Source organism: Cervus canadensis, chromosome 20, assembly GCF_019320065.1.
Source record: "Cervus canadensis isolate Bull #8, Minnesota chromosome 20, ASM1932006v1, whole genome shotgun sequence".
NCBI classification, from domain to species: domain Eukaryota; kingdom Metazoa; phylum Chordata; class Mammalia; order Artiodactyla; family Cervidae; genus Cervus; species Cervus canadensis.
Genome location: NC_057405.1, coordinates 45,079,745 through 45,140,692, shown reverse-complemented (window position 1 = coordinate 45,140,692; position 60,948 = coordinate 45,079,745). Strand labels below are relative to the sequence as shown.

At 40.1% G+C, this 60,948-nt stretch overlaps 1 protein-coding gene and 2 non-coding genes across 3 annotated transcripts; 2 read left to right on the top strand and 1 right to left on the bottom strand.

Annotated features, from left to right (window-relative positions):
• The first annotated feature begins 6,392 nt into the window (after positions 1–6,392).
• Positions 6,393–30,238, top strand: NUS1 (NUS1 dehydrodolichyl diphosphate synthase subunit). The gene is made up of 5 exons (XM_043439393.1): positions 6,393–6,985; positions 20,730–20,855; positions 22,258–22,407; positions 23,923–24,022; positions 26,582–30,238. The coding sequence occupies exons 1-5, from the start codon at positions 6,571–6,573 to the stop codon at positions 26,670–26,672; spliced, it is 882 nt and encodes a 293-aa protein (XP_043295328.1). The 5' UTR covers positions 6,393–6,570; the 3' UTR covers positions 26,673–30,238.
• Positions 13,931–14,002, top strand: TRNAC-ACA. Its single transcript has one exon. It is a non-coding gene; the product is annotated as a tRNA-Cys (tRNA).
• Positions 30,239–54,718: 24,480 nt separating the features above from the next.
• TRNAC-ACA lies at positions 54,719–54,791 on the bottom strand. Its single transcript has one exon. It is a non-coding gene; the product is annotated as a tRNA-Cys (tRNA).
• Positions 54,792–60,948: the final 6,157 nt, after the last annotated feature.

The following is a 60,948-nucleotide window of genomic DNA, read 5'->3' as shown; positions in this document are numbered from 1 at the left end:
TATTGAAAGCAGGAGGAGAAGAGGATGACAGAGGATGAGAGGGTTGGATGGCATCACCGACTCTATGGACATGAGTTCGGGCAAGCTCTGAGAGTTGGCGATGGACCGGGAAACCCGGTGGTGCAGTCCATGGGGTTGCAAAGAGTTGGACATGACTGAGCGACTGAACTGATAAAGCTAGTAAAAAGATCAGTGATGGTGAGGAGCTAAGGGTGGGGGATGCGAAGGATACACAGGTAAAGCACAGAGGATTTCTAGGGCAGTGAAAGTCCTCTGTATGATACCATAGTGATAGGCACAGGTCATTATTCATTTGCCCAAACCCACAGAATGTACACCAAGAGCCACTTGTAATGTAAACTATGGACTTTGGGTGGTAACGTATGTTCACCACTGGTAACAAATGGACCAGTCTGGTGGGGCTGTTGTCATGGAGGAGGCTGTGCATGTGTGGGTGCAAGAAGCGGATGGGAAATCTCTGTACCTTCCTCTCAATTTTGCTGTGAACCTAAAACTGCTCTAAAAATAGTCTTAATAATAAGGCAAAATATAATAACGTCTTGTGGGATATAGAACATATGTGCAAGTAAATACATTGCACACTTGCAGGAAAGGCAGTAGTGGGTGAGCGGGTTTATGTTAGTCCAGGTCCTCTAAAAGCAGATCATAAGACTGGAGTAGCCACGCAGGAGAACCATGAGGTCATGGCCTGTGAGGGGACACAGGGAGGAAGCTGGGGAAAGATAGGAGAGCTGTCAGGTCAAACTGCACATCTTATGTGCTTCTCACATGCACATGGAATATTTATCAAGATTGACTACATGTTAGGTCAAAGCATGTCAGAGCATGGAAATCATACACAACATGTTTCTTAACGTGGTAATTAAGTTGCCTCCCACTCCAGTATTCTTGCCTAGAGAATCTCATAGACAGAGGAGCCTGGCGAGCTTCAGTCCATAGGATTTCAGAGAATCGGACGCGACTGAAGCGACTTAGTACGCATGCAAGCATTGCTTAATTTCCAAGCATTTGGGAGCTTTTCCTTTGTTCCCAATGCTTGGAAACTAAGCAATACATTTCTGGAAAAAGGCATGCTCAAAAACATCATGTTGGAAATAAAATATTTGTAACTAAAGGATAATGAAATATTATTCATCTGGAATGCCAGAAGGAATGGAGTTTGTTGGTTGCTGTTGTTTTACCTTTTATGTAGACTATTTCAAACACATTAAAGTGAGAAGGGAACCCCCAGTACTCTCTGCTCTATTTTGCTGTGAACCTAAAATTACTCTAAAGTCAATTAAAGAAAGAAATAAACATGGTATCGGGCAGAGTGGGTCCATGGTCATGGTTTATTGACCCTTGGTCTAAATTGTTAATATCCTACAGACAATGGAGGAACATGTAAAACTGCACCAAAATACAGACAGCGGGAAACTCCACAGGACAATCTTGTTTCTTCGAACATAAATTGGAAAGGAAAACAGGGAAGGAGATGAGATGAACAGACTGATAGAGACCTAAGAGACCCACCAATCAGATACAAAATGTGAATTTCACATGGATCCTGATTCAAACCGCAAAAATACAAAAATTTTAAAAATTTGAGGATTATATAAACAGTTCAAAATCTGAACACTGATTTGATATTTAATGACTTTTGGGAAATATTCTTAACTTTTTAAGTAGGATAATCTATTATGGTGACAGATTCGAAAAGAGCTCTTATTTGAGGTAGGATGAAAATTAATGATGTGTAGCATTTGTTTTAAAATATTATGAGTGACTCAACTCTTGATGAAAGTGAAAGAGGAGAGTGAAAAAGTTGGCTTAATACTCATCATTCAGAAAACTAAGATCATGGCATCTGGTCCCATCACTTCATGGCAAATAGATGGGGAAACAATAGGAACAGTGACAGACTTTATTTTCTTGGGCTCCAAAATCACTGCAGATGGTGACTGCAGTCATGAAATTAAAAGATGCTTGCTCCTTGGAAGAAAGGTTATGACCAACCTAGATAGCATAATAAAAAGAAGAGACATTACTTTGCCAACAAAGGTCTATCTAGTCAAAGTTATGATTTTTCCAGTTGAACTGTGGTGTTGGAGGAGACTCTTGAGAGTCCCTTGGACAGGAAGGAGATCCAACCAGTCCATCCTAAAGGAAATCAGTCCTGAATATTCATTGGAAGGACTGATGCTGAAGCTGAAACTCCAATACTTTGGCCACCTGATGCGAAGAACTGACTCACTGGAAAAGACTCTGATGCTGGGAAAGACTGAAGATGGGAGGAGAAGGGGATGACAGAGGATGAGATGGTTGGATGGCATCACTGACTCAATGGACATGAGCTTGAGTAAACTCCAGGAGTTGGTGATGGACAGACAGGGAGCCCTGGCGTGCTGCAGTCCATGGGGTTGCAAAGAGTTGGACACAACTGAGTGACTGAACTGAACTGAACTAACTTTATATTTGAGGAGAAGTGAATGAGGATATAAGTTTGCCCATGAATCAGTAACTGTTTAAGCTGTGTGATGATATATGGAAGTTCATCACGCTTTAGCATATTTGAAATTGTTCACGTAAAAGTTAAACAAACTCCACTATACTACATTTCCAGTCATATTTGCTTCTTTGTCACTTGTAACTTCATACTTTTTTTTCAGTTTAATATGTACTGACAGTGCACTTTTTCAAGCTAAACACATATATCTAATTTAGTTGGATGTGGGATTAAATATAGACAACACAATCATCTGACATAAAAATGCCTTGCCACATTCTTTTATCTGACATAAATTGAAATGTTATACAGCTTGCAAAATCCATCCTGTCATGTTGGTCTGCACTCTCCATAATAGGTTTTAACGGAATGTTAAGCACTGCTTCTAAATGCTCTTCAGATGAACAGGTTTAATTTTTAATTTATCAGTTGATTGATCATATAAATTCTATGTACTAGATCCATAACTGCTTGAAGAATAACTTTCCAATAGCTGTATAGATCATTTTCTCTTTTGCTCTATAATAGATATGCTACCAAATGTGGTGATATTGAAGTTTTCTCTTGAATGGCTAAGAAATTGTTCCCATAACTATTTGTCTTTTTCTTTCCTTTGTTTAATTTTAAGAACCTTATTGACAAATTCAGCATGCTTCCAATTATTTTTTGAAGGTTTTAGACTTTTGTTTGCAAAGTATCATTACAAATATTTTTAAAAGTTCAGGGTCTCATTCTTGGTACTCACGTATTTGACAGAAATATATTTTAAAATAATTTTCATTTAAAATTTTCGTAGCTCTATTCTTGGAAAGTGACTCGACGGAAATCAAAGTTTACCCTTTGAGTCAACATTTTTCTCTTAATATTGTCATTCTTTATGCTTCAAGATCCAGCAGCTGAACTTGGACTGCGCCTCGGTATTTTTACTTAAAGAGACTTTCACTTTTTATTAGAAAATAATCTAAAGGGCTATGTGTATGAGCTCTACCATATGGTGACAACTGTCAATTATGAAAACTGTAGTAAACGATAACATTCTAAAAAAAAAAAATCAAAACTTTGTCTTGATTTTTTTTTCCCCACAGTAGATTAAATGACTGAGCTCTCACTACTGACCAGACATTATGCTAAATCCTTCAAGCGCACTATTGCTCTGATCCTTACAACAATCAAATGAGGACTGGAATAGCATCACTTTAATGGCGCCATCGCCACACTACAGTTAAGGATACAGTGAAGGGAGTAAGAGGATGAGCAAGCTGAAAGGACCCTCCTTAGAGCCCAGCCTCTTACACATTATCCTGAATTGTTCATCTCTAACAGTTTCTTTTTCTGTAAAATTGAGACACTTCTATCTGACCTACACAGATCATATGTTTGGTTGTGAAGATTAAGCTAAACTTAAAATATTTTTTTTTAACTGCAAAGAAATCAAATACTGTTCCCATACTACTTTGGACTTAACATCTTTCTGGGACTGTGGAACTCTTTCTGCCTTTTTCTCTCCATGGTAGAATTTTAGTTTAGATATACGTAAGAAGCCCAGAATTTGTATTCTGAACCATTCACATTCTGAAAGTGCCATATTTACTTCCTTTTGGGAGGAGAATGTCAAAATAAGAAATCATTTAGGAAAGAAGCTCATAAATTTCTTTGGCTTATATATATATATATATATATATATATATATATATAAATAATAGGACATGCAGTGCCATTTTCCTGTTGTCCTAGACTTGTGTCTGAAAAGGCAATTGAATCTTCCTCCAGAAATGCAGCCAGAAATGGGAGTAACCACCGGCCACCTTCATTCTTAGCCCACTAAAAGGTGCCAAAGGAGAGAAATGGGTCCCTCTCTCTTCCCACTTCCTCTTAGGTGGTTGAACACCCCTTAAGCCAGGAGACCTGCTAACCTACCTCTGGCTTCTCTAGAGGGAAACAAACAACAGGAGAGATGGCTGGACCTGCATACTGGGGGTGGTGGCGGGGGGACTGTCAGACGGAGACAGTTTGCTAAAGGTTTCAGTTCCAAGAAGTTGCAGCCTGCGTGTGCTTTCACATCTGAGTTGACCATGGGAAGATGAGACTGATGACTCTCATCTTGGCAGAAGGGGCAAACGGTAGGGCAAAAAGGTGAGTACAGCAGAGAAATGTGGCAGGTGTCCTGTGGACTATGTAGCCAGATTTCAAAGGGACACTGGTGCGCAGACAGCTTCCTTAGCAGGGCACCTTGGAGGCACGTACTCGACAGCATGGCCAGCGAGGAAGAAGACTGCAAGCTTTCCTCGATCCTTCTTCGCTTCCCATCACCTGAGGAGCGGGTGCAGAGGAGACCAAGAGATGGCAGAGCAGGAAGTGCCTGCTGCCCAGCCCTCACGTCCTTGGGCTGAGCTGCCAAAAGGGAGGAAAATTTTGAGATGAATAGGAGGTTCAAGTTTTAAAATAAGATGAAGAGAGTCTTAGAAATGAAAATGCGATGAATTGAAAAAGTGATAATGACTGACACATTAAGTCATGAAGCCAAGATGTTAACAGATGTTTCCCAGTAGGAAAAGGGGGCCTGAAAGAACAAAGATTAGGTAGCTATCACAAAAATGCAACTGTTTGATTTCATATATAGGCTATGTGTGTGTGTGTGTGCGCGCGCGCGCTTATTCATTCAGTCATCTCCAACTTTTTGCCACTCCATGCATTGTACCCCGCCAGGCCCCTCTGTCCATGGAATTTTTCAGGCAAAAATACTGGAGTGGGTTGCCACTGCCTAGTCCAGGGAGCTTCGCGACCCAGCTTACTTACATGTATACATACTATGCAATTATATAATACATAACATGTAATAATATTATATCTAGATCCACATATAGGAATGAGAAGTGCTATTAATAGTGCCGTAAAATTTATGAGGAGCCCTGAGATTTACAAGGAGGGAGAGAAAACTTAAAGCTAGGGGATCAGGGAAGTTTCACTGAGGAGGCAGGTTGGAGGATGAGACTTAAGAAACGGGTTGGGGTTTAGGCAAGACCTAACAGGGAAACAGGAATTCAGAAGGGAAGCGCTTGTGCAAAAGGGGTAAAAAATGGTACAGAGAGCTGCAAGGAAGAACAGAACTGGCCTGGAGGACCACTCTGTAGTCCAGATTGCCTGTGTGAGCGAGAGGGTCCTACTGCATGTGCAGTTCACAGCAAATAGAGGTGGTGATTGAGCTCAGTTATGCTGGTAGTTAATAATCGTTGAAAAAATGAATAAAAAATGACCAGAGTGCCAGGCGACAGAGCCTCTTTTATGTATTGTGCTAAGCAATGAATAGCCTGTAAGGATAGAGTCTAGAGAGGAATAACTGGGCAGAAAGCATTGAGTTTCAGGGGCATTACTAAATATCTTCATTGTCCCTCTAGGGAGAATTAGCCTCGGCTAGAAGACGACCGAAGAACAATAGCCAGACCTCTCTACGGGGCACCCTTCCGCCTCTTCAGGCACTTCCTTCTGGCGACCCTGGTTGACCTCCAGCATCAACACTTGCTGAGGGCTACTTTCTACCCCTAGGTTCTTTCTGGTAATTTCCAATGCACTTGGGCCATTTTTACTCTTTGGCAGCCGTTTCTGGCTGGGCTGTGAGAAGAGACAGACAGCACAAAACGTCCAAGATCCGAGGGTCGCGGGGTTCCAGGAATCGCCCATTCCGGTCAAGAAGACGCGCCAGCCGGGCGACTGCCCCCCGGCCTCCATACAAACAGGGGGCGCCCTCGGTCTTCGGCCCAGTTCGTTCGCAGGCCCATGCCCTCCCTCCCCGCGCCGGGTTGGGCCACATCCTCGGACTCAAAGGCCGCGTCAGAGTTCCACGTCGACCAATCAGGACTGTCCATGTACTAGCGGGGGCGGGGCTGCCGAGGCAGGAGGAAGATGGCGGCGGGGGCGAGGTGAGGTGTTGGCAGTAGAAAGGGGTTCGGGTGCAGGGGGCGGGGGAACGCGGAGCGATGGCCCGCGCCGGCCGCAGGGCCGGATAAGAACCGGTCGCGCCGCGGGTGTGGGAGGGAGAGAGGAGGGCGCCCGGGCGCCGCGAGAGTATGACGGGGCTGTATGAGCTGGTGTGGCGGGTGCTGCATGCTCTGCTCTGCCTGCACCGCACGCTCACCTCCTGGCTCCGCGTTCGGTTCGGCACCTGGAACTGGATCTGGCGGCGCTGCTGTCGCGCCGCCTCCGCCGCGGTCCTAGCGCCGCTCGGCTTCACGCTCCGCAAGCCCCCGACTGTCGGCAGGAACCGCCGTCACCACCGGCATCCGCGCGGGGGACCGGCCCCGGCCGCCGCCCACCGGCGGCTACGTTGGCGCGCGGACGGCCGTTCCTTGGAGAAGCTGCCTGTGCACATGGGCCTGGTGATCACGGAGGAGGAGCAGGAACCCAGCTTCTCGGACATCGCAAGCCTCGTGGTGTGGTGTATGGCCGTGGGCATCTCTTACATTAGCGTCTACGACCATCAAGGTGAGACCCGGAGTGGGTCGGGGGACCGGGGCTTCTCCGGTCGTGGGGCCCGCACATCCGGCAGGTGTATCGGAGCGCGCCTCTCGGCTTCTGTGCCCCGAGGCCCTTAAGTGCAAATTACGGTGCTAGCACTTTTCGAGGAGGGGAGATAGGCTTAATTGAACACCTCCTAAATCTCTGAATTCGATTCATCGCCTTCTACATACTTAAAAATATTTCTTACTCGTTATCACGTCCTAGTAAAGTGGATGGTGTTTGTATACCCTTGTTTCACAAATGCGGGAGCTGAGGTCGCTAACATTTACAAATTTGTCCAAAGTTTGAAAGGTAGTAAGAGGAGGATTGATATTTTAGCCAGTCTGAACTTTCCTTCTGGTTTACCTTTTTGTTACACCGCAGTGGTTCCTCAGAGAGGCAGGCCCAAAACACTGTTTTTAAGTCACAGCTCAGTGGTTGGGGACAAGTGGCATTTGAAGTAGGCTTATGAAAAGTACCTGAGAGCCTGGATAGGCGGCCAGGAAAGAGGTCACCTTCTGTTTCAGTTGCCTGGGATGTACGATCCTTGATCCTCAGGGGCCAGCACAGTACTTGTCCTCCCATAAGTTTTTGATTGAGGAAATTTTCACTTAAGGGAATTTTTGTAGGTACAGAATTTGAACATTTATTGGGTAGGAACAAAGTTAAAGCCCAGTGCCAGGCATATTCTTTGGATTCTTAACATTTAGTTCCATAGACTCAAGCTTGTTGGGGGTAGACACATTCATAGGAGTGGCAAGGTAAGCAACAGATGTTGAGAGTTAGTAAATGCTGTGAGAAGTTCAGTTCAGTCGCTCAGTCGTGTCCGACTCTTTGTGACTCCATGAACCGCAGCATGTCAGGCCTCCCTGTCCATCACCAACTCCTGGAGTCCACCCAAACCCATGTCCATTGAGTCAGTGATGCCATCCAACCATCTCATCCTGTGTCATCCCCTTCTCCTCCTGCCCTCAATCTTTCCCAGCATCAGGGTCTTTTCCAGTGAGTTAGCTCTTCGCATCAGGTGGCCAAAGTATGGAGTTTCAGCTTCAACATCAGTCCTTCCAGTGAACACCCAGGACTGATCTCCTTTAGGAGGAGAAATTCTGATTGGAGGAACTCCCAAAGTTCCTGCAGAGGAGAGAGTATTTAAGCCAGGCTTTGAGGAATGAGTAGTAGATAAACATTTTGTTTGGGTCTCAGTCAAATGCCGAAAGCAATAGCATTTCCTTTCAAGTAAGAATGATTGTGGAGAAGGAAATGGCAACCCACGCCAGTATTCTTGCCTGGAAAATCCCATGGACTGAGGAGCCTGGGAGGCTGCAGTCCATGGGGTCGCAAAGAGTCGGACATGACTGAGCGACTTCACTTCACTTCACTAAGAATGATTGAGAAATGTTGGTATGAAGGAAAGAAAACTAATATTTTAGTCTCCATTCAATACCTTAAATTAATGGTATGCTCACAGGAACTAGAACTTGACTTTTAGCCTTTAAATCTTTACCACATAGGCAGGTTTACGTGTCACGTTTTGTCAGAAAGCGTAGATTGAGGTCAGACAGCAACTCTTGCAGGGTGTTAGAGTTATCTTTGATTGACCAATCACCTTCCTTGCAGCCAGCAAGGAACATGGTGACTCATAGCCCATCATCATCAAATGATAGTTTACCCTGTAAGGTTAAAGTTAATATACTCAGGTACTGAGATTTTATGGAACTTGCCAAAAGACCAATAGAAATCACAAGACTGTTATAAGGCGACACAGTCTTTGCTTGAGCAATGCAACAGAAATATTGTCTGAGGGAAAAAAGTGAAGCAGAAGGGAAATTAATTAAAGCCGTTGAGCAATGTGGTGAATTGACTTTAAGTGAATCACTTATATTCAAGTAATTCTTATAAAGCAAGTACCATTATGTTCTAGTAGAGAAAGAAAATGAGTGATTAAATAGAACACAGTTTATAGTATTGCCACACTTCCTTGTTCTGGAAATTCCTGTTCTTGAATTGCTGGTGTGATTCAGAAATATCCTATCATATTTGCTAAAGAAACCATTGGTAATGAAAAGGAAGAAGTCAAGCTAACCAAGTCTTGACTGATAATCAAAAAGAGTTTTATGGAGCATTTTCAGTGCATGGACTCAGAGCACTTTTTGTCCTACTGTAAAAGCAATTTTGATGAGTTTTTAATGGGATAGGGATTAATTTCATTGTTTGAAATAAGAGACTTTGAATTTACTCATCCTTGGTATTGACTGATTGATTCATTCATTTAACAGCCGATAAATTGGGAGATACTGTTCTAGGCCTGAGGTTGTCCCAGTGAAAAAGATAAAAATTCTTATGCTCATGAAACTTACATTTTGGTGAAAGTGTGGCAAATAGTATAAATGAGAAAAATTTATTAGATCATAAATGCAGTGAGGAAAAGTAAAGCAGAGGAGGGGGAGAGGAATGTTGAAAGGCAGTGGTGGAGTAGGGGGTACAGTTTTAAAAAGAGTGGCCAAAGAAAGCCTCATGGACTTTTTAAAAAATTTTATTTATTTTTAATTGAAGGATAATTGCTTTTCAGTATTGTGTTGGTTTCTGCCATGTATCAACATGCATTGGGCATAAGTATACGTATGTCCCCTTCCTCTTTAGCCTCATTGACTTTTGAGTAGACATGAAGGAGGTCAGTGAGCAAGCCATGTGATTATGTAAGAAAACGTATCCTCTTTCTGGGGAACTATATAGATACTTAAGCTCTATTCAGTTTTCTCAAACTTTCACTTGAGCCTCTTTCTATGTAAATATTTAACTTATTTTAAAAAGCCTATTGACATACTCTTTAATGTCACATTTATTGAGTACCTGCTATGATATAAAGCATTAGGATACAAAGAAGTTCAAGAGATTGTGTCTCTTAAAGAGTTTATTCTAAAGTCAGGGATAGTTACTAAAGATTATTTTAAGCTTATGTATAAATGCTAGTGGATGACAGAGACTTTAAAGAGAGAAAAAGAGAAAAATCCATGAGGAACAGGGTTACTTCTCAACATACATGCTTGAGAAGTATTCCCAAGAACACGGTACTTCTTACCCCTGTCCATAGTAAGGAAGGGGGTGACATCTGAGACGGACCTTGCAAAAGTAGGTAGAATTTGGATTACCATAATCAGTACAGTGTTCAGTATGTGACGCACACAGAGAGAATGGGGAATTCCTTACCTTGGTTTGACTCTGCAAACACACTGATCTTTTCATTTCCATGTACCTGCACTGCTTCTTGATTATAATCAAGAATTTCTACAATAATTCTTTCACCTGTAAGAAATTTGAGTTGTTTTCTCAGGAATTTCTTGAGCTCAGAATTCTAGAAGGGTAATTTGGCAATTTTGTCTACACTGTTATCATTTAAGCAAGACCATAATTGGGTTGGAACAAAAATTGGAGTTAGGAGCTTTTGGTGCTTTAGCTTTAGGGATGCTATACTTGCCTGGGTCTCCCTAAAAGTATGCCTCGATCCAAGTTACCTGGAGATGTATCATTTATCTTCAGGGATGGAACCTGTTCATGTTGCTCAGCTGTATTGGTGCCATGTTGAGAACCTTGCTGTAGGGCTGTATTTTCAAAACATGGTCTGTGGGCCATCTGTGAATGAGTCATTGGGAGTGTTTATAAAAAGTACAGATTCAGCAGAGTTATTGGTCAGACCAAATTAGGGGAATGGGACCTGAGCAACTCTATTTTTATTAAGCTACTTACATGATACATTTACACATTGAAGTTTGACCCTAACCACAGATGTAAGGACATGCCACTGCTTATTATTACATCAGATTATTCATTCATCTTTTATGTTCCTTTTCATAAATGAGGATGATCTTGGGTGGGTCTTAATATTTAGTTAATATTTTTTCTTTCTGTTTTATTTTTTGGAAGTATAGGTAATTTACAGTATTTTGTTAGTTTCAGGTGCACTGCCAAGTGAATCAGTTATACATGTGCATAGATCCACTCTGCTTTAGATTCTTTCCCATGTAGGTCTTCACAGAGGACTGAGCAGCATTCCCGGTGCCGTACAGTGGGTCCTTATTGGTTATCTGTATTATGTATAGCAGAGTGTACATGTCAATCCCAGTTTCCCAGTTTATCCGTTCCCACCACCCTTCCCCCTGTGAGTTGGTTTTCTACAGCTGTGGCTCTCTTTCAGTTGTGTAAATAAGTTCATTTATAGCATTTTTTTTAGATTCCACATGTAAGTGATATCATGTTTGTCTTTCTCTGACTGACTGACTGACTCAGTATGACACTCTCTAGGTGCATCCATAGTGCAAATAGTGCTCTAAGTAGCACTATTTCATTCCTTTTTATGGCTGAGTAGTATTCCATTGTATATAATACATACCATATCTTCTTTTTAACCATTCCTCTGTTGACGGACATCTAGATTGCTTCCTTGTCTTGGCAATTGTAAATAGTGCTGCAGTTAACTGTTACTTACTATTGCTATAAATTGGAGTGATCCGGAATAAGGCATTTGCTTCTCTGTGAGAATTTAGCAACAAAACAAATCTTTTGTATTACTCTCTTTAGTGTTATTTCCATGATTGTAACTCCATACTAGATATCTTATGAAGTGGTTTTGGGGTTCAGATTTTTCACACTATCCTTAAAAACAATCTGCCTTCCCAGCCTATCTCTCACTCTCTTATATGCCTTTTACTTTGTCCATGATCAGGTACTTGATGTCCCCCCTTCTGGAGTGTCCTCTTTTCCTTTTCTTGCCAATGGCTCTCTACCTGTCAAAAAGCTATCATTGCTCTTTTAAGTCCGTCCCATCACTGCTTAGGTACTCTCTCTCAACTATCCCATTCCTGATCTTGCTGTATCCTTGAATCTCCTTAAATGCTATACATCTCCAAGTTCTCCATTTTGGGAAGTAGCAGTTGTATGTATATGTGCTCAAACTTTTGTACTAGTTTATAAGCTCCGCAGACAGTATCTATCCTCATTGTTGGTTTTCCTACAGATTGTAGGTTGGTGTTCGCATGTAATGAGTAGGTCAGTATGTATTCCTTGAATTGAAAGAAGAGGCTGCATTTTTTAATAGTAAGGATGATGATTGTAATTTGTTTTCCAGGACCAATACCCAGAAGCCTTAAAATAGTGGGAGGGAAATGAACATAGTTTGCCCTAGTTTACTTATTTGGCACACTGACACAGATGCTGTTGGGAAATATAAATTTATCAAGTATTGTGCTCCTTACGCTGAAATACGGAGTTGCCAGAAGTGTTGAAAGTCTAAATATAAATGTGATTAAATTTTGATACACAGACAGTACATACTAGGGTACTTGTCTTCTCTCAAAGGGATTCTATTTCTAATCTTCACCTTCATATAATACGTTGCAAATATAATACAGAATTTCAGATTTTATTAACATCCTGTGATGTCCTCTCCCCTTTTTCTACAAAGGGCTAGCAACCTGTCAAAAGCTATCAATAGATCCTTGTAAATCATTCTCACTATTAGCTGCTAGGTAGCTTCTCTTGACTATCCCAGTTTTGCTTTGTCTTTGAAAAGCTCTATCCTGTTTTTGAAATGACCTTGTTTTCTGAGTAGCTTTCTATTTAACCATAGTATTGGATTTATGTATGAAAACAAACATTTCCTTAATAGTAATAATTATTCTTTGTTGCGCTCTTACTATGTACCAGATGCTATGCAAAGAAGTGCATTAGATCCTTAGCACATTAACCAGTCAAGAAACTGAGATTCAGAAAACCAGGAACCCACATATAGTAAGGGACAGATCTAGAATTTGAACCAGGTTTTATTCCAAAGCTTTTGTACTTAACCCATTATGCTGTACCAACTTCCACTAATAAGAGAGTATAACCATAATCCAGGCACGTTAGTACTATTCCTGATTATGTTGGGTCATCTTAAAGCCTTGGTAAAGTGTTACTTATCTAGAGGTGATAAAGATAATTTGTAAAAGGTATTTAAAGCTAAATAGAGTTTTCTTCATCCACTAATATAAACGTTCATGCTGTGAGTTGTAGGACACACTTGACTTTTTTTTAATCAACTGAACTTAATTTTATGGAGCTCCTGCTCTGGGTTGAACTATATCCTTGTCAGATGAGCAGAGTCTGTGAAGATATTCTCATTTTTAAGATGTACAGCCAGAGGCTTAGAAGACCCACGCGGCTCGTTTATTTTACGTCTCTCTCTCGCTGAAGAGCTGGGACTGACACCCTGCCCTCATCCCATTGTGCTGCGTCACTCTCACACGTGTATCTCCCCTTGCTACAGCATGCTCATTCCAGGATAATTGTTGTTCTAGGAGGTATCCTGGGGCTTTCTCTAGAACCAAAATTATTTATTGGCTTATGAGATTTATTTTGTTATGAGTACTTCAGTCATGTAAAATTTTATTGGTACATTTAAAAAAGAAATTGTCCTATAAGTATATGTTTTCTTCTCTGAAGATTGCCTCTAATAGTGTTATCATTGGATTGTTAGAGAATTAAATGAGGATAACCACCAGATAACTTACTTAGGTATCTCATTTAAAAAGAAAGGTAGACTATTTCAAAGGATGGGTATTTATTTATTTAAAAAAAAAAAAGTATTACTTTAGTTCCTTAGCTGGTGAGATGAGAGGGAGATTATAACAAGAGAGATTGGTTGAGTGTTTATCTCACTTTTCTTTTCTTTCTTTATCATGTCCTTATAAACACTTGCTGTTAGATATTTCTTTAAAAGTCTGTTTCTACTGAAGACAAGCAATAGTCACAGCAGAAGTTTAGATTTCAGATTAAAAAAAGAAATACATGTGTATTTTGAAAATCTCACTTTCTAGAATTGATTATTCAGTTCATATAAATTTTAGAAGAAGCAATATTTAAGATCCGTCTCTTACTATATGTAGTCTAAGGACTTCCCTGGTGGCTCAGACGGTAAAGCTTCTGCCTACAATGCGGGAGACCCAGGTTCGATCCCTGGGTTGGGAAGATCCTCTGGAGAAGGAAATGGCAACCCACTCCAGTACTCTTGCCTGGAAAATCCCATGGACAGAGGACCTTGGTAGGCTACAGTCCATGGGGTCGCAAAGAGTCAGACACAACTGAGTGACTTCACCTTTTTTTCTTACTATATGTGGGTTCCTGGTTTTCTGAATCTCAGTTTCTTGACTGGTTAACGTGCTAAGGATTTACGATAAACTGGTTTGATCTGCTTGCAGGCCAAGGGACTCTCAAGAGTCGTCTCCAGCACCACAGTTTAAAAGCATCAGTTCTTTGGCACTCAGCTTTCCTTATGGTCCAGCTGTCATGTCCATACATGACTAATGGAAAAAATCATAGTTTTGACTAATCGGGCCTTTGTCTGCAAAGTAATGCTTTTTACTATGGCTGTCTAGGTTGGTTATAGCTTTTCATAATCTGTGTAGGGCATACTTAATTCCACTCTCTTTGAAATATTTTCTCTCTTGGCTTCCATGACATCATGTGTGTTTGGATGTCTTCCTGTCTCACTGCCTGTTCCTTCTGGCTCATTGGCTCCACTTCTAAAAGTTGGGATGCCCTAGAATTTTGTGCTGTTATATAGGCCCTTGTCTTTCTGATGTTCACCCATCTCCTAGATCAGGGGTCAGAAAACTTTCTTAAAGGGCCAGCTAGTAAATATTTTGGACTTAGCGAGCCATGTGGTCCCTGTCACAAGCCCTCAGCTCTGCCACTACAGTCAGAAAGTGGCCATAAATGAATGGTGTGACTGTGTTCTAGTAGCAGTAGTTTGCTGACTCTTGACCTAGATAGTTTTCCCAGTCCTTTCACTTTAAATATCATCTGTATGCTCACACTCAGGTTTGACTCTCCAGTCCTTATCTTTTCTATAATTCCAGGCTCCTGTATCTAACTCCTTACCTAACATTTCCGTGTTTATTTTATTAGGCATCTCAAAAGCTTAACATGTCCAAGACAGTACTCTTGAGTCTGCGCCCCCCCACCAGACCCTGCCTTACTTGGGTTTTTTCTCATCTCAGAAAATGGGAAGCCACTACCTTCCCACCAACTGCTCAAGCTAAAAATTTATATGTTCTGCCTCTCATCTGTTCTCAGGCCTCCTTGATCTTCTGGAATATATTTCGAGTTTGCCACCTGGTTGTGGTTCTTCATTGCAGCCACCCAAGTTTGGGTTTTCATTGTTTTTCACCTGGATTATTGCTGTAGTGGCCTCTTAATTTATCTTCAGTTCTGTTCTGGTCCCTGTATAATCCATTCTTTACCCATCAACAAAGTGAACTTTTTTGGTAATGTTATTCAAACTCTAAATAAAACTTGTCACTGGCTTCCCATTGTATTTGAAATGGTTACTGAATTCAGAGGCCTTTTTTGTTAAATAATGCAGTTGTTAAAATAATCCTGAGACTAGCACCAAAGAAGGATACATGTTATACAAGTGAGAGAAGCAGGATACAAAATTGCTTGGTCAGGTATGTCTAGGAAATATTAAAAACCAGAAATAGTCATTTTATGATGATGAGGTTAAGGGACATTCAGTTTGTTAGGATGGATGGTTATGGGACATTTCCTTGTTGCCTACACTTTGAACATCTTATACAGTTTTTAATACTAGAATTTAAAAAGGCTCTTTCTTAAGATATAAGAAGAGATCTACATTTGGCATAGTGTTTATCAAAAATACCAAAAACATTGTTGTCTTTCTGAGGTCTGCTTTCTTAGCATAATATTTTATTCTTTCATGGAAATTATAGACTCTCATGTGTGTGTCTTTAAAAATTTGGGGTCTTTCATATATCTTTTCTATATGTATATATTTCCAGATAGTTTACATGAGGGAAATTGTGCATGAGATACAGTTGTAGAGCAACAAGGATAATGTAAAGGTCTTTAAATCATTACGGCAAAACCCTAACTTTAGATCCCTAAGTCATCTTTAAAGAATTCAAGTATCTGTTACCCTGTAACTTCTTAAAAACCTTTTTTTTTTTCATTTATTTTTATTAGTTGAAGGCTAATTACTTTACAATATTGTAGTGGTTTTTGCCATACATTGACATGAATCAGCCATGGATTTACATGTGTTCCCCATCCTGATCCCCCCTCCCACCTCCCTCCCCATCCCATCCCTCTGTTAAAAACCTTAAAAAGAGCTCTAGTCTTAGTTTTATTTTGTTTTTAAAGATTCTGTTCATTTGTAAAACGGCCAACTTTCGTTTAACTTTTGAGGGAGGGAAATTCAGAATTTAATAGTAAGATGAATTTAGCGCTGTTTATCAGCATTACATAGTTACTGAACTGAATAATTGGAAGTCAGGAGACCTGGATTTTAATCCAAAGGCTTAGACTCTTGACTAAGGGCAGTTGCTTGGCCTTGTTGGGTCTGTTTCCCCATCTGTCAAAGGATGGGATAAAATAAATTCTTGCAGTTCATTTTTATATTAATTCTGTAAAACACAGGTTTTTCATGAATTTGAGTATTTGCTAATGTTTTTTTGCCTTAGATCAGTTACTTCTAAATGTGTGCCACTTCATTTTGCATAAGAGGACTTTTATTATGGTTTCTTATTTTTATTACATCATTTTGGCTTTAGTTTAGATTCTGTGAAGACAAACAAGATTATGATATAAAGAGGATATATTACGATATTGCCAGAGGAACTGCCTATCTCAGTCAGAGGCATTCTTATATATTGTTGCAGATCTTGTTATGTGAAGTGTTAACGTGTAGACTTTGAATCCTGAAGAAAACTGTAGCCCAAGAATATTGCTTATGGGAAGTATCAGCAAGATAAGAACCATAGAGTGTAATCAGATTTCTGGATGGCGGTTAAGCTGTGGGGTATCGGGAATTATTTTGCTGGTGATCTGTCTTTGCATTTAGTACTTTTTTTGCATTTAGTAGTTTTCAGAAACTACTTTTAAATTTCATCCTTCCATCCAAATCAGCCAAGATAAAGGTTCAGTTTAAAATAACTTTCTGGAGGTCTTTTTTATAAAAGGTATTTGCATCTCTGTGTAATAATTTTCCTTTTGAACAGCATTTCTGCCTATGTGCAATAAGGAAGTGTCTCCTTTTATTGTGAGAGGTTCCTGGAAACTTCTTAAAAATTCCATTCAGTGTCATGTCCATTTAGGTTTCATTGTTTTTAGGTGGCACTTTGTGCACTGATAATTCAGTTTATTAAATAAACATTGAACTCCTGCTACGTGGAAGGCACCTTAGGGGAAGAGAGATAATAAGACTCAAGTTCACAAGTAAGACTATAGTTCAGTGGGGGTGGGGGAGAGTTAAGCTATAACTAATAAAAGTAGATATTGGTTTGTTATGGAGTTTGAGCAGATGTTTGTATTTGCAAGGAGTGAGGTAAGTCAGAGGAGGAATTGGGCATATCTGGCTAGAGATTCAGAGCAGCTTCTTGAGGGTAAATGACATTTCAGCTGACCTGAAGAATTAGGAGAATTTTATAGATGTGGGGCTGGGGAGATAACAAAGGTTGAAAGTCAGAGTCACTTCAGGTGTTTTGGGGGCAATATAAAGCAATCAGATTTGCTGGGTAGAGAAGTATAGAGAAATTGGAAGATTCAATTATGTTATAAACATAAATTATTTTTACCTACCAAGTGTGGAAGCATAACATGGAATGTTAATGGGGATCTGCATAGTTTGTTCCTAATACTGTAGATTTTTGTAAGCATTTTGGGAGCCATTGAAGAGGTTAAAGTGGAATGTGCCAGGCTTACAGATGTACCCAAGGAAGATGCGTCTGTAGTGATACACGCTAGAAGGGGCAGAAGACCCATCAGAGGGTAGTTGTAATATTATAAAGAAGACTATTGCTTGAAACAATGGGGACAGTGGACAAAGGGAAATAGGTTCAGGGGGACATTGCTGTAGATGAGTCAAAGGTTTGCATTCTGATAGGGCTGGTGGTGGTAATACCAGAGAGCAGAGACCATGTCTGGGTGACTGCAGCTACTGACGATGTTATTAGGAAGAAAACAGCAACAAGAAGGACTGTGTTTTATTTTGGTTGGTGTTGGTGGTGATTTTTTTAAATTATATGAGCAGCTTTATAGCAGTTGTGATTTTAAATCACCCATTGTCCCATCAACCTTATATATTTACTGTTCTCCTTTAGGCTTTGTCCCTAAGTACGTATACGTTTTACACTTTAGTACTGTTTCTTTTTTTTAACTTGATGCAATGTAAGTGTTTGAGAGCTTTTTTGAAAGATAAGCTACCAAGTTTTAGATTTGTTTCTTTTCAGATGCTTACAGAACTTCCAAGTGGGATTAGATGTTTGAATAAACTCAAAATGTTGGGATCCAAATGCTGATTCTTTTTTTTTACTTAAAATTTTATATTTTGTTCATCATGGATGTTTCGCGTTATTGTTAAATTTTTTAAGGTATTACATTGTTACTAATTTTAGCTACTGGGGTTTCTGCAGCGCACAGCCTCCTGCCCCCAGTTTTGCCTCATTCATCTCCCCCTGGCCCTGTTGCTGGGGTTTTAAAGTCCCGCAAAGAGCCAGAGACGGAGGAGCACGTGGACAGAAAGAGGGCTGAGGCAGAAACGCTGAGGGGTCGTCTCCATTTAGAGATGGAAAGAGGAAAAAGATTCAGTGGAGAGTGAGAAGAGGCCATTCAAGGAGTAGATTGGGAGTGGATCCAGGAGAAGATAATTCAAGCAATCTGGGATGAGGATAGGATTTTGAGAAGAAAGCTGTCTGACCTATCATGGTCTTTCCGCAGACCTTTATTTGTTCAGTGTCTGTTCTGTGCTTGGGCTTCCCTTGTGGCTCAGCTGGTGGGAAAAAAAAAAAAAGTCTTCCTGCAATGCTGGAGAGCTGGGTTGGATCCCTGGGTTGGGAAGATCCCCTGGAGAAGGGAAAGGCTACCCACTCCAGTGTTCTGGCCTGGAGAATTCCATGGACAGTATAGTCCATGGAATCGCAAAGAGTCGGCCGTGACTGAGTGACTTTCACTTTTCTGTGCTTGACACTGTGCTAGCCTCTTGTAGGCGCAACAGTAAGAGCCCTGCCCACGGAGCGTGTATGACCTCCCCGTGTCATGAACACCCTCCCCTACATCTTTAAATGCTTTTACTGTGACCCCACCTAAATAGACTGTCATCAGCTGTCTAAAACTAGTCTTTTCCTTCAAACCAGTTCTTTGTAGAATTTCCCTACTTTTTAAGAATATTATCAATTTCTGTTTCCCAAGGATTAAAGCCGTGGAATTTTCTGTGTTTACCTCTGTTCAAGTCATGTTCTTTTTTCTCTCAGCTCTTCTTTTACAATGAATTCTTTTTCACCGCTTTATCAAATTATGTGTGGACTACTGCAGTAGTCTGCTGCCAGTCCTTATCTATACTGTTGCCAGGTTGGTTTTCCTAAAGATGAATATTTCTACACGTTTATACATTGCCCAGAAAAGGTTGGTTACCCATTGGGTAGGCAGAATTAAGTAAAAATTAGGCCCATTCCTTTGCTCCTTTTCTCAAATCATTTGACTTAATTTCTCAAATCAAAAGTAGTATTTGTCTGTCATTTGAGCATTCAGTGCTTTTTTTCTTCACGATCTATCTTCTCTGTTTTCTTTTCTCTTAACTTTATGAGGTCAGCTCAACTTAAGTCTTGCTTGTTTTGCAAAGCCTTTTCTTAACCAAAGAGACTGCTTTTATCTTTGAACTACTGATAAACACACACTCAACCAAGTTGGCATTATACAGCATATTCAGCAGATTCTGTGTTACTGTATATATATATTTATTTATTATGTTCTCTCTCCCAGTTAATCTTTGAGCTGTTTTGTTAAAGACAGAGCTGACTGAGAGTACAGAGAAGGAGCCCTTGATAAAGGTCTAAGAGGCAATGGCCACTAGAAAGCTGGCCTCTCTGAAAATAGCCAAATTGTTTTTTATTAGAGCTCACTATATTAGTTAAATTTATTAATAGTTCCTTCGTCTTTCTCTGTGATATGATAGTAACTGTAGTTTTTACTTTCATGTGCATGGTTGGAGGATCAGAAAGACTTTGATGCAGTATATTTTCATACTTTACTTGAATTTACTAAATTTTGATTTCTCTACTTTTGTCTGTTCTCTTTGTTATTGAGTCGCTAAGTTGTGTCTGATTCTTTTGTGACCCCATGGACTGTAGCCTGCCAGGCTCTCAGCGCCTTCTGTTTTTCTCCTTTTTACATAATTCATATTATTCTTACTGTTAAAAAAAACTAATCAAATTGAGGTAACAGTATTGCATGCACAGAGTGAATCTGTAAGGAAAGTAGTCTGGGAGAGAGGAAGATAGAAACTTTGGACTGCTGCTGCAGTTTCTAAATGCTCTGACAAGTCCCTTAAGGGTCTCTCTGAGACCTGGGTCTTAGTTTCTTAACCTGTAAATGAAGATGTCAAGTGAATGGTCTCTTAAAATTTCTTTATAGGTCCGAATTTCTCTCATGTTCATATTGACACAGAATTGTTACTCCTGTCCTTTTTTTGACTTTAGTCCGAGGCCAGACTCTTAAAATAACAGAGTTTTGTTGTCATGTTTTCCTTTTAGATTCTGGTTTAGGATTAGTCATCATTGCTTCATTTGGAATTTTTTCAGTTCTAGATCCAGTGTTGTTTTCATAACAAGCATCCATTAATTATTGATGAGGATAAATTAACCTAGTTGACATTTACTTTTTTTTTTTTTTTTTTTTTAAGGTATTTTCAAAAGAAATAATTCCAGATTGATGGATGAAATTTTAAAACAACAGCAAGAACTTCTGGGCTTAGATTGTTCCAAATACTCACCAGAGTTTGCAAATAGTAATGACAAAGATGATCAAGGTAAGCATGAGTGTAAAATTTAATATTTAACATATGTGGATAATGTTTTTTGTGTTTCAAGGCAGATTCTGTTACTCCTTTATCTATTCATTTTGCCCTAGTGTTTATTATCACTACCTTTAATCATCAGAGTTAGATTTTTCTTTCTTCATCTGGTTAAAAGATAATTTTCAGAAAAAGAAAATAATGACTCTCATACATATTAAAATATAAACACATGTTAAAGATTTTATTTAACTCAAACAACCCGGAATCAGTAGATTTTTATAGCCTGTTCAAAGAGAATCCAAAGAGTGAACACACTTATAGATCAAAAATATTAAAATAAATATGTGATTAGAGACAAAACTTATTTTTCTATAGGATTAGAATGAACATAATTGAACCTCTACCAGACAAAGAATTGTATGTCTGTAAACAAGAATTAGGCAGAGCTATAGTTATCTAGAATCCTATGAATTGTAAAACAGCTCCATAGAATAAGAATTTGGTAAGGTAGATCTGTGTGCTATAGACAGTTCATTTCCACTGAAGCAATTTTTTTTCTTCCTGCAGCCTTCATTTTTGTCTTATATCTGTGTTATTACTAACTATACTGTAATTGTAGATGGCATTTTGGGTGAGCAGAAATTGTAAGTTACCCTATAACTAAGAAGCAGACATTACTTTGTCAACAAAGGTCCATCTCGTCAAAGCTATGGTTTTTCCAGTAGTCATGTATGGATGTGAGAGTTGTACTATAAAGAAAGCTGAGTGCTGAAAAATTGATGCTTTTGAACTGTGGTGTTGGAGAAGACTCTTGAGAGTCCCTTGGACTGCAAGGAGATCCAACCAGTCCATCCTAAAGGCCATCAGTCCTGGGTGTTCATTGGAAGGACTGATGTTGAAGCTGAGGCTCCAATACTTTGGTCACCTCATGCGAAGAGCAGACTCATTTGAAAAAACCCTGATGCTGGGAAAGATTGAGGGCAGGACGTGGAGGGGACGACAGAGGATAAGATGGTTAGATGGCATCACCAACTCAGTGGACATAAGTTTGGTGAACTCCAGGAGTTGGTGATAGACAGGAAGGCCTGGCGTGCTGCGGTTCATGGGGTCGCGAAGAGTCGGACGCAGCTGAGCGACTGAACTGAACTATAACTAAAATTTCTGTTTTCTAGAGGATTTATTCATAGATACAAGGTCATTCTGAGCACTTTGATAAGAAGACTGTATGTAAATACATACACAAATGTTATGTACAGGTTCTTTCAGAACAGAGTAGCTAGGTATGCTTCGATGTTAAAATTGAAGGGCGTAAAAGATTCTTGTTTACTATAAGAACTGTACTTTTTCTTGAAACTAATTTTGAAATATATTTGGAAGAGGGTGTTTTTTTAAAATATCTTATTTTTTCTTCCAGTTTTAAATTGCCAGTCGGCAGTGAAGGTGCTGTCCCCAGAAGATGGAAAAGCAGATATTGTAAGAGCTGCTCAAGACTTCTGCCAGTTAGTAGCCCAGCAGCAAAAGAAATCCACAGATTTGGATGTAGATATGTTAGACAGTTTACTTAGTAAGTCGTATATGTCTGTTTTTAGTTTTGTCTCACAAGGATGCTGTATGAAGGAGAATATCTATGTCTCATTCTTGCCATAAAGCCTGATTTTGTTGTTTTTATTGTACCTATTTCTAAAGTTTAGAAACCCACATATGAAGATAGTTTTGAGATAATAAAATTTGTAGTCAACTCATTTGCTTTCAGAATTATTGGTAAAGGAGAGGATCTAAAAGGATTTGAGGGGTAGTCCTTAAAAATAGAACTTCTACTTCTGCCTCCTTTTCAAATTTATTTTGCCTTATTTTATTTTATCTTTCAGTTTTATTGAAATAAAATGACATACAACATTCCTCTTTCTTCTTAGTTTGAACTCTCTATTAAGTTTGAACTCAACAGCTATTTAGGAAACAGGCCCGGGAATATAATACTACTATCATCTGTGACTCCTTTTTTAGTATTCCTTCTATTCTGTTATACCAACTATACCACTGATTTTGTCATGTTATACCACACATAACATTATATTTTATCTATTTTTCTTCAATTGCTTATAAAAGCCTTTAGTTTGTTTATTCTTTCCTGAGTTCCCTAGGAACTTTTTGCCTTAACATTATGGTCCTTCTGCTTACCAGCCTTATTTATCCTTGATCCTTTTGAAGAAAGGCAATAATTTTAATAAATTCATGCCCATTGTTAGCTTTTATAGCCATATAATTTCAGATGTATTTTTCATTCATTCAGATAAATTCTCCATTTACCTTGTGACCAGAAAGTTAGTGGCTGAACTGAGGTTTTAGAAACTCTTAGAACCTGGGTCCCTTGGATTATAGCATCTTTTCTGCTACATCATTGATTCTTTATATTAAGATTTATTTTAAACTTTATTTTTTAGTAGTTGAAATATTTTTATCCCCTTTTTCTCAAGCCAGATCTCATATGGAAGCCACCTTGCAGAGCAAAGAATGGCCAGATCTTGGTTGAGGCAGGTGTACCGTCTCCTCTTCCCCTCCTGGGAAGCTTGGGCTCTAGGGAATGCTGAGACCGTTTGTACGGTATAGCTAGGAGTTGGCCTTGCTCTGTAAAATTGGCACATGGGAAGGGAAGGAGAACAGACAACTTATAAAGTCACTTTTCTTCCCTGAAGTTACTTGGTTCTGTGGCCAGAATAAGTATTTGAGTCCTTAAAGCAGTGTGGGTCTCAGGATGCCAAGAGAACACATAAGTTGAGTCTTGAAAGATAGATGGGATTTGGGGACTACCTGTAGAGTGGGTGGGAGTTGGGATACCCCTCCTTGTCAGGTGATCAGTCCAGTTAAACAGCCTTTAGAGCAAATTTCCACATTTGGAAATAACAGATATAAAAGTATATGTTTTGCCAAGAAATTGGGGTATGAAACATGTGAATAAAGATTCTGAAGAGAACAGATACATGAAAACATAAGAAACCAATTTGATGAACAGATTTTGCCATAGGTCATTTTTTGGTAAGCAATGTATGTTAATTTCATGTGTCTTTTTTTTCTTTCCAAGGTTCGAATGGTTTCCCTGACCCTGATTTAGTATTGAAGTTTGGTCCTGTGGACAGCACACTAGGCTTTCTTCCCTGGCACATCAGGTTGACTGAGATTATGTAAGTAGTTAAAAGTGTACTGACTTTGATTTGGTCCAGCAAGTGTTTCTTGAACCCAGCACCACTGAATGTCGTGTGAATTCCCAAAGAATTACTGTAATGCTGGATCCTTTCCCTCAGGTGTTTGACGGTATCAATGGTAAAATTAAAACCTATATAAATGACTCAGACACAAGAGTTTTTGTGGTTGTGCAGATATTTGGTATTAAAACTAATCATCAAAATAAATAAATAAATAAAATAAAACTAGTCATCATAGGAGATCAGGAGTGATCTCTGTGGGCCAGAGTTGTTGATTCTATAGAAAAGATGTAAGTTGATCCAAGGTGTGTAAAGGGGGTAGAATTTTTGTAATTAGAGAAAAGGTAGAAAGTGTAGGGAGTGAGCTGCAGGGAACAAAAAAAAAAAAAACCAAGGGGCAAGTTATGAGCATCACGTTAGAAGGAAGTAGGTAACTGGCCACACCAGTGCAGAGACTTAGTGTTAGATTCTAGTAGTATATGGTGAAATCAAATAGGTTGGGACTTTTGACATTGAGAATGCTTTAAGTATAAGCATAAGGAGTGTGTGTAGTTGTTAGAAAGGCAGTAGGAAATCAGTGGGAATGGTGATTTTGGAAGATTTGTTTCACAGCTATGTTTTAGAATAGATTGGGTCTGGGTAAGAATGAGCTAAAATGACAACTGAAGAGGCCATACCTGTAATTTATGAGAGAGTACATGGATGAGAATGAAACTGCTTATTCTATTTAGAACAGAGTTTGGCAAACTTTTTGAATAAAGGGCCAGAGGCTAAATATTTTAGATCTTGGAAGCTTTGTCTCTTTCAGAACTGCTGTTCTCTGTTGCAACTAAACACAGGCCAGTATAGCTAAACAAGCGTGGACGATTATGTCAACAAATGTGTGTGACTATGATCTCATAAAGCCTTGTTTGCAGAAATAGGTGGCAGTCTCCTGGACTGTAATTGCAGGCCCCTGATTTAAAATAAAGGAGAAGGGCAGCTCGGTGAGGAATACCAGAAAATTAAGGAATAAGCCAGTGGGACTTCCCTGGTGGTCCAGTGGCTAAGCCTCCAAGCTCAGTGCAGGGGGCCCAGGTTCATTTCGTGGTCAGGAAACTAGATTCCCAGGTGCCACAACTAAGGATTCTGCATGCCACAACGAAGATCTCACATGCAGATCTCACATGCCGCAACTAAGATGCCAGCACAGCCAAAATAAATAAAAATAAATATTAAAAAAGAACCAAATGTCCATCAGTAGAATAGTTAAACTATGGTGCACACATACAGTGAGATATATGTAACGCTTAAACTAAATAAACCGGATGTAGAAGCTGCATGTATCTACTGAATAAACCTTCAAAAATATGACTGAGTGAAAGAAACAAGTTTGCAAAATAATATGCACTGTTTGATACATTTAAAAGCTATACTTACTTCATGAAAGTGGATGCCATTGGGTAGAAAAGGAGGAGAGAAGATGAGATGCTTCACCTCCTTCTTACCTCCATCTGGGGCAGATCCTGCTCTGGCTGCTGTCCCATGCTGCTTTTGTGGAATATTTATAGAAGGGAAAACTGGATAAAAATGAAAATGAACAAATTTTAAAAATATGCATCAACAGGTGAATCTCACAAACATAATATTGATTGAAAAAAAGCCCAGATATAAATAAAAGAATACACACTGTGGAATACTGTTGATAGAATTTGCTGCATGAGATAAAGCACATGTGGAAATCAAAAAAGAAAAAGGAGAAACTTAGGAGGCTAAAAATATATTTTAATTCTGGGTCCTAGGAGGAATATACTATGAATTCTCTTATTCATGAGAACTGATTACCAAGTATACTTGCAGGCCTAGCACTTTACTAATTGCGGTAAAAACTAGGGTAGAAATGAAATGACTCCTGAGTTTTTAAGCCTAAGTGACTGGATAAATTACAGTGTTATTGAGACAAATGGGAAAGTCAAGGAACCATTCATTTTGAAGGGAACAGGTTGAATTCAAGAATAAGAAGATTTTGAGGCCATGGTCTGTTTAGACTTAAGAGGGCAGTTAAAGATGTAAGATTGATGTTTGGATGAAAAGTCACTGGTAAGGGTGGATCTTTGGGACTTATCAGTACCTAGGAAGTGTAGACTGTAAACCAACAAGGACCTACTGTATAGCCCAAGAAACTCTACCCAGTATTCTGTAATAATGTATATGAGAAAAGAATCTAAAAGAGAATGTGTATATGTATAACTGAATCACTTGGCTGTATATCTGAAACTTAACACTACATTGTAAGTCAGCTATACTCCATTAAGATTACAATTATTTTTAATAAGTCCCTTTAAAATGTCAAAAAAAAATGTATAGAGGGGTTATTTTTTATTTGAACTCCTTCACAGTGAGTTTAATAATCATTTAGTAGAAATAGTTTGATGTGTTCTATGCTTGTAATTTACTTTCTTCTGTTCTTAAACTTTTTGGTCATTACCCTGGTTCCCCTCCTCCAAATTATAGCATATCATCTAATTGCTTTTTTCTCCTTTGATTTTTTTTTTCCAGCTCTTTGCCTTCCCACCTAAACATCAGTTATGAGGACTTTTTCTCTGCCCTTCGTCAGTATGCAGCCTGTGAACAGCGTCTGGGGAAATAGTGATTTCGCTGGTCGTGTGATTTGATTTCAGGCTTCTGGAGAAAAGGACTCAAGTGACTCTGATGTTTACAAAGCACCTATGAAACCCTGTACACACCTAGTTCATAATCCTCATAATTTATCAACAAACACAAAAAAGTGTCTTACTTGAGAGTAAGAGTACGTGTGAGCGAGTGTGTGTGCGTGCACGTGTGTGTGTGTGTATGTGTGTGTGGGAATAAACTTATAAATGAGGAAGTAGCGGAGAAGGAAACATGGTGAACTTGCACCTTTGAGCAGATTGCAGCAATGTTTTAGGAGCTGAAATTTCAGATTTAAAGGCTTCAGCCCTAACTACTTCCCTGTTTTTGTGGGGAGAGAAAGGGGCGATTAAAGCTATTTTGTTGTTTAGGGGGGGTGGGGGAGTAATTTTTGTTCAGTCTTTCCAAGTGACCAAACTTTAAGTTTTAAGAATAATATATTGACACATGAAATGGAAGCATTCTGAGTTTGAGGGATGGAGTTCCGTGTTGTTCTCATGCTAAAAGTTTGCTCACCTTTGGAGAAGAGGGAATACCTGTTTTCAGACATCCGTCCATTTTCATCTCTTCATTATTATCAATGTGACTTGAAAATGTTGCTCTGTTGTCTGTGTTCTGGGTTGTGAAGACCATTTGAAAAAAAACTCTTACATTGGAATACAGAATTTAAAAAATTTTAAATATTTTATGAGACAGTAAAAAAAAAAAGGTAAAAAGTCATAATCTGAAAAGTAACGGTGGAAAGTTTCCCAAATAAGGCGAGAAAGTTTTGATTTCCTTTTCCATTTGGTGGGCAGTTTGCGAGATAGTACCCAGAGTTGGTTTAAAAAATATTTCCATTAACTATGTTTATTTAAAATAAGCATTTGAGGGAAGTTACCAAGGCAGCTCTTTTCCTCAGAAGTAACCTGTTCCTCTTTGGAATAGCACATGTAGGGCCATGTTAGTACCCAGGATTTTTACTGAGTAAATCCTGATGGTGACTTTGCATTGAAAGATCTTTAAGTGAGATTGAGGCCTGTGTAGGTAATAAAATATTACCACAGTCTACAAGAGTAATTTAATTTTGCATGTTCTCTTTCATGCAGAGAACAGCACTGGTTTTGTTATTTTTTAAATGAATAGGTGATTTTTTTGATAAGTGTTTAGTAGTTCTCCCCTCTGTGCTGATACCTGGGCAGAAACCATTCTTTATATATTTGATGGACTGTTTTCAGAAGAATCTTATCAACAGCAAGTGCACAACAGTTATCCAAAATGATATGTTTAGAACGGAGTAGGTTTAAATACTAGGTCTCAGTCTGAAAAATAGCAGAGAACACTGGATTTGGAAAGCAAGGTCTCGAATTGCTTGTCAAATTCTGAGTCTATGAAGAATAAATGTTTTGACTTTGGATTCCAAAACTCCATTTATGATTTTAAAAATACACTTGAAATAAAATGATTATAAACTAAATTTTGGTTCAGTGACATTACTTTGCACATTATAGTTCTTTGTACATTGTGAGACTTTTTTTTTTTCAAGTCTTAATTTATTGCTAAAAGCTTTGTGTGATGCGACATCATATCCCTAAACTTTACCAGAGAATTTTTTTATTTCTGTCCCCCTGTACTGTCATCCATGTTCTATTGAGGCTTTTTGGCCTTAGTTGAAGACTGAATATATGCCTTTTATATATGTGTCTTTGTAAACATTCTGGAATATATATGCTTTTAGTGAATTAAATTTAATGGGCCCAATTGAAGTGAAGGGATTTCATATTTGTTGAAATGAAGTTAGTCAAATAAATTACCCACTGGGATATAGCCAAAGCCCTACAGGTTTAACAGTTGAGTTGTTATATTTTTATTTTGTCCTTATATTTCATAGCAGTGTAGTGTTACCTATCAGAGGAAATCTATAATCTGACGTGAGTCTGTTATTGTCCTAGATAGGAAGAAACCCTTAAAACAAGCTGCTAAGGATTCTGATTTCAGATCAGGCATTCCAGTTTCTTTCCCTGAGGTTAACTGCCAGTACAGTCTCCACAATTTGAATGACATCAATCATTCTATAATCCCTGCCAAAATCACCTACTGGTTATGCATTATCAGGGCTCTCTTTGCACTCCCAAGAAGAACTGAAAACTTTAAAGTGTTGTTTGTCTTAATGTGTTTTGAAGAATATCATCTTTATATTGTTTCTTCTAGACACTCTCCACAATGGAAAAATTACCAAATTAAGCCTACTTTACGGATGGCAGCTTGGAGCCTAGAAAGAGGTTGAGGGTTTGAATTCCATTCCCAATTCTGATTGTATTTTGTTTCTTAACACTGATTATTGTTAGAAAGTTTGAAAGCTGGTTCTGATGTGAATAGCAAATTCTGATATATTGTGACTAAGGCTGAATAGTGCCTGTCTTAAGAGAGGAATGTGTTATAATGTTGAACAGTGCCAAATACACTGTGCACATCTACAAGTTAATCTTTGAATGTATGTTACTGGATTAGCCCCCTCCTCTTCCTGTGTGGTGGTACCATGCATAGAGTCAAATCCTTGTGATGTTTTGTATGGCATAGACTTTGGCAACATGTAAATAATGTGTAAAGTTTTTATGATTAAGGAATCAAATTTATTGAATTTTATTATTGAAGGTTGAAACGACGTGTATGAACAAAAACAATAAAAGAATATACTCTTTTCATGGACTATAGTATTATGTGAATGCTACATTTATTCTAAACGTGTAGGGACTGCAGAAATGTAATGAGAAACTCATATGACAGGATAGCAATACTATTTTTTTAGATGGTGTGTTCTTGATTGAAGTATGTTCTCATTTTTACCAGATTAAACATTTGGAATCTTAAAATGTTAATTTGCTTTTTGCTAGGTAAAAGTAAGGTGAAATTGAGCTTTGCTATTGCTAAAATTGTCAAAATTCCAGAATAAATAAAATCTGAATAGTTTTTTTTTTTTTTACTGAATATGGAATGCCAAATTGAAAATGTATATGTGTACTCTTTTAGAAAGGAATTTGACAGTTCTCGTCAAACCAGAAAATAGAAGGGTAAGAGCTATAGTTTTTCTTATGTTGCATAGAGTATTCACTTTCTAACTTGAGAATCTAATTGTAAGGTAGTTGGCTTTTTATGCATAATTTTCATCTGAAATCAAGTTCCTCAAAAGTCACCTTTTAACTTTAGTAAATAGGAAGTGGGGTTAACAAAAGCTAGTGTAGGGGAAGTTCAAAAAAGTTTGAAATAAAACCCAGGAAATAAGGATGCTGTCAACAGTTGTCCAGGAATCCTAGTTGATAGGCCATATACTTGATAAAATTGGTGGAAAAGGGAAGTGCAAAAAGAATTTGCTTGCAACTTTAAAAAAATGCATTCACTGTTAAAAAAAAAAAAATAGAGAATTCAGAGAAGCAAATGTAAAGGAAAAAACTTCTAATACCATCATTCATTGATTACATTTTTGGTGACAATCCTAGAATTTTTTGGTATTTATATTTAAATGGATCTTACTGTAACAGGTTTAATAAATTCCTTTTAAACTACAAACCCCAAATTGAGTGTTGCATTCTGTTTTGTGTTTGGCTCTTGTGTCTGGACATAAACAGTTACATCACATGAAAATAAAATGTTTGAAAAAATTATAGTCCACATTGAGTTGTCCTTAATGAGTACTTAGCCTTGGTCCAAAATCTTCAAGAAATTTTATACTCGTTTTTTTCCCCTCTATCTTCTAGAGATTCAAGAACTATAAATTAAGCATCTGGATTTAGCATCCAGATGATGCAAAAAAAGGTAAAAACTATATGTACTCCCAGGTCAAACTATTGGGCTTATCTGCTATTGACCATTTGTATACTTTTCTTCATTAGCACTAATAATTTAACTTGCCCTTATAAGGACAGGGAAAAAAATATGTCTCAGGGAAGGAAAACCTGACCAAAATGATGAAATTAGAATGATATCTAAGTGTCAACATAATATTTTTACTTGTATAAAATATATATTTCCTTTCTGATGATTGATTTCAACTACTAAATCTTTTATAAATTGGTCCGTGAACCATTCCTTTATTTTGGTAAGTATATTTTGCCATGTCCTTCCCCAGTAATAGCCGTATGTAACAACTGCTTAAAGATACTTGCACAGAATTCACTAGAGAAGTAATGGGTAATGGTAATAGTAACTAACTGTTTTCCCAGAGAGGAACCTGTATTTTAATTAGGTTTCAGATAATTAGAAAATGGGACATCAAAATGTGGAAGTTGACTCAACTAGAGAGATTTGACAGCATCTATCGAATGTAGTTGTTTACTCCAACTGGAGTGGTTATGCCCACTGCTGGACATTAGACAATGTCTGGAGGCAGTTCTATTTATCACAGCTGGGGGAGGAGAGGAGTACCCCTGGTATCTTAAGAGAAGAGGCCAAGGCTGCTGCCGGCAGTGCTACAATGCATCTGACAGCTTTCGAAACAAACGACTGTCCTGCCTCAAATATCAGTAGTGCTGAGGCTCAGAATCTTTGAGGAGGGTTGCCTGAAAGATGCTGTACGTAATTGTGGGGGAAAAATACAATTTGTTTAGATTTGAATCCATAGAGCATAGTTTAGAGATGAAATATTTATATGCATGTTTTAATTATAATTATATGATGATATATTAACTTTCCCACTCATGAGTTCTATTCATTATTTTTACATTTATCTTTGACATTTTGAGATACCAGTTTTCCAAAGCTTGTCAGCTTTTGTCTAAATTTATTTGAAAGAAAGTCATGTTTTTTGAAAGATGGTATTATACACAGGTATGATATTGTAAGAAATCTAAAGCTTCAAATTACTCATTGTATAAACAAGTTAGCAATTTCTTTCATGCATCCTGTAGGTAATTTATCTACATAACCATTTATATTGTTCTTAAAAATTACACGTATTTTTAAGCTTTTTATTTTGTAATGGGGTCTAGCCAGCTAACCAATGATAACTTCAGGTGAACAGCAAAGGGATTCAGCCACACAAAAAATTATCTTTAAAATGCTTGTGTATATGTTGTATGCTTATTTTTGAGATCCTATCTCCAAGGACAATAAATAGGTTTTATATTTCTTTACCTCTTGTTTTTAAATAATTTACCTTTTTTAGCCCTCTGAAAATATTGATAGAAGTGGTTTCAGTCTAATGTGATTTCCCCAAATACTACCTGCAATTCAAATAAATAATTGAAAGTGCTCCTTGTGAAGAGATTTTGCTTGGCCTGGACACAGGACTTTTCTGAGGGATAATTAGATACAAACCTTCTTATATTTCGGTGTTCATGGGATGTATGTATGTATACGTGAAAATAGTGAAGTTCATCTGTATATAAATACGCAGAATATTAAGTTTGCAAAATCAGTCCTTATCAGCTACACTCTGAAGTTCTCAGCTGACCAGATGGAATATAAGACCAGCCATGATGCTCAGCATGTCAATTTGATGGTGCTTTTAATTGTTTTAAAAGAAAATCATAACTTACCTACTATTTACTCCTACAGCCCAGGAAAAGAAGAAAAGTGAAGTTAACACAACCAGCATGTGTACATATTTTATTCATGCAGGTAGAAGTAAGATTGTGATTGATTTCTGTGTCAAAGGATAATTATTGCCAAATCCCTCTTCATAGGACCTATATACCATGTTCTACTTCCACTTGCAGTGTATGAGATTGCCATTTCCTAGAGTCTGCTGCTGCCAACTCTTAGATTTTTGCAATTTGATGGACAAGAAATTTTTTTTGTGCTTTTAATTTGCATTTTATGGTAGATTGTGTTTGCAAAGACGGCTGCAAGAATAATTTCTATTCCATGTGCTTTTTTTTTTTCTCAGGTACTTTTTAACTATGTTACTTTGCCAGTTTTTCGTAATGAGATAGATAGTCTTATTTCCCTATTCCTTGAATCTGGGCTGACCTCGTGACTGACTATGGTTAATGTATGTGTCAGAAGTGACAGCTTGCAAGGCTGCATCTTAAAGATCTTGCTTCTTCCTCCTTTTTCTCAGAGCGCTGATCTATCACATAATGAGGTCTGTCTGTCTTACTGGAGAGACCACGTGTGGGTGGAGGGGGAAGGTCTCAGCCAAAGGAGGAGAGGAGAGAGGTTTAAAAGGGGCTATAAATGGAGATTTAAAAGACATCAGTCAGTTCCCTTGCATAGACCTTATTTTAATCCAAACTTCTGTTTGTTATTTTTATTTGTTTCAGGTTAAATTACATATTAACTTGGAGAGAACTGATATTTTTATGGTATTGAATTGACCAGGTCCAGTGGACATCATTCATTTGTTTAACTCTTGAGGTTTTTAATCCTTCAGGATTATTTTAAAATTTTATTCATGTAAGTATTGCAGATTTCTAAGTTCACATGCAAGTATTTGTGGCTCAGCTAGTAAAGAATCTGCCTGCAATGCAGGAGACCTGGGTTTGATCCCTGGGTTGGGAAGATCCCCTGGAGAAGGGAAAGGCTACACTGCAGTATTCTGGCCTAGAGAATTCCTTGAACTGTATAGTCCATGGGTCACAAAGAGTCGGACACGACTGAGTGACTTTCACTTTCTTTTGTATAGATTTTTGTATGTTTTTTTATATTCTACCATTGAATTCTCGTATTGTTTATGGTAGTTTTGCTTTTGTTTTTCTTAGGTTTTCTAGATATTCTATCATATCATCACCAGATAGAGATAATTTTACCTCTACCTTTCCAATTCTTTTAACTTTTCTAATTATGTTTGCTAGTACCTCCAATGTAATAAGTACTAGAGGTAATGGGTTCAGTTCAGTTCAGTTCAGTCGCTCAGTTGCGTCTGACTCTTTGTGACCCCATGAACTGCAGCATGCCAGGCCTCCCTTTCCATCACCAACTCCCGGAGCCTACCCAAACCCATGTCCATTGAGTCAGTGATGCTATCCAGCCATCTCATCCTCTGTCGTCCCCTTCTCCTCCTGCCTTCAATCTCTCCCAGCATCAGGGTCTTTTTAAATGAGTCAGCTCTTCACATCAGGTGGCCAAAGTATTGGAGTTTCAGCTTCAGCATCAGTCCTTCCAATGAACACCCAGGACTGATCTCCTTTAGGATGGACTGGTTGGATCTTGCTTTGGGATTGCCTTTCTTAGGGATTGGAATGAAAACTGACCTTTTTCAGTCCTGTGGACACTGCTGAGTTTTCCAATTTTGCTGACATATTGAGTGCAGCAAGCACTTTCACAGCATCATCTTTTAGGATGTGAAATAGCTCAACTGGAATTCCATCACCTCCACTAGCTTTGTTCATAGTGATCCTTCCTAAGGCCCACTTGACTTCACATTCCGGGATGTCTGGCTCTAGGTGAGCGATCACACTATCGTGATTATCTGGGTTGTGAAGATCTTTTTTGCACAGTTCTGTGTATTCTTGCCACTTCTTCTTAATATCTTCTGCTTCTGTCATGTCTGTACCATTTCTGTCCTTTATTGAGCCCATCTTTGCATGAAATATTCCCTTGGTATCTCTAATTTTCTTAAAGAGATCTCTAGTCTTTCCCATTCTATTGTTTTCCTCTATTTCTTTGCACTGATCACTGAGGAAGGCTTTCTTATCTCTCCTTGCTATTCTTTGGAACTCTGCATTCAAATGGGTATATCTTTCCTTTTCTCCTTCGCTTTTCGCTTCTCTTCTTTTCACAGCTATTTGTAAGGCCTCCTCAGACAGCCATTTTGCTGTTTTTTGCTGTGCTTTAAGCCTGACTTCAATGAGAATGCCTCTACTGTTTCCCCTCTTATTAGATGCTGATTTGAAAGCTAAGCGCATATATATGTTTGTGTTTATACATATAAATTATGATAAATATTTAGCACTTCCTATTTAAACAGTTGATTAAATATTAAGTCAAGAATGGATGCTAAATTTTGTTCAAGACTTTTTAGGATATATAGGGGAGATCATATGATTCTACTTCTTAGATCTTTTAATATGGTGAGTTATACTAACGGTTTCCTAATATCATCATTGTTCCTGGAATAAACCACGCTGAGATACATTCTTCTGCTTTTAAAAATGAACTATGATTCTATTTGCTGATATTTTAATTCAAATTTTGCATTGATGTTCATAAATAGGTCTGAAGTTTTCTGTCCTTTGCAATATAATTCAGGTTTTTGAATCAAAGTTATATTTCACAAGGATACACTGTGGTGTTTTTCTTCTTTTAGAACAGTTTAATAGGGTTGGTATTATTTGATCTTTGAAGATTTGATAGAATTTCCCTCTGAAACCACCCAGACCTGGTGCTTGTTCTGGGGTTAGTTCTTTGATAAGTTTGTAATTTCAGTTTATATTTTCTATCTGAATAGATGCTAAATGTGGTAAAATATATTTTCCTAGTATATTCATTCAAGTTTTCAAATTTGTTTGGAAAGACATGAACTAAGCTGTCTTTCAGTGTTTTCTTTTTAAATACAGCTTTTGTTTCCAAGTTATTTTTTTCCTTTTCATTTCTCTGTTGTGTATTTATATTTTATTTTTCTTTTTTGATTAATTATCTAGTCCCCTAATTTATTTCGTTGATTAATTTTTAAAAACCATCTTTTAAATTTGTTAGTTCTATTGTTTCATTTTGTTTCTAAACTGTTTTTTGTACCTTATCTTTATTATTGCAAATTTCTTCTTTCAGCTTTCTCTGTTGTTATTTTTATAGCTTTTGAAGTGAATATTTAACGCAGCATATTTATTCTTTATTTTTCTTAATGTATACATATATACATGTATATGTACTTTATATTATAGGCTTTAAATTGTTCACCTATCACTGATTTAGTTGTATCCTACATATCCTGATAATGTGATGCTTTTATTATAATTTTTAAAGAAATCTGGCAATTTTGGCTTGTCTTTTTGCTGTTATGTAAGTTGCTTGTTTAATAAGTGGTTTTTAAAATTCTCCTGGTAAAGTGACATTTATGCTCTTAAAAACTTGTTTATTGTGTTATAATTTTGTTATAATGTGATCAAAGAATATCATTTGTGTTTTCCTACTTTATACAACTTTTTGGAATGTTCTTTTTGACATAATATAGCCAGTTTTCTCAAATGTTTCATGTTTCTTGAAAAAAAGATAGGTTGTTTAATATCATAGTACAAATTTTTATATACATTCATTCATATAAGTACCTACCTTATTAAGTATGTTATTAATATTTAGGACTTTTATATGCTTAGATGTGTTTATTTTTGCTTTATCTGTCTTGGACTAATAATGATGTATTATTAATTTACCTTGCCAATCTGTGCATCTTCTGAAGTTTCTGCTTTATGAAGGTGGCCGTGATGTTATCTGGTATAGAGATACTCAAAACTGCTATATTTTCATTATGAATTATGGACTTAATGTCACACAGAGTCCTTTGTCTTTAATCAATGCTTTGGGGCCTGAATTTGCCCTGTTGGACATTATGCTCACAGCTCTGCTTTCCTTTTGTTTGCAACTGCCTAGTCTCTTCTGCCTCTTTCTCTAGTTTTAGCCTTTTTGAGGGATGTCTCTTGGAAACAGCATCAGCTTGGTCTTTACTTTGTTCAGCTATATGGAAAAAATAAGTAGTTGGTTAAGCCTCTTTACATATATTGGTATATCTTACTCAGTAAATCTGTGCGTGGATGTGGAGACAGTTTGCTGAAGACTTCCAAATTCATGCTTCCTAAGTTTTCAATAATGTGTACTATTTTTATAGATGAACACCTATATCGAGTAAACTTTTATATTAGAAGAGCCGGGGTTTTATATTTTATGTGCGTGGGCTTCCCAGGTGGCGCTAGTGGTAAAGAACCCACCTGCAATGCAGGTAGACACGAGAGACGCGGATTCGATCCCCGGGTTGGGAAGATCTGGAGGAGGGCATGGCAACCCACCCCAGTATTCTTGCCTGGAGAATCCCAAGGACAGAGGAGCCTGGCAGTCAACCGTTCAAAGGGTAACAAAGAGTTGGACACTGCCGAAGTGACTTCATATGCGTGTACTCATTGTATATATTTAATTTTACTTATATAGAGTTTATATATGTATAATATTTTTTATTTTAAAGTATTTTGCATGACTTTTTTTTTCTTTGATTGACAGTGTTGACCTGAAATAAATAGACTGACAAGTTATTTCTCCAGCAAAGGTAGATTTATGTGGGATCAGCAGACAATTGCAGTTCTGGGTCTGCAATCACAGTGAGCCTTGTTCAAGTTCCCCCACAGCAAGGGAAGGAGAGGCCTTATGCAGAGAGGCCAAAGGAAGTCGGTAGGGCTGTGGTAACAGAAAGCCCATGGCTTTTTTTTTTTTTTTTTCATTTATTTTTATTAGTTGGAGGCTAATTACTTTACAATATTGTAGTGGTTTTTGTCATACATTGACATGAATCAGTCATGGATTTACATGTATTCCCCATCCCGATCCCCCCTCCCACCTCCCTCTCTACCTGATCCCTCTGGGTCTTCCCAGTGCACCAGGCCCGAGCACTTGTCTCATGCATCCCACCTGGGCTGGTGATCTGTTTCACCCTAGATAATACACATGTTTCGATGCTGTTCTCTCAAAACATCCCACCCTTGCCTTCTCCCACAGAGTCCAAAAGTCTGTTCTGTACATCTGTGTCTCTTTTTCTGTTTTGCATATAGGGTTATCATTACCATCTTTCTAAATTCCATATATATGTGTTAGTATGCTGTAATGTTCTTTATCTTTCTGGCTTACTTCACTCTGTATAATGGGCTCCAGTTTCATCCATCTCATTAGAACTGATTCAAATGAATTGTTTTTAACGGCTGATTAATATTCCATTGTGTATATGTACCACAGCTTCCTTACCCATTCGTCTGCTGATGGGCATCTAGGTTGCTTCCATGTCCTGGCAATTATAAACAGTGCTGCGATGAACATTGGGGTGCACGTGTCTCTTTCAGATCTGGTTTCCTCAGTGTGTATGCCCAGAAGTGGGATTGCTGGTCATATGGCAGTTCTATTTCCAGTTTTTTAGGCTTTTACTGGCTGAGTCCTTGTCAGGAAAGGAGTCTCTCTTCTTCCATTGATCTATTGTTGCAGGGCGTGAGTGCTCCCCCTTCTGGTCTCCCAACTCTATTCAACTGAGGTTCCCGTGTTAATTTTTTTTTTTTTTTTTAACAACAGTTTAAAAAAATCTGTGCTGTGCTTGCTGCTCAGTCCTCTCCCACTCTCTGTGACCCCTGGACTGCAGCCCGCCAGGCTCCTCTGTCCATGGGATTCTCCAGGCAGGAATACTGGAGTGGGTTGCCATGCCCTACTCCAGGGGATCTTCTTGACCCAGGGATTGAACCCAGGTCTCCACCATTGCAGGTGGATTCTTTACCGTCAGAGCCACCAGGAAAGCGCTTGATATTTTCATTGTCATTTTCTTTTGTCCTTTTTTGTTATACCTTCTCCCACCCCATAGTAGTCACCTGCTCATAGTGGGTATTTGGTGAACAGTAAATAACATGAATGACTGTCCCTAGGCAACTTTAATCTCTGTTTGAATGTGTCTGCTGGAACCAAATCGGTGATATAAATAGAGACCAACAACACTGTATGACTCGACATGATCTGTCCGTTCTGTTTTCAAGGAGAATTTAAAACACTACTGTTCATCATTTCCTTGAACTCAATTTCCCCTTAAGCTGAATGTGTCATTCTTCTTTAACTGGGCACTTTTGTCTTTGGTATTCATATAACATGCCGAGGAAATGGAAATTTAAAAAATACCATTTAGCAACAGATTGTGATGGTGTTCTAGGCTGAATAATGGCCACCCAAAGATAGCAAGTCCTCAACCCTGGAATATATAAATGTTATCCTAACATTTGGAAAAATGATTTTGCAGATGTAATCAAATTAAGAATATAATGATACGATTATTTTATTGCTATTTCTTCCTTCAGTCCTGTTAATATTTGCTTTATATATTTATGTTCTCCTATATTGCTGCTGCTAAGTCGCTTCAGTCATGTCCGACTCTGTGCGACCCCATAGACGGCAGCCCACCAGGCTCCTCTGTCCCTGGGATTCTCCAGGCAAGAATACTGGAGTGGGTTCCCATTTCCTTCTCCAACTCCTATATTGGGGTGCATATATATTTACAGTTGTCATATCCTCTTGATGAATTGACCCCTTTGTCATTACACAATGATGTTATCTGTCTTTTTTGACTTAAAGGCTATTTCATCTGACATAAGTATAGTCATTTCTCTCTCTTTTGGTTATCATTTACATGGAATATCTTTTTCCATCCCTTCACTTCCAGGCTTCGTGTGTCATTAAAGCTAAACCGAGTCTCTTGGAGGGGCCAAATTGTTGGTCCCCCAGAGCAGGTACTGGGGTCCACCACCACGCTCACTTCACTCTCCTTCCCCCAAGGGAGGATGACTCTGCCGTGCTGCCTGGGTTTGGGGTAGGGTGAAGGGTGAAGTGTGAAACTGTCTTACCTCCCTTCTTCAGTGCATCTTTTCTTATTTGTTCCATCCAGGTTCTTCAATCTCTCACCTGAATCCTTAGCTCTTGTGCAGGTATTTTTGTGAGTTGTTCAAACTGATGTTTCTGTGAAGTGACCAGTGCTGGAAACTCCTGTCGCACCATCTTGCTGACATCACTTCAACCTGCTTTAAAAATAGATGAAATAAGGGCCAATTTTTGATGCAGTAATGTTGCCGCTATCCATGGCTCGTTGTTATAAATCCCATTTCTCAAAAAGAGTTGCAGCATCAGCAGATTTCAACAACGTGGTTATTAAGCATATCTGGCTCTTCATGCGGCAGAGTCACTTCCTTGTGATCTTTATCAGACGGGAACTAACAAGTTTTGAATATGCTAGTCTTTGTGTAGTGAATATTAATGTTTTCTTTATTTTCCCCAGTGATATTGTGTCAAATGGCATTTGACAAATCAGTCAACTGAAATAAAATTCTGGGGTCACCTTCATGCCTCTTTATTTCATTAGGGGTGGAGTCATATCCATTGTGATTTCTTTTTCTTTTTTTATTTTCATAGCCAGATACATGATTTAATCTTCCCTCATAGCTCAGTTGGTAAAGAATCTGCCTGCAATGCAGGAGACCCGGTTTCGATTCCTGGGTCAGCAAGATCCCCTGGAGGAGGAAATGGCAACCCATTCCAGTATTCTTGCCTGGAGAATCCCATGGACGGAGGAGCCTGGCAAACTACATTCCATAGGGTCACAAGGGTTGGACACAACTTAGCGACTAAACCACCACCACATGATTTAAGGGCAGTTTACTTGGAGAAACTGCATTTCTCTTGTATATGTTACATGAAATAGGAAAAACCTAATTCTTCATCAAAAGCATCAATAAGTTGATGCTTTTGGACTGTAGTGTTGGAGAAGACTCTTGAGAGTCCCTTGGACAGCAAGGAGATCCAAACAGTCCATCCTAAAGGAAATTGGTCCTGAATATTCACTGAAAGGATGGATGCTGAAGTTCTAATACTTTGCCAACCTGGTGCAAAGAACTGACTCATTGGAAAAGACCCTAATGCTGGGAAAGATTGAAGGCAGGAAGAGAAGGGGATGACAGAGAATGAGATGGTCGGATGACATCACTGATTCGATGGAGATGAGTTTGAGCAAACTCCGGGAATCAGTGATGGACAGGGAAGCTTGGCGTACTGCAGTCCATGGGGTCACAAAGAGTCAAACGTGATTGAGTGGCTGAACTGAATTCTCTATCAAAATATAGGAATTTATTAGACATGTATGCCCCTACTTCATAGGACTGAAAAGCTTCCTTTAGTGTCTCCCGAGACTTTTCAGATACAGGGCTTCTGGAGTGAAGAATTTGTTGTCAGACTGAGTTACTGGCTGATGTTTCTCCTGTGGTCCATGTTCAGGCTGCAGATCCTGCTTCTCCCTCTGCACCGATCACTAGGATGCTTAGAAGTGTTCCTCACTTCTACTGAGTGTAAGAATCAATCCTGCCTTCATATTATAATTTTTAGCCTCATTTTTCACCAACTCCAATTTCCTCCTTTACTTATTTTCATCTTTAAAGAGCTTAGCTGGTCATTTTTATGTTGTCCTAAAAAGGTGGATCTCATCTTTGCATGTATTAAATCACAGAGTTTTGAAAATGGGGTGAGTGTGTTACGCAGGCTCCATCAGGAAGCATAACCCAGGTCTTGCTGGCTCTTGCCCTTGCACGTCTCTCCTCTGGGCTCTGGCTCCTGTCCTCCTGGTGACAGACGCATGCTCTCTCCCTCTCGAGGCCCCCTAGGACAAGCTCCTCTAGCAGATGTTCTCTACCCGCCCCTCCCCCAGTCAGATCATCTCATGCAAATAAATATCACAGACTTGGAAATGCACTACTTCATAAAAATGCTTTCTTTAAAATATTCTCTTTACTTAAAAAAATATATATATATATATATATATTTATTTATTTATAGGCTCTGTTGGGTCTTTGCTCCTGCCCAGGCTTTTCTCTAGTTGCGGTGAGTAGGGGCTACTCTCTAGTTACTGTGTGTGGGCTTTTCATTGCAGTGGCTTCTCATGTTGCAGCTCCTGGGCTCTAGAGTTTGGGCTCAATAGTTGTGGTGCATGAGCTTCGTTGCTCCTTGGCATGTGGGATCCTCCCAGACCAGGGATCAAATCCGTGTCTCCTGCATTGGCCGGTGGATTCTTCACCACTGAGCCACCAGGGAAGCCCCATAAACATTCTTGAAATCCTTTTAGCTCAGCCCAGATCCACATTATAGGTTTATTCAACCTAGGAAGTCAGGAAATGTACGGAGCACAGGAGAGTGATCCAACTTGCTCTATTGCTTCAGCCTACGTTTTGTTTCTCTGCAGCCCCAGGGCTGTGTTCCCATTCTGGGTACTCCAAACATTTTTACTGCTCTTTTCTACCATCACTGAGGTCACAGTCAGGGTGCACCCATGCCGGGGATGCCCTCTCATGAAGTCTTCCTATCCATGATTTTCTTGCCTCTAATGCACATGCTATTCATGGGATGTAGATGGACGTTGCTCCATTTCCTAATGCTTTGTTGAATATGTGGTTCTTGAGAAAAACAGTGTGCACTGTTAATTGAGAAAAGTATAGGGGTCCTATGCCCTTTACAGATTCAGAGAAAAAAGCATTAATTAAGGAAACTATTCTTTTTTTTGTTTTTCATTTAAATCTTTCCAAGTTGTATAATCAAAATATGGTTTTATAATTTTTCCCATTCATTAATTATCCCCTTTAGCTATTTGATTCAAGTTAGTTCAATTAAATATTGAACTGTACATATGGCATAACATACATGAGCTATAAAATAAACAAGGCATTGCTTCTACTCATAAGAAGTTTTAGAGTAATACTTTTTTTTCTCATTTCCCTTGGGGAGGATTTAAAAACACTGATGTCAGCACTCTAGTCTCAGGAACTCTGATATAAATGGTTTAAAGTGGGGTCTATGACATTTTTTAAAATTGAAATATAGTTGGTGTACAGTATATTAGGTGCCTGGCTGATAACCTGCTGCTTCCTCAAGGACATTTTACTGCCCTCTGCTGGAAACTTGTGGTAAGCCATGTACCTTATTAGGTCTCCAATGTGAATGGTGTCACTTAGATGTGGGCTGAAGTAAGTATTTTTGGGGGTCCAAAATCACTGCAGATGGTGACTGCAGCCATGAAATGAAAAGACGCTTACTCCTTGGAAGGAAAGTTATGACCAACCTAGAAAGTATATTAAAAAGCAGAGACATTATTTTGCCAACAAAAGTCTGTTTAGTCAAGGCTATAGTTTTTCCAGTGGTCATGTATGGATATGAGAGTTGGACTATAAAGAAAGCTGAGCGTCAAAGATTTGATGCTTTTGAACTGTGGTGTTGGAGAAGACTCCTGAGAGTCCCTTGGACTGCAAGGAGATCTAACCAGTCCATCCTAAAGGAGATCAGTCATGGGTGTCCATTGGAAGGACTGATGTTGAAGCTGAAACTCCAGTACTTTCACCACCTGAAGCAAAGAACTAACTCATTTGAAAAGACCCCGATGCTGGGAAAGATTGAAGGCAGAAGGAGAAGGGGACGACAGAGGATGAGATGGTTGGATGGCATCACCGACTCAGTGGACATGAGTTTGGCGAACTCCGGGAGTTGGTGATGGACAGGGAGGCCTGGCGTGCTGTGGTCCATGGGGTTGTGAAGAGTCGGACACGACTGAGCGACTGAACTGAACTTAACTGAAGTAAATAACTCAAAGCACAACAAAATCAGAGGTGAAACATTTATAACTGAATATAACTGACTGTCTCATGCTTCATAACAGAACACTGGTGCCTCCCCACTTAGTTATTCAGAGTGTCCCCTGTGGACGCCTCCTCATCCTCTACCTTTCTCTCCAGCCCTCTCACTCAGCAGCCCTCCTCCAGATTTCCTCACTGACTGGTCTACCCTCTCTTGGGAAACTCCACTCTTCCCCACCAAGTAGATAATGCTTATTTGCAGGAACATTTGTTGTTGTTCCGTCTCTCAGTTGTGTCTGTCTCTTTGTGACCCCATGGACTGCAGCATGCCAAGGCTCTCTGTTCTTCACTATCTCCCGGAGTTTACTCAAACTCATGTCCATCGAGCCAGTGATGCCATCCAACCATCTCTTCCTCTGTTGTCCCCTTCTCCTCTTGCCTTTGATCTTTCTCAGCATCAGGATCTTTCCCAGTGAGTCAGCCCTTCACATCAAGCAGTCAAAGTATTGGAGTTTCAGCTTCAGCATCCGTGCTTCCAATGAATATTCAGGGTTGATTTCCTTTAGGATGGACTGATTGGATCTCCCTGCTATCCAAGGGACCCTCAAGAGTCTTCTCCAGCACCGCAGTTCAAAAGCATCAATTCTTTGGTGCTCAGCCTTCTTTATGGTCCAGCTCTCATATCTGTGTATGACTACTGGAAAAACATACTTATGTTAAAAGCTGTTTGTGTTTATCTGAAGTTTAAAATTTAATGGGGCATTGTGTATTTTTGCTTTGTCTGACAACTACCCCCTGGGCCATTAGCTGTCATTGGCAGCATAGACTTTGTTCTAGGGTTAAACACATATGAGGAATGTGGTTGATTCCAGAGTCACATTTCCCCAAGGCAGGTGTGACTTGGCCTAAAACATAGATTCCCTTCCCATTGCTTCTCTGTCACTTAGAGAAACTTCTGTTTATCAGCCCTGGTGGGTTTCTTCCAATTGCAGCTTGGAAGATGTTAAAAGAACTAACAATACCATCTTATTATTATTTATTGATAATTGATAATAAATGATCATTTAATTACTTCATTTTTAATATGGCATTTTGCTTATATGCTGGTATACATTTTCATATATCATCATTTATCTCAAAGACCTTATTAAAGGAAATTCCCTGGGGGTCCAGTGGTTATTTGACCCCCAGTTGGGGATCTAGATCCTGCACACCACAACGAAGATCCCACATGAGGCAACAAAGATCCTAAGTCCCCAACTAAGATCTAGCACAGCCAAATGAATTTTTAAAAAATGTTTTAAATCAATTTATTTAAAAAAATTCAAAAATACCAAAAAACCCTATTTAAGATCTTTGGGTATATGATGTATCTGTCCCTTTGTTTAGTTTATATTTATTCAATCATTCATCAATAAATATTTTAAATACTTTTAGTGAATAGGACATTTGGTAGGTACAGTGTGCAAACAGTGTAAGACCTTCTCACTGACTCTCTGAACTTCGTGCTTTGACAAGGATACCACAAATACTTGGAAATTTGTATTAGTCATTGATACATAACAAGTCAACCCACCAAATCTTAGTGGCTTAAAACAACAGCATTTACATCTCCTGGTTTCTAGAAGTCGAGAGCTGGGTGTGGCTTATCTGGGTGCTTTGCTCCAGTGTCTCTTACAGGTTTTGTCAGGGGTGTGGGGAGCGGGGGAGTTGCTGCTCCAATCTCCTAGGTGGCTGTTGGCAGCATTCACTTCCTTCATGGTTGTTGGGCTGAGGGCCTTAGTTCTTTGCAGGCTGTTAACTGGAGACTGATCCCAGTTTCTTCCCACACAGACTTCTCTCTGCCGTAGCTCAGAACACGGCAGCTAGTTTATATCAGAGCAGATAGACAGGAGGGCCAGGGAGTGCCGGCAAGGTGGAAGTCACATTCATATGTAACATAATCAAGACAGAAGTCACAATTTTTTATAACATAATGTCCTAACACTTGTATGATATTCTGTTTGTTAAAAGGAAGTCTCTAAGTCCAGCCCTTAAGAGAAAAATCATGGTTAGGGGTGAAAACTGAAGTCACCTTTAATAACTTTATACTCTGGCTTTTGTTTTGCTAAAAGTTTGACCTTATTTTTTTTTAATAATAGTTTTATTTATTTATTTTTGGTTGTGCTGGGTCTTTATGGCTGCACGTGGGCTTTCTCTAGTTGCAGTGAGCAAGGGCTGCGCTCAGTTGCAGTACATGGGCTTCTCTTAACGGTAGCTTCTCGTTGCAGAGCGTGGGTTCTCGACGCAGGGGCTTCAGCATTTTCAGCTCACAGGCTCTAGACTGTGGGCTCAGTAATTTTGCTGCACGGGCTTAGTTGCTCCACAGCATGTAGGATCTTCCCTGACCAGGGATTGAACCCACTGTCCCCGGCATTGGCAGGCAGATTTTTATCCATTGCACCACCAGGGAAGTCCCAGTCTGACCATATTGAATTGATTACTTTGAGGGACAGAGGAGAAGAGAAGAGAATGCTTTTTAAGTGATGAAGGCGGGACCGGAGAGATTTCCACAGGAGTAGAGAAACTGGAAGTCAAGGAACCTGTTGAGAACTACTGCCCTTGGTTTGCATGGAGTGAGGGATCAGAGTTGATTTTAAGTACATTTAAAGGATAAATGGGTATTTCTTACACACTCATATAAATTTATGGACTGAGTCATAGTCACTCATGGTATTTGTTAATGTTTACTTATTTTAAGAGTAGATATGGGATTGAAAGGGGACTAATAACAATGTGGTGTTGGAGGAGACTGTTGAGAGTCCCTTGGACTGCAAACAGATCCAACCAGTCCATCCTGGGGGAAATCAGTCCTGAATATTCATTGGAAGGACTGATGCTGAAGCTGAAACTCCAATACTTTGGCCACCTGATGCAAAGAACTGACTCATTTGAAAAGACCCTGATGCTGGGAAAGATCGAAGGCAGGAGGAGAAGGGGATTACAGAGGATGAGATGGTTGGAAGGCATCACTGACTCAATGGACATGAGTTTGAATAAAATCCGGGAGTTGGTGATGGATAGGGAGGCCTGGCATGCTGCAGTCCATGGGGTCGCAGAGAGTTGGACACAACTGAGTGACTGAACTGAACTGAATACCAATGTTTTAAACAAACTGCATTTATGGATTTAAATCTTGGTGTGTCTAATTTAAATTGGTTGTTTGTAGAATTCTGTAAAGCCTATTAAATCATGTTAGGTAGAATTAGTTCCAGAACAATAATCAGTGCTTCCACCAGACTTCATATTCTTTTTCTTAATTATTTTCCAATACGTGAAATGCTGTAAAAAGACCAGAACAAATGAATTTTTGCTCATTTGCTATTTTGAGTTGTCAGAATATGGTATTTATTGGACTTGGAAAATAAAAATATTACAAACATTTTCAAGTTTGAGATAAAATCTTAGTAAAATGAACAAAAATGATACATCCATGTCTCATTCTTCATTCTATGTCTCCTTCCATTTGAAAAAAAAACGTAGACATTCAACACTGACTAACGGTTCCTCTGTCTTGGGTCTCAATGGAAGGATGGTTGCCCTTCCATTCCCACCGCTGCCATCTTGGCTGGAGCCGACAGTGCGTTTGTCTCTGCTGCACCCCTGCCGGAATCTCCCAACACCACCTCCCACCCCACTGCCCCACCACCCCTGCCCACTGCCACTCCTGACCCTCGAGCCCCTCCTGTGCAATGCAGGAGAGTGATTGTCAAACAGAGTCTGATCACCCCACTCCCTTCTCAAGACCTACCCACAGCTTCTCACCCAATTTTGAATAAAGCAGAAACGTCTTCGTGATCCTGAGCCAACCCTCTGGGGTCCGCTCCACTCACCCCTCATTCTCTCTGTCTGCATTTTGTTCTGTCCTCGGAGTTACTAAACTCCAGAGCCTGGTTCAGATGAGGCAAGCACCCTGACAAGGGAACAAATGAGTTAAAAAAAAAAAAGCACATCTCCCCAAGGTGGTCTAAGTGCGCATGCTGCTTGTTTTTAATAGACACCTTTTCCCATAAGCTTTTGCCTGGATCCGTTCAGGTTCTGTCTCATGTATTAGCTTCTAGTTCATTCTGTCAAATGACTGAATATAATTAAGAACCTCGTGTGGGAAGCAGGTAAATGCAGACTTCTCTGCTTCTCTCCAAGGTGAGTAAAGATGACCTGTTTGGCTGTTCAGCTAATTTTTGTTGAGATTTAGAAGACTGATAATGTTTATCTGTTTGATGAAGTTTAGCAGTAACACTTGTGGGTCAGATATGTCATGGTATTTAGGAACTGGACAGTGGATTGTGAGCCTGAGGAAAATTTGTTATTAAATTCTCTCTCCTTCAACTCACCAGTCCTCACGTGTAGAAATCTTCTGGTTTTCACAAGTAACCTGCCCATCAACAACCTTGGAAGCCCCCCATTGGCCATGTCCTTAGAAAGGAGATGCATCTTCTTGATTAAAAAACACACCATCAAGACTTCCGTGGTGGTCCAGTGGTTGACTCTGCACTGCCGCTGAAGGGGGCATGGATTGGACCCCTGGCTGGGGAGCTAAGATCCTGCATGCAGGATGGTGTGCCCCTCTCCCCAAAAAGGTAAAAATACACCATTTCCAAAATCCTGAAAATAGAGTTATTAATCATTCTCAGTGCTCCTGGGAAAAGCAATTTCTGTGTTAGCAAAGCAAATCATTTCTCTGTGGCTAAATGACAAAAGTGGACTCTAACCTCTCCTTAATTTTGGGTCGTGTCTGAGAGCCTGGGTCTGTGCAGAGTCTGTAGGGCCCAGTTCCATCTCGATGGTACTCTTTCTTCCAGCTGTCTCTGCATGGTGGACAGAATTAAGCCAAGCTTAGGTTACCTTTCCTGGAGATTCTGTGTTAACTTACATAGTTCTCTGAGAGCACATCGTGCCTAATGGACTTTTAAGTTCTCAGGGAAAAAATGACCATGTATAAGCCATAGAAATGTATCTTAAGAGATGACAAAAACACAAAATAGTACACTTACAGCTTTTATCACCTTTTCCAGAGAGTGAAAGATATACCTACTAGGCACCTATGGTGCACTTAGTACTTGGCCAGGCTGAATAAACCATTTATTTAGGCACTGCATAATGGCAAGTATACAATGATGAATAGTATACAGCATGATAGAAGACAAAACCAGGGACTGTAGGAACTGAAAGGATGGCAATCAAGATGGCTGAGGTCAGCAGCAAAGCCTTCAAAAATCTTCACTGATAAGAACGATTTACCCAGGAGTCTAAGCATGTTCTCCTTATGGAGCCTGCACAGTAGCTTCCTTGATTTTTGCTTTTGTTTTTTTATTTTTCAAGCTATTGTTTCACTCCCTCAGAAATGTGATCATTTAGGCCACAACTGGCCACTTCTAAAAAGACCCTAAAGGAAATCAACTCTGAATATTCATTGGAAAGACTGATGCTGAAGCTGAAGCTCCAACACTTTGGCCATCTCGATGCAAAGAGCCAACTTGTTGGAAAAGACCCTGATGCTGGGAAAGATTAAGGGCAAGAGGAGAAGGGGATGACAGAGGATGAGATGCTTGTATGGCATCACCGATTCTACAGACAGAAATTTGAGCAAACTCTGGGAGGTAGTGAAGGACAGGGAAGCCTGACGTGCTGCAGTTCATGGGGTCACAGAGAGTCAGACACAACTTAGAGACTGAACAACAACAAAAGAACCCAAGTCCTTCTCTGTCTATTTCCTGGGGACTCCAGATATTTGCAGAGTATGTATGGTTCAGCTTACCATCCAACCCCATTTCTGCCTTCAAATCTGGACTCAAGTTTCTTCGGAGGCAACACAGTAATTTCTTTCCAACACTCTATTTAGAACCTGACCACCACACACTGTCCTCTGTAACAGAGCCTCAGTGGCTGAAGGACCCTCTCCAGATGCCCAGCACCATAGTAAACGCACTATGGCTGCATGCTCACATGCAAGCTTTTCTCTTTGAAAGCTCAGGCTTTTCATCTTTCTCCTTTTCATCGCTGTCTTAGCTGGTCACTCGACCACACTCAGTAATGACTGTGGGCTGTGGCTCACGTCTTCCTCTTCATCCCAGGCTCCACCATCATTCTTGAAAGAAGCACAAGCCTTGGAATCAAAGAGAACTGGTTTTGAAACACAGCTTTGCCCTCTACCAAGTGTGTGACCATAGACACATTGCATAACGTCTCTGATCCTTAGTTTCTCATGTAAAACTTAAAAATGGTGCTTATTTCAAAAAGGTGGGGAGACGTGTAAATTGCTTATCACAGTGGACAACTCATAGAAACTGATAAATAAATGTTGCCTATGAGGATTGCTGTGATGTCGACAGTCAACCTCCGCATCACCCAGCCACTTTCAGCTTTGGGCTACACGCTAGCAATCTGAATCGTTTTTCCTGCAAGAGCCTAAAAAAATCTACCTTCTTTACACCACATTTTCCTGTTATTCTATCTCTCTTATTTCTCTGCTCAACTTTCCTTGATCTTCAATTCCTCCTTGATCTCCGCCCTCTCTTTTCTTATGTTTCAAAGGAGCGCAGACCTCAAGATGCTGTTAACAGCTTTCTTTGACAGTTGCTTTCTCATCTTTCCTCTGCATCTTTCTAACAAAATCCCTAGTGCTAAATCAAACCAGGTGATTTCCTCTTCTGTTTTTATGCCCAGTCTCCAGAGAGCTGTTAGAAAAATGAAATTGCACTTCAGTGAGGATCTACAGGTTCATGGTCTTCAGCCTCGCCCTGGGAGCTGCCTGGGCCATGTCTTATGTTTCAACCCACAGCATTCCCCTCCTTCAGGTCACCTCTCTGAAAGTTCCTGCTGAGTTCCTACACTCTTGCCATCTACATCATAAGAGAAACTTCCTTCACTTCCTGCTACATCCCACATCTCAGTCCTTTCCCAACTCCTCCTCCAATGATACAGATCCATGTGCTCTCGTAGCAGAAGATTCTGTACTCCATCCTTCCTTAGGGATGTCATTCCACTGTCCGTCTCTGCTGTCTTCATTGCTTTACCCTTCTTCCACCTGCTTGCTGTCTCTTTCAAAATACAAACATGTTCAGGATTTTCTCTCCTTCAGCTGATCCCCTTCCCCGGACACTATTGGCTGTGTTCTCTGTTTGAAACACGTCTCCTGGTATTTCCTGTTATAAATTTTTTCCCTCTCTTCCTTCTCTCTCCTTCCTCCCCTCCCCTTGTCTCCCACTCTTCCTGCACCTCTTCCTTCTCCTGGTTCTCCTCTTTCTTCTCTCTGCTTCTCCTTTCCTCCAATAAACACATGAACATTTTTCAGGGGTCTGTCCTCCACCCTTTCCTATTGTTATTCTGGATCATCTCATACAGAAGTGAGAGTCACAATATTTAATAGCTGGCACAGTTGGACATTGACAGAACAGATACTGGCCATAAGCATCAGATTTAGCCATGTCAGAGTGTACCAGCTGATGTTAGTCCTGCCTCCAGGGCATCCACAGTCACACTTGTCCCTGGGCTGTGCCTTTTATCCCAAACCTCTTTCATAAGTCAACGTGGGCACGCTGACTGGGATGGTATGATGCTAGGTACCATATGTTTTGTTGTTGTGGTTTAACTGCTCAGTCATGTCCAACTCTTTTTTGACCGGGACTGTAGCCCACCAGGCTCCTCTGTCCTTGGGATTTTCCAGGCAAGAATACTGGAGTGGTTTGCCATTTCCTCCTTCAGGGGACCTTCTCGATCCAAGGATCGAACCTGCTTCTCCATGTCTCCTGCATTGCAGGCAGATGCTTTACTGAAGTCATGCTAACTGTGTCTTGTCCATTTCTACAGCATCTCCAGGCTACCTGGTCCATTGTCGTCATCACCAACTCACCCTGACTTCTTTGTTAGAATCGCTCTTGCTTATCTTTAAAAACTAGCTATGCATTTCTTTTAGGAAGATTTTTCTTGAGATCCCCAGTGTGCAGTTGTGGGTTACGTGAATTCCCCCGGTCTCATCCTCACGACGGCCTCTTCCATTCCACTTACCAGGAGATACTATGTCCTCTACCTGTTTGCCTCTCTAGCTCTTCCCTGCCATGTGAGGCCCTTGAAGGCAGTCTGGACTTGTGCTTGGCACTCAGTAGATGCTCAGCAAGTGTTTACAGAGTTGAAGGACTGATAACCCCAGGCAGGAAGGCTGTAACACACTGGGTGTGTTCATCGTTACTGGACAGACTGTGCTTATCATTGGAAAGACTTGAAACTGGCAATGTGGAGAACGCTACCTGGTCTTTGTTCAGTGTTTGGGGGACGTATCAGGACACCCAGTGTCCCTCGGGAGTTCCTGAGAATTTAAAATTGATTGGAGGGCTCTGTGAACATCTGCTGCCTTCTCCTGGTACCCGTGGATGCTTAATGAATCTTGACTGACTGATTCTACCTTTCTCTGTGCTTTGCCAAAACATACCCATCTGCTTTAGGTTCCTTTCATTTGCCTCTGTCCTCCTTTCTGGATTTTTCTTTCCTGGAGTAGAAATAACAGCAGAATGGTTGAAAGTTATAGTCTCACATTCCTCTTGTGTGATATTTTTAGTGCCTTCACAAACCCTGCTTTTCTTTTAGTCACTTCAGTAAAATGAATTGTATATTTTTATATGTTTCCTTTTGCCCTGTAACTTTGTTACATCAAAAGTACGTTCTAGACATAAATTGCAGTTTATTTTGTTTTTCTGGATCCTGCATTGCCTGTAACCGTTTGATTTAAGCTATCAATATTACAGACAGACGCTACACTTCCTCGAGACTCAAGCTTCTGCGCCTCTGGTGACATGGAGGTGGTGGTCAACATGTGGGGAAAACAATATGTGAGTAATAAAGCAAGAGGTCTCCTTTAGTCAGTGGAGGAGGCAAAGTTGTTTGGAGCATATTAACCTCCACACTAGTAAAAGGACCCTTTCTTCAGAATTGTCTTTTAAATTATTGTCCAAAGTGTGGTTAAAATATTTCCTCCCTAGCTCTTGTATTTTTATTTCATCTCATCATTTCCCCCCAAAGATGATTCACAAGTGGAAAAAATGAATTTCTCAAATTCTTAACATAGAAATTCAAGCTTATTGTATCAGAGCCTTTTATTTTTGTTAGACAAATACCCCCTGGTGGTAATTTAAATTTGGCTTGTGATTGAAATGCAGAGTAACTCTTCTTCTATCCTGGATCCTTGCTGGGGTTTCCTGAACTTGTTATCTGTGTCACACCATTCTCATGTTCTCTCTTTCCACTAGGTCTCACCACTACACCTTGTGTTATGTTGTCAATGGCAAGCCTGGTGTTGGTTCGTTTCATATTATTAAGGAATGCAGGAAATTGGCTCTCATTGATCACACCAAGTACTAAAGCAGAACTAAGTGCTTTGTATGAGCTGTCCTGTTTTAATTCCCATCAAAATCCAGTGATGAAGAGATTATTTTCATCCTGTTAGATAAGTGCACTAGGGTTCAGAATGCTTAAGTAATTTGATTTGACCAACGGACCACAGAGCGGGGGGGCGGGGGGGGGGAGCCTGGATTTCAATCCAATTACGGTTGCTTTGGGAAGCCCGTGATTATTCTTCTATACAAGGTTACATCTTACTGTGACCAGGGAGCACCACAAAATTTAGTATTTATTTTCTTTTTTATTGGTATTGACTTTTTTTCTCTTAAAAGTTTACTGTGGTTCCCAATGGATTCTCTGTGTCTCTTGTAAACTGCTTGGAGGGTACTCTATGTACATATGTGCATATGTGGACATGCATGAGAAATTAGAGATAGTTTTGTTGATACGTTAGAATATTTAACCAGTTGCATTTTCTACTGAAGATTTTTCTCTTTTCTATATCCCCGGTTTGAGAGTTTTATTAAATTGTCTCTAGCTTACCAAAGGAAAATGTATTGGGTTGGCCAAAAAGTTTGTTCAGGTTTTCCTGTAAGATGCTATGGAAAAATTTGAACAAACTTTTTGGCCAATCCGATACCAACAAATGGCTTCTCTGCACAAATGATGGAGTGGTTGTATGTGTGTGTGTTCACTCAGTCATGTTCAACCCTCTGGGACCCCGTGGACTGTAGCCTGCCAGGTTCCTCTGCCCATGGAAACTTTCCAAGCAAGAATATAGGAGTGGGTTTCCATTGCCTCCTATTCCCACCCAGGAATCAAACCTGCATCTCTTGTGTCTCCTGCTTTGGCAGGCGGATTCTTTTACCACTAAGCCACCTGGGATAGTTGACATGGTCCCAATTCTTCTCTTCCCTATTGGTCCTCATCTCCTTCCCACCTTATTTTCTCTACTTGCCATTGTGTTCTCTTGCAACTTGATGTCCACTGAAACCAATTCCTAGAAGCTGACCTGCCCCTCCTGCACCCTTCTCTTTTGGGGATCGGCTTGTCTCCTTTCAATGAAACCTTTCTCTACTTACTGTCATCTTTGACTCCTTTTAGTCAGGACCTCACAGTTGAAACAGTGAGACAGGCGATTGTTAGCAGTATTTCTGCAACTAAATTACAAGTGCAAGAAGGTTGGTTACAAGATTTCATCTTTTCAAAAACTTAGCTAGAGTGGCTGCACAATGCTGACATAAGGTGAGCCCTCAGCAAACATCTTCAGGTAGCTGGTCAGGGCTGCCTGGGTGTCTATACAAGAACAGGGACTATACAAATGGCACATTTACCAATTTGGGGTTTCTTTACCAAGCACTTTGAAAATGACCAACCCAGTGAAGGGTGAGGCCTGCCATCTGCCAGGCACATGTAGATCAAGAATCTTTAGCGAGAAAAGGCTCTTTAACATGAGGAATACTTTGGTGTCATTTAGCACCAAGTTAGTTAGATGATGTGATGTAAATCACAAGCCAGGGCTAAAGTTACTCAGTGGGCTTTTGAGCCCTACTTTTCTTCTTTCCTAAACAAACCCAGTTCTTTGCCCAACATCTGCACTGTGACACCCAACCCAGTCACAGCCCTGTCTCCATTTTCACTTGCTGAAATTTTCTAAGGCCTGTGTGTGCTACCAGAGCATCCCGTACTTCTGCCAGCAAAGCACTTACAACCATTTAAATTGTGTGTGTGACTGGATAATTGATCAGAGCCTCCCTGGGAAGCTATTAGATGTTCATTGCTTCAGAGGAGCAGTGTAGAGAGCAGAAAGCGAAAGGCTTCTTCAACATCTTGGAAGTAGAAGGGCTTCCCCTTATAGTGAAATTTGCTGTTGTAGTCACCAAAACCCATTTCGTTTTTCCCTTGGACACAATAGCCAGATGATGTTTTTCGGACTCCACTGGAGTCAGGTGAGACCATGACTAAATCTGACTTATGGAATATTGATGAAAACAACCCGGGCCTCTTCCATACCTGGCCCGAAGAAACCTCCCTAGCAGTCCCATCTCCATCTCTCTTCCTCTGCTGGCTGTATGCAGAGGACCCTAAGGACCCAGAGGATGGTGGAGCCATGAAAGGGAAGGAGAATAGTTCCCTAAATCACCACGTGGGAGATCCGTGGCTGCACACTTCCAGTGAACTGTCTAATGAGGATGGAGGATGAGCCGGGGGACAGAAAGACCTGATACAAACAGGTGGAACCTGAAAACGAACGTGGAGACCAGGTTGGTAAAAGTGAAAGTGAAGTTGCTCACTCGTGTCTGACTCTTTGTGACCCCATGGACTGTAGCCCACCAGGCTCCTCCATCCATGGAAGTTTCCAGGTGAGAGTACTGGAGTAGGTTGCCATTTCCTTCTCCACGGGATCTTCCCAACCCAGGGATTGAACCCGGGTCTCCTGCATTGTAGGCAGATGCTTTTACCGTCTGAGCCACCAGGGAAGGTTGGTACGAGAACTCTGCCAAAGGAACATGTACAGAGTGAATCTGGAGTCCCCGAACACCATGCAGCCCAGCTCAGGCACAGGATACAGGATTGTGGGACAGAGGCCATAATGAATGAGCGGCCTGATCAGTCCTCATCTCCTTCCCACTGTATTTTCCCCTCTTACCACTGTGTTCCCTTGCAACTTGGTGTCCACTGAAACCAGTTCCTAGAAGCTGCTTCCTCCCCTCCTGCACCCTTCTCTTTTGAGGGGTCAGCTTGTCTCCTTTCAATGAAACCTTTCTCTGCTTCCTGTCATCTTTGATCTTTTTTTAGTCAGGACCTCACAGTGGAAACAGTGAGATAAAAGTTAAGTGATTGTTAGCAGTATTTCTACAACTAAATTACAAGTGTGAGAACTTTGGCTATGAGGTTTTATCTTTTTAAAAAACTCACCTAGAGTGGCTGGACAATGCTGGTACATGGTAAGCCCTCAACAAACATCTCCAGGTGGTCGGTCAGGGCCGCCTATGTGTCTCTACAACAGAGGGACTATACCAAATGGCACGTTTACTAGTTTGGGGTTTCCTTATCAGGCACTTTGAAAATGACCACCGCTTGTCATTGGTGACTGCAGAGGCTGACTCCAAGCATCAGATGGAATGCTGGATGTCTCAGCAGATGCAAGCGGGCAGGTAATCGCAGGTGACCTCAAGGACAGAGTTGCCCTTCCTAACCCCTCCCTAGCAACTCTTCAACACTTTATAAGACCCACCTCCAAAATTATATGCAAGCTGTGGAAAGAGGAGGCCTCGAATGGGCTGAGATGATGATTCTGCTACTCTGGGGGAGTGGGAGCTTAAAACAGAAAGTAGGTTAGGTTGTAGATTAAGATTCAGAAATGTGTATAGTTAAAAATTTTTTTAATTGAAGTATAGTTCATGTAATCTCTGCTGTATGACAAAGTAGCTCAATTATACACATATAGACATTCTTTTTTTATGTTCTTTTCCATTATGGTTTATCACAGGATATTGAATATAGTTCCCCATGCTATACAGTAGGTCCCTGTTTATCCATCCTATATACAATAGTTTACACCTGGTAATCCTAAACTCCCAGTCCTTCCCTCCTCCACCCCCTTCCTCTTGGCAACCACAGGTCTGTTCTCTAAGTCTGTGAGTCTATTTCTGTTTCCTGGATAGGTTCATTTGTGCCATATTTTAGATTCCAGACATAAGTGATATCATATGGTATTTGTCTTTCTCTTTCTGACTTACTTTACTCTGTATGATAATCTCTAGTTGCATCCATGTTGCTGCAAATTGCATTATTTTATTCTTTTTTAATATCTGAGTAGTATTCCATTGTATATACGTACCACAACCTCTTTATCCATTCATCCGTCAATATACATTTAGGTTGTTTCCATGTTTTGGCTATTGTGAATAATGCTATGAACATAGGGATGCACGTATCTTTTTGAATGATAGTTTTGTCTGGGTATATGCCCAGAAGTTGGATTGCTGGATCATGTGGTAATTCTATTTTTAGTTTTTTTAGGAACGTCCACACTGTTACCTACAGTGGCTGCACTAACTTATATTCCCACCAACAGTGTAGGAGACTTCTCTTTTCTCCACACCCTCTCCCACATTTGTTATTTGTCGACTGTTTAATGATGGCCATTCTGACTTGTGGGAGGTGGTATCTCACTGTCATTTTGATTTGCAAAACAAGTATGTGTTTTTCACCACCAAGGATGAGGACTGAGATTCATCCCGGCTCCCTCATTTGCGTGCCTGTCTTTCTTGCTGTCCCGGGAGCTCTGAGAGTCAGGGCCTGTCTGGCTCACCAGGGTGTCTCCAGTGCCCAGCACATGGTAGATGCTTAATGACTATTTATGAATATGTGAACAAATGAACAGTCTGTGGGTGAGAGAGTGGTCCCATTCCAGTTTATTAATGAGGGCTGTGGGAAATAACTTCACATCAGCAAAAGCAGAGAATCAGGTTGAGAGAGCCTTCTGGGGGCGGATTTTGTTGTTTCCTTTGAAAGGTCAAAGGGTTTCCCTGGTGGCTCAGAGGGTAAAGAATCTGTCTGCAATGTGGGAGACCTGGGTTCGATCTCTGGGTTGGGAAGATCCCCTGGAGAATGGAAAGGCTACCCACTCCAGTATTCTGGCCTGGCGAATTCCATGGACTATACAGTCCATGGGGTCACAAAGAGTCAGACTCAACCAAATGACTTTGACTTTCACTTTTCTTTGAAAGGTCAAAAAGCTAACTGTCACTGAATCTATTTCCTGGGAGACAAGGTTAGCTCCTGGAGCCTTAAAATACAAATGACCAAATGACAGAACACTGTCATCTTTGTGGAGGCTTCCTTTAATTCATGTTTAACTCTTAGGGTGCTGAGTTCAGAAGACATTAAGCAGATGCAGTGGCAGGCTTCCACTGTGATATTGGCTTTTACAAAAAAAAAAAACCAAAAAACAAGCTTATCCATTTTACTTACTGTCTCTCCATAACTCTGATTTCAATCATAATGATCACAAGAAAGTATCTATAGTACTTTTATATGAGCTGGGAATACTACTTTTGATAATGATTTGAGAGTGGTTATTTTTGAAGTATAGTGGTCTAAGATAGTTTCAATACTGGGTTTTCATTTTACATGATAATTATAATCATGACAATAATTATTAACATTGTTATGGTGTGGACCACTTATTCAGTGCTTGTCACTAGTGGTAAAGAACCCGCCTGCCAATGCAGGAAACATAAGAGACGTGGGTTCGATCCCTGGGTTGGGAAGATCCCCTGGAGAAGGGCATGGTAACCCACTCCAGTATTCTTGCCTGGAGAATCCCATGGACGGAGGAGCCTGGTGGGCTACAGTCCATGGGGTCACAAAGAGTGGGACACGACTGAGTGACTTAGCACACATGCACACAGCCTTAAGCCAAGGAACGCCAAGGGTGGTCAGTAGTCACCAGAAGCTTGGAGAGAGTCACAGAGCAGGTTTCCCCTCAGAGTTTCCAGAAGCAACTAACCCTGTAACACCTTGACTGCAGATTTCTGGCCTCTAGGCTTTGAGAGGATACATTTCTGTTGCTTTAAGCTACCCAATTTGTTTGCTTCTTTCTTTCTTTGTTTTGGCCACGTGGCATGTGGGGTCTTAGACATGGCATGTGGGGTCGTACGTCCCTGACCAAGGATCAAACGCAAACCCCCTGCATTGAGCCACCAGAGAAGTCCCTAAGCCACCCAATTTGTGATCGTTTGTTACAGCAACCCTAGAAAACTAAAACAGGAATGGAGCCACACAAGAGCGCTGGCCTGTGCTGGGAGGTTCTGGGAGCTGACAGGCACAGCAGCTGTGTTCTGATTCCTTAAAGTGTTGTTGGTCATTTGCCTGTTTGCTCCCCCTCCTCCCCGACCTTTTGTGCTCTCTGTGGAAGGGGGCGCAGAGACTGTAAAAAGTACCTGTGCAGATTCCCTCTCCAAGTAGTGCCTAATTAGTTTTGGCCAGTCAGTATCAGTATCAGTTCAGTCGCTCAGTCATGTCCGACTCTTTGCAGCTCCGTGGACTGCAGCATGCCAGGATTCCCTGTCCATCACCAACTCCTGGAGCATGCTCAAACTCACATCCGAGTCGATGATGCCGTCCAACCATGTCATCCTCTGTCATCCCCTTCTCCTCCTGCCTTCAGTCATCGGGTGTTAAAAAAAAAATTCAACCGAGGAAATTCTAAAGATCTTATTGGTTTTATGCAGCTGTTCATGAATCAGGCATCATTACATTTAGCAGAAAGAAAAGAACTGTGGGGAACTGTACAAAATGAAAGACTTCTATGGGCAAAGTGAAGCAACAACAAGGAAGTTATACTATGAAGAAGTGGATTGGTTGTAGCAAGGTCACTTTCCTTTAGGGGAAGGCAGGGGTCCATCTGTCACCAGATGACCTCACTAGTGCTGATCAGATGATACCTGATTGACTAGTTTATGATTTTATTTCTGGAAGAACCAAAACTGTAAGTCTTAAGTTTCAGTTTGGTGTCATAGGACTTAGCATAAGTGACTTCATTTGGAGACTACTGTCTCTCTTTTAACACGAACAGTGTCAGGAGACTGGCAAGGCAGAGATAGGGAATAACTGAGTTCCATCCACCTTCTTTTCATACTGTTGAAAAGGTCCATTTAGTCTGAGCTATGGTTCTTCCAGTAGTCATGTACGAATGTGAGAGTTGGACCACAGAGAAGGCTGAGTATCAAAGAATTAATGCTTTCGAACTGTGGTGCTGGAGAAGTCTCTTGAGAGTCCCTTGGACAGCAAGGAGAACAAACCAGTCAATCCTAAAGGAAATCAACCTTGAATGTTCATTGGAAGGACTGATGCTGAAGCTGCAATACTTTGGCCACCTGATGCAAAGAACTGACTCATTGGAAAAGACCCTGATGCTGGGAAAGATTGAAGACAGGAAGAGAAGGGGATAACAGAGGATGAGATGGTTGGATGGCATTATTGACTCAATGGACATGAGTTTAAGCAAACTTTGAGAGATAGTGAAGGACAGGGAAGCCTGGCATGGTGCAGTCCATGGGGTCACAAAGAGTTGGACACAACTAAAGTGACTTAGCACACACGCATGCACGCACACAGTCTTTTTTTGTCTTTCCAGTCCTTCCAACACTGTTGCAACCAACACCTGTATTGAATTTCCTCTGTTTGAAATGTCAAGAGAAATTTGGGGTTCTTTCCCTAACTGAACCTGACTGGTACTCTTTACTTCCAACTATGGCAGAGAATGGTGTCCCCCAGCAGACAGTTCTGCCGAGCTATTCTAGGAAACATTCCTAAAGTCCCCATTGAAAGATTCTCCTTCAGCCCTTCTTCTCAGTTATACAGGAGATACCAAATTTCCTACACCCCAACTTTCCGCTTAGATGAGCCACAGTGATTCCTATTCTCTGCAACTAAACCAACCCTGACTGAAATGACAGGATTCTGGGATTCAAAGACTTGGTCATCTTTCTACTGCTCTGTCTCTAAAACATCTGTGCAACCGTCTCACTGGCTGAGCATCAGACTGTACATTCTGGTAACCAGAAATCCACACATACATTCTGGTAACCAGAAATCCAGAATCTAAGAGAGTCTGCTAACTGCTGGTGAGGATACAGGGCAGACAGGTCTGGGGGTTTACGGGCCTCACTTTGTTGGGTATTTGTGATTACAATGATCAATTATAAGAGTCGTTTGGAGGTGATTTCTTGATTTTACACACATTGGCAGTAAAAGGAAGTATGACAGATATGCACACAAGTTTCAGTCAGACACATCCGAGTGAATCCAGCTCCTCCACACATGGGTTGTAGTTCTCAGTTTTCTTGTTGGAGCATGGCTAAAATGTCAGCAACAGCTTTAGAAAATTCTTGTACAGAATTAGGTGAGATAACCAATGCATATTGGTAAAACACTTAGCCTGGTGACTGGCATATGGTAAGGAAGTATTCAATTTTTTAAAAATAGCTATTACTTTTTAAATTAATCAATTAATTTTAATTGGAGGATAATTACTTTACAATATTGTGGTGGGTTTTGCCATATATCAAAATGAATCAGCTGTAGGTATACATGTGTCTCCCCATCCTGAACCCCCCTCCAAACTCCCTCAAAAATAGCTAATATGTTCCTAATTTTTCAAAATGGTTTTGCTTGTAGGTATACCTTTTAAAAACATGGATGTGTAAATTCATGATTTAACCAACTCCACCAAACTTTGGCAAGATTGCCTGGGCCAGGGCTAAGGCCAGGGTCAGGCTGTGTCATTGAATGTTGTGCCTTTTCTTCCTGAGATACAAGGCCAGAGGTCTGCATTCAGGACTAGAGGAGAACATGCCCAGTTATTTCTGCCAGCCACAGTGATGATTGGTCATTCAGGAAAGAGCAAGAAGGAACCTAAGTATACTTTGGGTATGTTTCATCCATAGATTTTCCCCAAAAGGCAAATGTGGTCATGGAAGAATGTAAAAGGTTGCTGGTGAATATGTTCTATTTTTTCAACAGAGTGCACATTATGACTTTGGGGACGATTTTCTAGGAAAGTCTCCATAAAACTAGTGCTGTTTCTGGGGCTATACCTCCCAGGAATCATTCTCAGGAGAGATT

Excerpts from the sequence above, each read along its gene's own strand:
- NUS1 (XM_043439393.1), top strand. The coding sequence starts at position 6,571 with ATGACGGGGCTGTATGAGCTGGTGTGGCGGGTGCTGCATGCTCTGCTC. Across the intron at positions 6,986-20,729 it reads TAGCGTCTACGACCATCAAG|GTATTTTCAAAAGAAATAAT; the intron begins GTGAGACCCGGA and ends TTTTTTTTTAAG. Across the intron at positions 24,023-26,581 it reads ATCAGGTTGACTGAGATTAT|CTCTTTGCCTTCCCACCTAA; the intron begins GTAAGTAGTTAA and ends TTTTTTTTCCAG.